This window comes from Polyodon spathula, chromosome 4 (assembly GCF_017654505.1).
Source record: "Polyodon spathula isolate WHYD16114869_AA chromosome 4, ASM1765450v1, whole genome shotgun sequence".
In the NCBI taxonomy this organism is placed as follows: domain Eukaryota; kingdom Metazoa; phylum Chordata; class Actinopteri; order Acipenseriformes; family Polyodontidae; genus Polyodon; species Polyodon spathula.
Window position 1 is genome coordinate 58230795 of NC_054537.1, and position 61590 is coordinate 58292384.

General features: G+C 40.8%; 2 protein-coding genes across 5 annotated transcripts; both read right to left on the minus strand.

Moving 5' to 3' along the window:
- Positions 1 to 6023: 6023 nt before the first annotated feature.
- On the minus strand, positions 6024 to 25707 carry nacad (NAC alpha domain containing). 3 transcript variants are annotated; one of them, XM_041248155.1, is made up of 9 exons: positions 25316 to 25707; positions 10699 to 16476; positions 9914 to 10189; positions 9431 to 9519; positions 8729 to 8812; positions 7489 to 7635; positions 7066 to 7200; positions 6702 to 6824; positions 6024 to 6171 (listed from the first exon to the last, which is right to left on the minus strand). In XM_041248155.1, the coding sequence occupies exons 1-9, from the start codon at positions 25404 to 25406 to the stop codon at positions 6157 to 6159; spliced, it is 6738 nt and encodes a 2245-aa protein (XP_041104089.1). In that variant the 5' UTR covers positions 25407 to 25707; the 3' UTR covers positions 6024 to 6156. The 3 variants fall into 3 exon arrangements, with proteins under 3 accessions (XP_041104089.1, XP_041104090.1, XP_041104088.1); XM_041248156.1 differs by having other exon boundaries at positions 7069 to 7200; positions 9431 to 9522; XM_041248154.1 differs by having other exon boundaries at positions 9431 to 9522.
- Positions 25708 to 31918: 6211 nt separating this feature from the next.
- tbrg4 (transforming growth factor beta regulator 4) lies at positions 31919 to 57318 on the minus strand. 2 transcript variants are annotated; one of them, XM_041248157.1, is made up of 11 exons: positions 57235 to 57318; positions 55746 to 56228; positions 54992 to 55315; positions 54237 to 54411; positions 53853 to 54010; positions 53657 to 53767; positions 51804 to 51948; positions 49003 to 49248; positions 48749 to 48860; positions 48343 to 48457; positions 31919 to 32860 (listed from the first exon to the last, which is right to left on the minus strand). In XM_041248157.1, exons 2-11 carry the CDS (start codon positions 56175 to 56177, stop codon positions 32759 to 32761), a joined length of 1920 nt encoding a protein of 639 aa, XP_041104091.1. In that variant the 5' UTR covers positions 56178 to 56228; positions 57235 to 57318; the 3' UTR covers positions 31919 to 32758. The 2 variants fall into 2 exon arrangements, with proteins under 2 accessions (XP_041104091.1, XP_041104092.1); XM_041248158.1 differs by lacking the exon at positions 54992 to 55315.
- Between the last annotated feature and the right edge of the window lie 4272 nt (positions 57319 to 61590).

Below are 61590 nucleotides of genomic sequence, written 5' to 3' on the forward strand. Positions count from 1 at the left end.
TCCTATGTGAGACAATTTATGCAAATGTCTATGCAGAATTGTGAATTCTGTAATCGCAGAATTGAGGAATCCTGGTAGGATTGGTGATTAAACCTGTTCGTTTATGATTAAAAAATAGTGTAGTGTTGGATGTAAAGATGTACGCAAAATAAAATAGGTGAGTGAAAAACATTCTTATTACGTATTGTTTCATACATGCTAACATTCTGACAATTAAATACAGTTCAATATTGAACACTTGATTTGGTGTGTTTGAGGTTTATAAACAAGGGTTAAATTGCAGGTCTCGAAACACGCAAAAAAAGTCTGTCACTGGTCAATGGCATGAAGGAAGTCTTAAGAAATACTTGAAAGCGTCTTTAAGTGATTGAAAACAATGGAATCACATCCTTTCTAGCACTTCCTCAGACAAGAACAAGGAAAACAATGAACAAACGGCAGGCTCCTCCAATTCGCTTGTTGCAGCTCAACGTGCTGTTCAGAATGACAAGCTGACAAAATGCTATACATCTTCAAAACTGCACTTTCAATGGCAATGTTCAATTCAATCATATCTATCGAGAAGCTTAGTTTTACAGAAATTCAAATCTTTTAATTATCTTTTTTCTTTTGTTTTGAATTTAAAATTTGGCTATAAAGGATATTTAATAAAAAAAATTACATTTTTGTAATCCAATATATAATATATATATATATATATATATATATATATATATATATATATATATATACAGTGCCTTGCAAAAGTATTCAGACCCCTGACCAATTCTCTCATATTACTGAATTACAAATGGTACATTGAAATTTCGTTCTGTTTGATATTTTATTTTAAAACACTTAAACTCAAAATCAATTATTGTCAGGTGACATTGGTTTTATGTTAGGAAATATTTTTAAGAAAAATAAAAAACTGAAATATCTTGCTTGCGTAAGTATTCAACCTCCACACATTAATATTTGGTAGAGCCACCTTTCGCTGCAATAACAGCTTTAAGTCTTTTGGGGTAAGTATGTACCAGCTTTGCACACAGTGTCGGAGTGATTTTGGCCCATTCTTCTTGGCAGATTTGCTCCAGGTTGTACAGGTTGGTTGGACAACACTTGTTGATAGCAATTTTCAAATAGTGCCACAGATTCACAATGGGATTGAGATCAGGACTTTGACTGGGCCACTGTAGGACATTCACCTTTTTGTTCTTGAGCCACTCCAATGTCGCTTTGGCCTTGTGCTTGGGATCATTGTCCTGCTGAAAGGTGAATTTCCTCCCAAGCTTCAGTTTTTTAGCGGACTGAAGCAGATTCTCTTGCAGTATTTTCCTGTATTTTGCTCCCTCCATTCTTCCTTCAATTGTAACAAGATGCCCAGTCCCTGCTGATGAGAAGCATCCCCACCGCGTGATGCTGCCACCACCATACTTCACTGTAGGGATGGTGTGTTTTGAGGCATGGGCAGTGTTAGGTTTGCACCACACATAGTGCTTTGAGTTTTGGCCAAATAGCTCTATCTTGGTCTCATCTGACCACAAAACCTTTTCCCACATAGCAACTGGGTCACTCTCATGCTTTCTGACAAACTCCAGATGTGCTTTCAGGTGGTACTTTTTGAGTAACGGCTTTTTTCTTGCCACCCTCCCATACAGGCCAGAGTTATGCAGAGCTCTTGATATGGTTGACTGGTGCACTCTACTCCCAGCCATTGAACTCTGTAGCTCCTTCAAAGTGATTGTTGGCCTCTCTGTGGCTTTTCTCACAAGTCTCCTTCTTGTTTAAGCACTGAGTTTTGAGGGACGGCCTTTTCTTGGCAGTGCCTGGGTGGTGTGATGCAGCTTCCACTTCCTGATTATTGATCAAACTGTGCTCACTGGGATATCCAAACACTTGGATATTATTTTGTACCCTTTCCCTAATCTATGCATTTGTATTACTTTATCTCTAACTTCTGTAGAATGCTCTTTGGTCTTCATTTTCCTTCAGATTCACAGCATTACCAATGATCCTTCAACAGTGGGGTTTTTATCCAGAAATGTGACAGCAACTTTAATGGTTCACCGGTGGAGGCCAATGGTAAGGTAATTGTGTCCTCATTAGGGCAATTTCTTTCATCGGTGCAAACTGGGAGCTTCCACAGCACAGGAGTTGAATACTTATGCAAGCAAGATATTTCAGTTTTTTATTTTTCTTAAAAATATTTCCCAATATAAAACCAATGTCACCTTACAATAACTGATTCTGAGTTTCAGTGTTTAAAAATAAAATATCAAACAGAACAAAATTTCAATGTACCATTTGTAATTCGGTAATATGAGAAAATTGATCAGGGGTCTGAATACTTTTGCAAGCCACTGTATATATATAATTTTTTCTATTTAGTTATCCCATTTTGTAAGCACAATAAGGCACTCTAGAGTCTGACTCCAGGCAGCTGAAGCCACGCTAATGCACACTAATGCACCTGGGTTATAGTGATATTAGATTACAACACGCACCCTGTTGTGCCTCTTTGCTTACTTAATCGGTTAATTATGGGTTGGTACTGTTTGAGGACATTCTGTACAATCTTCAGCTCTTGACCTTGCATCGGCTGTGCCAATAGCAAAAACAGTAAAACAGGCTCTTTGGATCTGCAGCAATGAAGTATCATGGAGCAAATTATGGTCAGAAACTTAAGAAATGACACAGAAAACGTAGACTATGCACCATGCTTTCAGAATGAAGAAGACTGTTGCTTTCATCTGTACTGTCCCATATTGGATAATATGGTTGGGGAACTTGATCACCGTTCTTCTGTCTCCAACCTTCAACTATTGAATGCAGTTTGTGCTTTAAATCTACCAAGCTTCAATTTCTTTTCTAGAGACAGGAAATGTATATAGAAGTTGAAATGGATGTGGAATTGAGGCAGACAAAATGCCTTGTAGAAAGAAAACACAGCCAAACCATTCAAATAAATTTATTTCAGCAATTTGCACATTTTGTGGAGCCCTTCAAAGGTGTTTGACCATATTGCACTTGCAATACCAGCAATATCAGCATCATTAAAAGCATCTGCAAAACTCTATAGGTGATGCAAGACTTGGAGACTTGGGAGTTCTTAGGAAACAAGCCATGCCATCAAAAGAGTTGCACATGGATAAAGTAGTGGACAGATTTGCTTCTCAACATACCAGTCGTCATATGACACTATTTTAAGACCCTTTGGAGCAGGAAGCAAGTAGCATAGAGCGATGTCCCAGTAGTCCTTTTGAGCTCTTTCAAGCACAGAAAATAGTTTTGTTTATAATACCCATCTTTTCCAGTCACAGCCAGTTTCTCCAGTCATAGCCAGCTCCTCCAGTCACAGCCAGCTTCTCCAGTCTCTGTAAGTTGCCTAATATAAAGGAATTTGGTAAATAAACTAATAATAATAATAATAATTTTGGAAGTAAGAGCAGTGGTAGGGGTTTGCCAAACTGTTACTTTGTGTGTAAAACAGGGTGAGCTGTGTGTGAAGTTTTTAAACTATAGTGTATACAGGCAGTGTGGTGTGTATGTGTTTATAGGAATTGCAGCTATAAATGGATGCCGCTACTGTTACATTCTTAGCCCAGCACCGGCTCTGCCTGTAGTGAGAGGGGTAGGGGGAGATCTAGAATGGCTCCTATGTGATTGTTTAGCCCGTAAATTGAAAATCCAGTTCCTTTCTTTGATAGCTGTGAGAATGGGATTATTTAGCCAATAGAATATGTGGCCGATGCTCAATATCTGAAGTCCAACGGAGATGAGATTGAGGACTCACTAGGTTTTGTTTCCAGTTTAGTTGGAGCTCTGATTTATTTTGATTTGAATACATTTTGTTGACCGAGTCCTCAGCCACATCCTCAGTTCACCAATGAAACTAAATATGGATGTTTTATTCTGCTTCGATGCCCTCTAGTGCTTTATAACCTGTGATGCTGATGGTGTCTGTAATTTGTGTAGCTGAGGTTAATTAATATACCTCTGTTTTTACGAAGCCCTGGAAAATTATCTCTGTTTCTAAATTCAAAAAAGCATATTTTATCTTATAAATAAAAATATTGAACTCCATTGTTGCTTGTCCTCTACTTTTTCTGTGGTTCATACATTGCTCCATCCCAATAGAAGAACCTTTGCTGTTAAACTAGGGCAAAATTGGGAAACAATATGTTTTAGTTGCTCTCTTATGGAAGTGACAGTGTCGGATTACTGCACAGCGTGGTGATGGTTTAGCCTGAGAGTAGTTATCCCTACTGTAGCTGTGCACACCCCTATACTTGTTTGACTCCACTCCCCCTGTTACACAGGATTAAGTTAGAATTTATCATTAAACTAATTGGTACTTGAAAATAATATATGACAAAATACTGTAAATGTATAACCTGTAGGAAGTAGATTTGTAAGATTTTAAAGCTTGTACAATTTTACAATTCTCTTTAGATGTCATAAAAGGCAGATTACTAAATAGCTCTCCATCTCTATGGTCTCACACCCCAGCAAAAGGCCTTGTCTGTCTTGAGAAACAGGATAAGATCTGGCACCTTTGTAGCTCACAAGGCCCTTCTGGGGTTGGTGCCTGCTTCTATCTCAAAGACAAGATAACAAACTGGTTTATTTTATGGTATAGAGAGCGGTTGTTACCTTGGGATGAGTGCCTTTGATTATGTATGTAGGTAATTAAAACATCAAGAGCACTGGAATTATTAATTTTGAGAAATAAAATGAACCTGTTAAATCTTACAGATTCAATCTCAGAGATAATATGTACACTGCAAAAATCCCAACACTAAACAAATAATATCCATAGCGTAATTCAGATTTTAACAAATCAAAATTGTATTTATTTATTTAATTTTTTGCTAATTATATTAATAAGTATTAAAATATAGTAAAACCTGTCTAATCCAACCCATCTACAAGCCAGCACTCAATATAATTCTGCATGAGTACCGGGTACTGACCAAATCCCTATTGAAATGAATGGTGTGATACCTTCCTCAATCCAGAACTATATATTCTGGAATCTGGCGTGAATTTTAAGTCTCTTTTGCCTAAAATCAAAATCAGTATAAATTTGGCACATGGTGATGTGATTTTTCTTTTCTGAGTTTAAAACATAAAGAAAAGCAAGGTGTTATGCATATTGTCACATGTCCCGCTGGGGCCATTCTGAGAGTTCTAAACATTCTAAACAACCACACAACATGTTATCTCTTGAAAAAAAAAAAGCTTGTTTACGGAAATCTACACAAAAAGAGCTCAATTAAGCAAAGCATATATATAAAAATAATATGCCTACTAAAGCAAAATGAGTAAACTCTGAATGCCAGCAAAAGTGCTTGAATCCCAAATGCAGGTACAGACATTCTATGGCAATGGTTTAAACACAATCATGCTAATAACAGGTCACATTTGTTGAAGCAATGTTGTTTTTAAAGGTTGCTGTGGCATTATTGTGTTAATTATATTGTGAATTTACAACGTTTTTTTTAAAAAGCGTTCAGATTTGTAATTTTACCTTTTAGGTACAGTATTAGATTTTTTTACAGTGTAATCCGAAGCATCAGAAGATTGGACAGGTTTTACTGTAGTAAAAAGAACATACAGTCCATTGCACAGAACAGCCAGTCTGTTTTCTGCTGCCACTGAATGAAAACATAGCCAGTTAGTGTAGTGTTGAAATGTTGATTTCATGCACATGAAATAAAAAAATAAAAAAACTCAGCAATACAATAGGACACTACTTGCCTGCTAGTAAAAGAAACAGCCACAAAGCAGCCAGTTCTTAGTCCTCTTTTTGCATTTCTCATGCATTTCACCAGACCTTAAATATAACTAAACTTCATACACACCAAAAGCATATTTAGCTTAGCCTAGAACAAAGAAGAATTAGGGAGACTTGACTAAAAAGAGTTGACAAAGTTAATCCTAACCAATGCTTTAAGCAGCACAGCAACCTATGACAGAGATGAGGAGACACTTTGACATGATGCAGTAGTGTATAATAAACTCTAAACTGCTGAGCCAGGTTGGTTATAACAGAACATTTTATTGAGCGGGATTGGGGGTGCAAGGTAGCAGCAATACAGTTGGCTCTATAGTGTATATGAGCTGAGGGTCACCGTGCAGGGACAAAAATAGCCTCCTCACCCTCCAGAAAGCCTACATGGTCAGCTCCTGAAAAGAAGGGAGGAGAGGGAGTGTTAGAGGGAACAAGGGATATAGAGAACCAAGACTGTTTTCATAACAAGACTTCCAATAGTTGTGTTGTGCAGTGGACCAGCTTTGTTTACAGGTATTTTTTTCACTTTGATTTAGGAAAATACCATTTCTGTTGCTACAGCACTATAAGGTCATTTCTTGTGTCACAGGGCATATATGAAGGTCCTATTATGTTAAATCTTTGGCAATTACAACAAATAACACATTTCTTAAAAAAATAAAAATAAAAAATGACAAGCTCATAGAACACTATGGGCCAGATTAGTCTTAAATTGTTAATCACCTTTGCAATTTGTGTTTGGAGTAAATAACTTTAAGAATCTAGCCCAATAGATTATTGTTCAGCTCCATTAGTCCATCATTTTGTAAATTGATTAATAATAGCTTGACCAGTGAAAATAAGATGTTTGAAACTCAGTTTAAATTTAACACCTTTGCAAAATAAAAAATCCACACAAAATAAATATTTGGTTATCAAGTCGTACCATAATGGCATTGACGATATCGTTTTTGTTGTGTCTCAACGCTCTGACTGCCTTTGCCCGGGAGACATTAGCCTGAGCCATCACCAACTCAATATCACGAACCTCCAAACCCGTCTCGTCAACCTGAGAGATAGAAACAGAGGGAGAGAAGGAGGGAGAGATAAGAGGAGTGGGACACCGAGAGAAAGGGGTGAGGGGAGAGGGAGGAGGGATGGAGGGAAGGGAGGGAGGAGAGAGAGCGAGAGAGAGGGTGAGGGAGAGAAAGGGGGAGAAGGAGAGAGAAGCAGAGAGATTCCAATTAGAACATTGTTCTCACACAGAGCTGAGAATCCCTACTTCAGTGGTTCAGGTGATCTTTGGTTACCTCCTCCTCCTCCTCCTCGCTCTCCTCCTTGATGGTCAGAGTGGGCGTGGTCTCAGTGATTAGGGGCGAGTGCTCCATTGGGACCTTAAACTTCTCAGCAGCTGCCTTGTGCACCTGTTGAGATAGGTCCTCGATCTGCAGAGACACAACACAACACACTAAGAGAGACAAAATACACACACATACAAATACCCAGTCACACTGAGACATTCAAACATAAAGTCACACCCAAACACACACATAGTCACACCCACACACACCATGTATGCAGTCACACAAAGACATGCATTTACATGTACATACACACAGCTACAACCAAGAACACATAGATAAACACACAGGCACATGTATACACATACACACACAGTAACACAGGCACAATCAGACACCCACAAGCAGCTGTGAGCAATCAGGGCCCCTCACCTTGGCCTCTCCGAAGACAATGTAGATGTCAGAGGCAGGGCTTTTGAAGACATCGGGCTTGCTGATGACGAACAGGATGTTTTTGGATTTGCGAATGGTGATGCGGGTCACACCATGAACCTGCCGCAGGCCCAGCTTGGACATGGCCTGAGGAATGAACAAGAGGAGATTTAAAACACCGCCTTGAAACCAGCAGTCTGCCACAGCTGTCCTGACATTGCTACCCACTCCTCTGTGCTCACTAGCACAACTGTCCTGACACTGCTACCCACTCCTCTGTGCTTACTTGCACAGCTGTCCTGACATTGCTACGCACTCCTCTGTGCTCACTAGCACAGCTGTCCTGACACTGCTACCCACTCCTCTGTGCTCACTAGCACAGCTGTCCTGACACTGCTACCCAGTCCTCTGTGCTCACTTGCACAGCTGTCCTGACACTGCTACCCACTCCTCTGTGCTCACTTGCACAGCTGTCCTGACATTGCTACCCACGCCTATGTGCTCACTGGCACAGCTGTCCTGACATTGCTGCCCACTCCTCTGTGCTCACTGGCACAGCTGTCCTGACACTGCTACTCACTCCTCTGTGCTCACTCCTAGGATCTTTGCTCAGATCACTGTTTTTGATAAAGGGCTGCTATACATAAATACATCGGTATTCATTCAGTCATTCAATTCATACAATCAATATTTTGACAAACACACAGTCAGCAGTTTGAATATATGCACAAACTTCCCCACTTCAGCATCAATTATAAGACTGTAATTTATTCACAGACTTTGCATTATGATACAACACTCTTTGTCTGTATATTTGTCTCTTTAAGCATTTACACCGGTATTCACATCTTCCACGTTCTGTATCTCTACTAATGCCTTGAATAACAATCCTATCTAGAGTATAGCAATCTATTGTGCCACACATGACTGTCACCAGTGTCATTGTCACTCATCATTATCAAGAACTGAATTCACCAAATTGAAATTAATAAAAGAAAACAATGTGCCATAAGCATTCCCTATAAAAACTGTATCATTGTAATTTTGCATTTGCTTTTCCTCTGGTTATACTAAGCATTTACCTTGTTTTGCCATACTTTTTTAATATGATATACCATACCTCTATGGCCTTTACAGTGCTTATCTATGCTTTACCATGCTTTATTGCACTTTGCTATGCTTTTATTAGGGTATAAGCATTGTGCCAGATAGCTGGGTCTGGTGGTAGTCCATGCCTCACCTTGCGTGCCTTCTTCTCACTGCGACTCTGCTTGGCTTTATTGAAGGACTCGTCTCCTGTCCCCACGGATTGTGAGAGCTGGGACTGGAAGGAGAGACATGGGGCACATCAGGGACAGTCAGGAAACATGCACGCAAAGTCTGGCAACATTCTATAAGGGCATACACATGTGAATGCTTTTTCAGGCACCTTTTAAAAAAAAAAAAATATTGCCCTTTCTTACTTTGTGTATATAAAAATTATATTTGACCAGGCAGGCTATACACAACCCAGCCAGTCAGTGACTGTGTGCTGTCCATGGTGCTGCTAATTCAGTACAGTGTAACTCAGTACCATTAGTATGCAATGTTTCTGTCATTGCACTCTTCATGGTGCTGAACTATCTGAAAGCCATTACCTGATGGAATCATCATGCTGCATCATGTTGTCTGGTCTAGGTGCTTCAATATTGGAATAGTATTTATTTTAATAAGATGTAATAACAGTGGATGTTTCTATAGCAAGACATTAACATTTGATGCATTTGTCCAGACACTGAATCTGGATTAATAAAATCTTTTTAATATGATTTGATTGCTGTGGTTGGACTACATTTGATACATTTTAGCCTTGTGGTTAAACGTGATGGACCATGCCGTAAAGGAAACTGTCTGTAAGTGTAAAGACTATAACACAATGAGCATTTAGTGCCCCAGCACTCACCTGGGACTGTGTGGGGTGAGGAGCTTGTACCTCAGGTTCTTCTAGATCAGCCACAGATCCATCACTATCTGAATCATTGCAGGACCCTGCTGCTGGGTGAAAGAATCAATCCACCACATTTATATGGCATGCAGTCACAGTTCTCTCCTTAGATAACTCTTTCATTGTAGCTATTCTGTGCAAAGCCCATTTGCCTTATTCTCACATTCATTGTTTCGAAACCCTAGCTGGCTGTGTGTGTGCTTTTCAAAAATGTATTAAAAAGCTAAAGTTTATCTGCCAAAAGATAAGCAAAGCATCTCAGCAGTACTAAAAAAAACTTTCAGATGTAAAATTAGATAAAGTTTTTTTTTTAAATGCTTTTTTTTTTATGTTCTGACATTGACCAAGACATTCTTGTCAAGCTATTTTTAGTATTATTCAATGTGATCAATGAAATCTCCCCATTGTTCTATCCTGTAGACACATTGAGAGATGAGTCACCTTTGTGATTGAAGGTGACTTCACACTGGGCCTGTCTGACAGAGCCTCTGTGACTCTTGTGCTGCTCCACACTGGCAGGCAGTTTCTGCGGCAGGACATGGGGGCTGTCCCTGCAAGGGAATTGGAGGTCTGGCTCACTGGACGAGCTCGACTCAGTCTGGGTGGATCCCAGGCACTTCTCCATGCGGCACTCCAGAGATATCTTTGATTGGGTGAGGCCACGTGGCTCCTCTGTGCAATATTCTGTTTGGTCCAAGCTTTCCACCTTTGCGCTGGCTGAGAAGAAACAGTTTTACAGGATAGTAACGAGACTCAGATATCAGGTTCTGACATTGATGTAGTCAATCACAAGCCACAAACATTTTACTTCAGAATAAAAATCTAGGTTTAAATTGACAGTGAATTACATTTTGAGTGTGCTGTCTTCAAAAATAATGAATGCATTCATTATGATATGAAATAACATGCTTATATATGCATTTTGTCTTACCTATTGAGATTTAAATATTAAAGAGGAAGATGTTCATTTACACTGCTAAAAAAAAATCTTAAACAGAAAACTGTTTATATGATGCTGTTAGTTATTATTTTTTATTACCAGTCTATCAAAAAATTCCAAGGCTTTGCAAAAGCTAGAGATGTTTTTCTATTTTCATTTAAAATGTGGTCCACTCTAGAATGTGAAAATATTGACTTTATCCATGACTTTTGGATATCTTACATTGCATTAATATAAAAAACAAATTCATGTAAAAGCACTGTGAGCCAGACAGACAGACAAATACCTTTTGACTTGTTTTGTGAATTCATTGATTCCTGCAGATGATGCACCAGATCTTCAGCCAGGTGTGTCTCTTGGATGGGATCTAAAGAGGACTCCTCTGGTTCTGACCCTGAGTCTACGGATGGATGTGATTGGCTAGGCGAAGCCGTGTGGGAGGGACCAGTGTGGGGGAGTGCAGCGGAAGAGCACTGAGGTTCTTGTACTTGGATGCAGAGAGCTGCTGGGAAATGAGGAGGTGATGCTTTAGGCAATTCTTCCGATCCTTCATCAGCACCTTGGCTCTCCTCTATGCGGCTAACATTGTCCCAGATGCTGTGGATCTGGTGTGCAGAGCTGACGGTAACCTGCTTCTCTACTGTTGCAGTGGCATTACCTGCATTGCATGAACTCTGGATATCTTCCTCTAGATGAGGGATTTCTTGAACATCTCCTTCATCCGGATTACACTTTACTTCTCTGTTGCCATGTGCCTGTTTTTTAGAAATGTCAGCTCTGAAAAAGTTGTCAGGTTTATCATGTTGACCAAGCTCTGAAGTTTCCTCGTCTGGAGATTCTTCATTGTAAGATGTCTCTTCTAAGGTCTTTGGAATCTTTTCTACACCACCCTGCTGCTCAATAACATGTCCCCCATGAACTGGTCCAGCCTTGCCATGTCTCTCACTAGAGAAGTGGTCATACTGGTCTTCACTGGTTGACAACTGGCTAACTACTGAATGGTTTCCTCCTGCAGATTCAGATGATTCCCTGTCTAGAGCAATTATTCTATCTGTTGCTATTTCCTCTGACTCTTGTAGAACCATAGAGTCCTCTCGATCTGGATCGTTTTTCTCCAAATGAGTTTCTGATTCCAAAATACTGCTTGAAGTGCTGGAAATGGTGTCCATGGAATCGCTTTGATGACCTGGTTCTTCCTCACTATGACATTTAATTGCTTCACTTGTGTTTCCATTATCCTCTTTCTTGAGGGAAGCATCACTCTTTCCTTGCTCTGTATTAGGATCCTCTTCAAAGCAAGTTTCACAGTCTGCTTTCTTGAACACAGTGTTATCCTTTGATTGTTCATAATCTTTGTAAGAAGCTTCACTCTTTCCTTGTTCAATATCTTCATTCTCAAGGGGAGAATCACTTTGAGTTTGTTCATAGTCTTGTTTCTCATTGGGAGTGTCACTCTTAGGTTTTTCATTATTGGCTTTCTCCAGTTGAGCAACTCTCTTTGCCTGGTCTTTTTCCTGCTCCTCATAACCAGAGTCACTCTTTGCTTGTTTATTGTCCTCCGTCTCAAGGTAAGTTTCACTTTTTCCATTTTCTGGATCTTGTTTCGCTAAGGGATTTTCATTCTTTGGTTTCTCTTTTTCCTCTATTTCAAAGGCAGAACCACTCTTTGTTTTTTTAGTATCTTCTCTCTCCTGATTAGAGTCTCCTTTTGCTGGTCCGCAATCTTGTTTGTCAAGAGGAGTTTCTCTCTTTGGTTTTTCTGTATCCTTTCTCACAAAATCAGAACTGCACTTTGTTTGTTTAATGTCTTGTTCCAGAAGGAGGGCAACACTGTTTACTTGTTTAGTATCCTTTTTCTCAAAGCCAGAGTCACTCTTTTGCTTTTCAGGTACTTTAGGTTGGGAATAATCAACCCTGCTGCTTTCCCCTGTGCCTCTGATTTCCAAAACTGGGGTTTTTACAGCAGATTCATCAGTTATATTATCACATGGGTTTTGCCTGGGTTTGAAGGAGCCAAAAGAACCCCCAACCAAAATGAAAGATGCTTCTGATTTATTGTATCTAATGGATTCTTCATTGTTTAGTTCAAGAACTGTTGGCTCATCTTTACTGCCATAAGCTTCTGTTGGTGCCTCAGTTAGGTCAGGTTGATCAACCACATCTTCCTTAAGGGAGCTTCTTCCAGCTGATTGCTTGGCAGCTGGTATTTGCTCTTGACATGCATCTGTTGTGATGTTATGTCCAGTTTCTTGTGCGTCGGAAAGGTCTAACTCAAAACAACTTTGCCTTGGAGGAGATTCAAAAGAATCAGTTTTGTTTTCTTCCAGTTCTTGGGCTGTTTCTAAAGTCTGTGATAGCTCTGTTTCAGGACTCATTTCACCATCCCTGTCTGCAACTTCAAGAGATTCTGGTACCACATCAAGAACCTTCAACACAGATTCCTCCTGGCTAACTGGTGGCTGGTTCTCCTGCCCTGAAGTGGGAGAGGCTTGGTCTTCAATTTCTTTGTTTTCATCCCTTGAAAGAATATTGAATCTTGTGCTTTCAGGACCAACTGAAGCTTTGCTCGGTGCACAGCTGTGTTCTGAAATGACATATTTGCATTTCTCCTCTTCAGCCGTGTTAACTTCTATCTCTTGGAGTGCCACTTGAGTGCCCTGAACATGGTCTTCTTCATCCTCTAGAAAATGGGAGCTTCCATCTTCCCCTCCCCCTGCTTCAGATATCTCCTCGATAGATTTCCAGTTAGACAGAACGGACTGCATGACACCTGTTTCAGAATCTGAGTTATCAGGTACCAACTCTTCTTCATGAATTTCATTATAATCAACACTATGGTCAATGTTTCCCTCCTGGGTGGCAGCATCAATGGAACCAAAGTTTTCAGACTCTATAGGCTCTGTATGTGTCTGGTGGGTCATCTCACATGTCAGAAAGCTTTCTGTCTCGAACTCACAACTCTGTTCAGGGGGGAGTGGGATAGCAGACTCCCATGATCCCAGAGAAGCACCCTTTCCTGAGAGATTGGTTTCAGAATTTTCTTTTTTTGGTGAAATTGCTAACATGCTATAGGCAGCATAGGAGACATAGTGGTGGTCCAAACTTGTTTCATCAGCACAAGGCTGATTTTCGGCCAGGTTGTCCTGGTTCAAAGAAGCTTCTGGGGTCAGGTTATCGGATGATATGACAGTCAGGTTATCAGTGATATTTGAAGGGATTTCTGACACTGCAGTGACAGGTATGTTGCTTGGTCTCTGATCATCTTTGTTGTGTGATAACAGAGGTACTCCTTTATTAAGGTCATTTGTAGCAGTTTCATCCAGGCTTATTTTTGGTTCAGTGACCTCTGTGTTGTTGGCATTTTGCTGATCAGGATTTTTGACTTCTACAGTGCTTACATTCTCAATGGCTATTTCTTCGCAGCAGGCTGCATTTTCATTTTCTAACACCTGGCATTGTGTTCCAGAAACAGAGGGCACCCTGCCTTCTTCTAGAGCTTGGGCCAACTCTTCTGCAGGCAACTTCATTTCACTGTGCTCTGCTAAAATGGATTGATGCATTTCAACCTGAAAAGAGTTTTTGGTCACTTGGATGCAAGCTGCATCTGTTAACCTCTCCGAAGCATCAGCGCTGGAGACTTCTGCACATTTTTCTCCAGTCTCCATCTCCAAAGATGATGCTTGTGCTTCTTCCTCCCTGTCGTCTGTGTCATCTTCTTGATCTTCATTGTTCTTGATAGGCTCCACTGTCGCAGAATCAGGCTCTATCTCCTGGCCTGTTTCTTCTATTTTCTTGAGAGATAAGGCATCATCAGAGACCAAACTAGGAGCTGTGCAGGTCTCTTTCTGTTCATCTCCAGTGTCCGATAAGCCAGTGGAGATCTCCATCTCACTCTCGCTCTCACTTCCACCCGTCGAGTTTAAGGACTCCGCTTTGGGTTCCTTTGAATCTGCAGGGTCGTTGGGGCCGGGGAAATTTTCTGCCATCACTGCATGCCTCTCAGTGCTGTACAGCCTCTCATCCTCTTCCTCATTGTAGGATGCAGAATCTGATGATTCCTCTGTGTCATCCTGGTACACAAAGGACTCATCCACACCCTCATTGATGGAGGTCTCAGACAGTGAGTTCATGAATGATGCTGATGTGTCCTCCTCATTGATGTCATCATTGCATTTCTTCTCATCTTCCCCTTCATCCTCCCCCTCATCTACATCACCCTCTTCTTCTCCTGCAGCATAAGCATCCATGTCATTCCCTGGCTCTCCTGACGTGGGGAACAGTGTGATTTCCATGGAATCTACCTGAAAGACCAAGTTGGCATTGAAGGGCAGCAATGAGGCAGGGATCATATAATCACTTCCAATGATCTCCTCTACACAGGAGCCAGGGAATTCTGAGGCAGAGGACAAAGTCTCTCCACAGGGGCTGTTGTTTTCTGTGTCAGAAATCTCAGAGGAGCAGGTGGCTGGGGTCAAGCTTCCGGCATCAATGGTGGATAATTGGTGGCTGAAGGGGCAAGGTGAGGACAACTCTGGAGAAATGTCTTCTTCTATACTAAGAGGTGCATTAAGGGCAGCGAAATGCTCAGCAACACAAGTCTCCAAGTCCAAGTCTTGATCTTCATCTGCAGTGAGTTCCTCTGGCTCCAGTTCCTCTGGAGGCTCTAGAGAACCTTCTGATTCATCTTCAGAGGAACTCTTGCTGCTACTGCTCCTCTGGGGAGAATCTCTGTCTCTTTCTGTCACCCAGCTAGGATGGCAGATTTCCCTTTTTATTTTGTCCACCTCTTGGCCACTTTTGTGGATGGCCACAACTTCCTTTGTGAAGTCAGTGTTCTCCACCAGCTGTGGCTCACCGGGTTTTAAGTTACCAGGGGAATCCTTGTCCATGTTGGGTCTCTCTTCATCACCAATCTCCGAGAGAGATTCAACGTAACAAGTGGGAGCTTCCTGCAGCTCTCCCTCAGCAATGAGGTTTGGAGAGCTGGAAGGGGAGGTGGAGTTGCAAGATGAAGTCCGGCTGCTGCCCTCGGCTGTGATGTAGGATCCGGAGGGGGAGGTGGGTGGAGAGCAGAGACCCTCACTTTCAGAGAGGTCTGGGATCTCTTCTGCAGGGGAGCTGGGGGTGGGGGAACAGTAGCTGTTGTTCTTAAGGTGCGAGGAGTAGACCACCTTGATGGGGGTGGACGGGGCGGTGAAGAAGAGGTCAGACTCTAGGCTTTGGGTTACACCCACCCGCTGTGGTTCAGCTTCCTGGGACCCGCTTGTGCAGCAAGGTTCTGAAAACAATAAGGAAGGCACTTCACCCTGAGTTTGTGGTGATTCTGATTGGACAGTCTCCCCTTCACCCTCTGGAAGGGAAGCAGTAATGCCCAAGCTATCTGTCTCTGCAGAGTCTGGGGCTTTAGATTCCTGAACCAGGCCAGGCAACACCTGCGGGATCTCCTTTACCAGTCCCCTCCCATGTTCTGGGAGACCTTTCTCTGAAACACAGTGGCCTGTGTCAAGCTGTGTGTCTTCTTCCTCTTCCTCTTTCTTTTGGCCCTCACCTGACTCATTGCTTATTGTTGTGGCCCCCAGAGAGTACTCATCAGCTGCAGACCCTTTGTCTTCAGTCGTTTTTGCTTTTTCTCCCAAGCCACCAGTCAGGCCATCCGCTTGTGCTTCTATGTTTCTCAGCAGGGCTTCCTGTCCCATCACCACCCTGGCATCTATAGTCTCTGGTTCCTTGTAGTCGCTTTCCACCTCTGTGCCAATGAGCACTATGATGCGCTCCATCTTGACCGGCTGGTACCCACGCTTGCAGGGTCCTCTTGTGTACTTGTTCACCGAGCATGCTGCTCCAGGGCTGGGCTTCACATCAGTGCCACAGTCGTTGCTTGCTCCTTCTGGCTGGGGTCGGTCCCCTGACCTACTTTTCTGTCTCTTGGGGAGCCTTGGACCAAAGGGGGAGGTACATTCAGGGCTGTCTGACGGGGAGAGCTGGGGAGGGGTGAGAGGTGAGGGGATTGAAGCACAATCGCTGGGGGTTGAAGCAGAGGAAACAGAGGTGTGGCAGGACTTGTCTACAAGGATAGAAACAGAAAAGTAACAGTGATTGACAAAAAGAAATACAAGAAAGAAATAGGCTATAAAATAAAACAGTAATTGTCCCACTGCCAACTACTGGATCATACTGCCTCCAGTCTCTAAGTTTTAACTACTAAATCACACTTTCCCTGTCCCAGTCCATCAGCTCTAATTACAAGGCATTACTCTGAATCTGAATCACAGATATTGTTTTGTTTCCATCATTGTTTTCACAATGAGGAGAATTACATAACAGAAAAAAAAACAGAAAGAAAAACAACCATCTGTGCTGGCATCCAGAACCCACTTCTCCCTCTCTCCCTTACTGCCTCACGTCTCTCCTTCCTGCTGCGTCATTATCCAATCTGTGCAATAATGTCAAATAAATGTCAGCCCATTACATATTCAAGGACTTGAGACTAGGACAGAACATCACAGGGAACAGGCAAAAAGAAACAAACTATTTTTTTTGTATTATTATTGTGATTATTATTATCTTGTTGGAGTTCGTTATAAAATGTTAGTAGATACTGAGAGGTTTTGGAAGACATCTTAAATCACAGCACAGGAAGGTCAAGAGATTTAGTGTCCTCTCTAACTCATGAGAGCACCAGAGCCAATGCAATGCTCCCTTTGGAATTTTAATAATAAATAATAATAATAATAATAATAATAATAATAATAATAATAATAATAATAATAATGTGTTAGAGTAAAATAACTACTTTAATAAACTATACCAGTTGGCTGGTCAAAGTACCATGCAATAATTCAATCTGGAGGTTAGTCTGCAGTCCTCAATCTGTTGTTTCACCTCCTCGCCTCTCGCTCTCAGTTTAGGAGTCCTTAAGGGGTTACTGCACCAAATTATTTTCAATGAACGATTTGATTCTGTCATTGGCAGCAAATAACATTGGCCTTCAGCAATCAGTCAGAAAAACTTCACAAAATCTAAAAAACAGAGTCTGTTATAACCTACATAAGACCTCATCAACAGACGGTGGAAGTAATATCTATATGCACCACAGTGAAAATAACTACTTCTCCCCCAGTGGAAAAATATAAAACCTAAAGAAAAGATCCAAAACTAAAAATACAACAGACATAAAATGCTTGTTCCATAACTTCATTGATGTGGGTCAGGTATTATTGCTTAATTATTGGTTGCTCCACAGTGGTTCATACAAACCACTGTGCAGAAGGTACCCAGGCCACAGGCATGACATTACGACATTGAGCAGTGCTGTGTTTCACCGCACAAACCCATACGTTATTCAGCCTGACAAAATCATGAAGCAAATCCTTAAAATTGTTTTGTTAAATGAATTTTACAGTACATCGTAGAACAAATAGTATCAGTGTTTCGTAACGTGTTGTGCTCAGCAGCTTTACAAACTAAAAATAGCAGCAAAATCTTAATGATATCTTTATTAAATGAACACTTAGAAAACAGAACTCAGCAATATATGTATCGCTGTTCTGCTTTCTACTGTCTAAATGATTGTATGGTAAACTTGTATTGGGTTTCCACAGTAGACTGTACAACCCAGAAAATCAATTTGAATTACATCTAAAAGTGGGAAGGGAGTGAAATGAAGATAATGATGCACCTTCACGACGGGTGATTAGAGATTAAATAGTCATTAAATATTTATAATATGGATTCATAAAGAATACATTGCAACTGATGAGTTTGACGAATGGTTGTTACTGCTTCTGTATAATTAACTAATGTAGACACAAAGGATTTTTCATATATTCCTTGCCGCATAAAGAGCTATTATTTGCATTTCATTTTTACAATTTATTCAGATTCATTAAATATGCTGCCGAGGGTTTACTCCAAGCAAAATAATAATCCTCAGGTTTTTTTTTTTTATAAATTAATACAAAAATTTAAAAAAGAAGAAAAACACAAAGTGGCTGATTTTCCGAGCTTTTTCAAAAGTAAAAAAAAAAAAAAAAAAATTTTTTTTTTTTTTTTTAAAAAAAGGTTAAAAAATAAGAAATAAACAAGCAAAGTAAAAGGCTGTGGAAATCACCCCCGGTGTCAAAAGGGAGACGCATAGAACAAGAAAGATGTGTAAGAAAAGAGGTATGTTTTTGATGATAAGCAAGATCAAATGTATACACATTTTGCAGATTCAGCAAGTAAGGAACTTATCTTTGTTGGTATTTTGCATACAATTAAAAAAAACAAATACTACTCAAAAATACTTCTGTATACTCTCAGCTTTGTAATATCGACAGACGATTCCTGTGTTATTGTTACACCACAGTGCATGGCAGGCACCAGGCCTGTAAAGCACAACCCTTTGTAATCCCTTGATTTGTTTACAATGTTTAGGCATCAGAAAACAGTTTATATTGAGATTTGTCACCATCTTTACACCAAAGTTCAATTTGCTCCAGTTTTACTTTACCACACAAGCCTTGAAAATGACAAGGAGATTCTCTTTAAAGTGGTCAATAACACGTCTCTAATGCTCAATAGCAGAATTTTGGCTCAGAACATCTAAGGCTCAAAGCAGGCCTTGCCAGATGGTAAAGTGCTCTTTCTTTGGGTCATATTCCTTAAGCAAATCGTAAGGCTAATTTAAGTATTAAAGAGTTTTGTAACATGGGGGGTATTTACATCTCTCTGGTAGAGTTAGACCAGTTAAATAGACAACACATTCTCTGTTCTTAACAAAATGAACTGTGGTATGGAGTACAGAAAGAGTATTCAAGCATAGGCAGGCTTGGTAAACTGACAGAGGCATGGTGAAGTGCAGAGAGGATCTCTTTAAATGCATATTTCAGTAATGCAAAAAGCATGGTAAACTGCACATGTCCCTTGCAAAATGCAATCAGACTAGCAAACACCCCCTGTGAAATGTTGAGGTTTTGTTTTCATGAATATTTATGGAAAATCCATCAGCATTTCTCAGGGGACAGAATCAGTGGTAACCGGCTGGAGATGGAAGCTGGCAGGCAGGCCTTAAACAAACAGGGATCCACCATAAGCAAGCAAGTCCCACTCCATCCTCCAGTGCAGCACAGTACACACAGCATCATATTTATAAACCCTTTACTATAATGATCAGTTTATACCCTTTTTTGTCAAACAAAAAACTGCTAATGCAACAGAGCAAGCAATAACCAAGTAAGGTGGCTAACTTAGTTCTTAAGTAATCCTCTTGAGTTATTTATTTAAAATCAATATTTTGTTTTCTTTATGGAAAAAACTGGTGTGAATAATAATTTGTCATGAAAGGGGTTAAGGAGAAACTGCAAAACTTATTTTGAGGAGAAGAAAAACAGTATATTGCAGCCTGCCACCCCATTGGAAGTACAGATTAGAGGCCTCAATACATCTGCTAGTACTACTATACTGTTATGTCTGTGCATTTGCTACATTAACTTTGACAATGCTTCAATGCTTCTGTGACTTGTCATGCCAAGAAAGACCATTTGAATTTGTATTTTAATTGACACATACAGTGGTACAGTGAACAAGCCCACAGAAACACCATGGGGGTGGGGGCGAGGCTAAACAGAGAGAGCTGCAGAATACATTGCCTCCTGCAGCCACTACAGAGAAAACACTGAGGAGATGCACTGGTTTGTGGAGTGTTCTTATTTCTACAGATCACTTTTCTGTATTTGAGATTTATCAGGGCGTGTCTACACAGGCACTGATATAGACCGTACACCCATTTTACCCATACACAGTGTCCATATTCTCGAAAATCACAGCATTTTCAAAATACATGTATTATAGATATGAGGTGGGAAGGGTGGGTTTGAGGAGAAAGCGGAGAGAAGAGTGAGGAGAGGGGTGAGAGAGCAGAGAGAGGAAAGATGAAAGAGGAGAGAGGAAAAAGAAGAACAATAGGATAGAGGCAAGACAAGGAGATGATAGAGGAAAGAAGAGATAGGAGAGTAGCTCAGGGCTCACAGCTTTTAAAGGGATCTGGGAACCTACCAGCTCACATGAGAAAGTAGAGAGGGGGGAGGGAGGGAGCAGTGTACCAAGAACAGTTAGTGGTGGGGGGGTAGGGGCTGGGGACACAGAATAGAGAGCAGAAAGTGAGAGAAGAAGGGAGGGGGAAGATTTAGAAGACAATTAAAACAGCAGAGGAGGGAGAGGGTTAGTGAGTGGGGGAGTATAGGGGAAGGGAAGAAGAGAGCAAGAATGGAGAGGCAGTGAGGGGGTGTCAAGGAGTATGGGGGAGCAGGGGAGAGAGCAGGTGAGAAAGACAGCAATAGGAGGTGATAGAGTCTAAGAGGAAATGGAAAAGAGGAAGAGAGAGAGTGACCAGGCGAGTGACCTAGAAAAAGAGGAGAGAAAGAGAGAGACAGAGAGAGAGGAGAAAATGAGGGATGCATGTCTAACTTTATTAACTTTCTGTTAATGTTGCAGTGTGGAAGGTGATGCAGAAGAATTCAACGCAGCTCAGGCCTTCTAGCTTGTTAAAGTATTTAGGGATGGAATACAAATTGTGCTTTACACATCACTAATGGAATTTTTTCATTTGAAATAATGTTGCATGTGTTAGGCAGAATTTCATTGTTCCCTTGGTTATTTCCTTGGAGTGGGGGATGGGTAGCTTTAACCGTAGTTGGGGTACGAGGGACCAGTGTTGGAGCTGCCCTCAGCATGACGACAGCAGCTGCCATTAAGCATGCCCCATCGCATCACAGAAGACATTGCTTAACAATTAGTAGTGGGTGCGTGCAATACAAAATGCAACTGCAGAACAAAAACAACACAGCAACAGGAACACAGTATATTGATGTGTCATCATTCCTGCTTCACAATTCTGCATACAGTAACTACCAGCCCCGTCAAGCATCGCTGTCACACACACAGCTGCCAACGAGCCTCAGCTTTGGGGTGGGAGGATAGCTAGGACTGAGAGCGAATGAGAGTGCAGGGTCAGCAATGTGCCCACCTGTCTACCAGGGAACATGCTGAGAAAATCTAACTGCGATTCATGTCCAGTTACTTCCATGCTAACGGAAACTTGTGTTCAAGTTCCAGTTTTAATTTAAAACAATCATCTGACACCTTTGGAAAGTTGTATTGAATGCTCTCTAGGTCTTATATGTTTGTTTTGGCGTTAACAAATATGGTAAAAAACTCAGTAATTGTTTGAATGTTGCCAAAAAACAGTGAAATAACACAGACGCTGTATTTGTTAATTGGATGCCTGAATGCTTCTTTCTTCTACTGTTTTCCTTTCTGAGTGCATGACGCTGTTGGCAGTCTTTGCTGCTGTTAAGACTGGCCTGTGAAAGGGTCCATTATGTTATTCACCCAAGCCGAGATGTACTCAGCGTGCACAGTGCTGCAGCCTGTCAGTGTTGCTGTATAAATGTGACTCTTGCCTGGACCAGCTGTTTCAAGTCAAGTCTATACAAGATGGATACTACCTCGACACCACAATATGGGTTCTTATGCAGTGTCTACAGCCACTTACATGGACAATCCATTTTCTATAGAAATAAGCAAACAAACATACTGTACCATAATACTCCAAATATAACATGCACCGTTTAAAAGGTGTGAGAAACATTTCTGCGTTCTATATAAAGCATGTGTGCTACATGCGTGCAGTATTCTTGGGTTTACTATTCCATTAGTAAAAAAAACGAAATCAGTGTATAGCCAATAAACACTGGAAAAACACTGGAAATGGTTACTCAATTCACATTGCCTTCGCCCCTTTCCCCATAAAAAAAAAAATTAATAAAATATCTTTAAAAAAAAAACTTTTCCCAGTGCAGTTGAGCAATGTCACTCCTTCCTGACTTGTAAAACACATTGATTATTTCTGAATACTTAAACCGACCCCAACTACTGAGTGGCAGCAAATTCCTACATTTCTATTGGAGGATTGCAACACGCTTGCGAGATTTAAAATGAGACACTCTTGCTCACAAGATTTAAAGATATATTACAGTACATAGTATTTACATGCTGGTGGAATTTAAAACAGAATTGCAAATTGTGGTGAAATGTAAAAAAATGGCAAACACAAAAACCCCAGAAGAATCTGCCCAACTATAAGGATTTTTTTGTGGAAGACAGCAACGGAAAAAAGGTACAACTTAAGCGTGCAAGTACTGTGGAGTTACTACTGTATATACTGTGATGGAAAGAAACAAAAGTAACCGAAAACAATAATTTCATTCAGCATATAAAAAGTGAAACAATTTACATAAAACTTGAAAATTGCTAAAAATAAGCACCGAAATTACATTAATCATGTTTTCATAACAATTATAATTCAAAGTGGAGTGTTTAACACAACACTGGTTTAAATGTCTAAACCTGCACATTTCAAATGTCTGTGACAGGAAAGTTTGTTTTTATTGCAGCAATTACATAATATGTGAAGCCATAGCAGAGAAAGCTGTTTTCTTGCTTCAGGCACCACACAGAAACTCTCACTCTCCTCCCTTGTTTGAGGAGTTAATTTTCAATTGCCATTCAAACAATCGACTGCTGAACTCTGCAGGCTTGGCTGGGAGGCTGGTAGTGCAGACCACCTCTCCCTATGTCTTACAAACACAGCTCTGCTTTGCTAATTATAACCATGTGCTGGAATGACTTCTGAAGGGTCTTCTTTATAACTAAGATCATTATGGATGGTTTCACATACCTGTACAACACAATCTTGCACTCTGTAGATTCACATACGCAATCAATCATTTAGCCGGCTGCATGCACTGAAAATGCAAATCTGTCAGTATCTGTAAAGTGTTTGGTTGCGTATGCACGCAGCATTTACATGTAACTATATAGGTCAGCGAATGACATAGATGAGCAAGCAAGCATGTAAATGGGTGACAGCTAAAATACAAAAAGACAGAAGAACAAATGCATCAGAGAACAGAAGTTTACTAAATTACAGAGGCTTTCTTTATAGCATGCTTTGTGTTTCAGAATCGTGGAAAACTCTAAAGCCTGGTTCATACTTCTATCGTAGATGAATGCAATATGTAAGGCACAGCTTCACTATTTGCTGTACAAAGGACACATCGTGTTACAGCCCTGTTGATTGCATTAAGTGTGTGACGTGTTACAACTGGAACTCCAGTGGTTCTGAATGTTCTAGGCTAGGGGACCCAACACATACAGTAATTTACATTGCAATGAGGAATGAACTCACAATATGATGGGATGTTTCAATAATACTCAATACTCAAAGCATCACAGATAGAAGAGAGATCTGAACCAGCAACAACAACAAAGATATGTGCCCTCTGCACCACTGCACTGGCTGACTCAGCTTTGTGCCCAGTAGGCAATAATATGCTCCTTGCATGTTTTTGTTTTCCAATGTCTCGTGAAGCAAGCTGATAACAGAAACATTACCACCCTTCCAATAGGGCTTTAACTTCCTGTTTCATGGGAAGGATGAGGCTGAAGTTCAGACAGGTTAATGAACGGTAGGGGTGAATAACTTTGCTATAGTTTTTTTTTTTTTTTTTTTTTTTTTTTAAATAACCAAGTTAATCTATCAGCAACATGAATGAATTGTGATGCCATTGGTGGGGGTGTAAGAGATTGCTGCTAATGATAAGATGAGATTGTCTGGTGGTTAATACAGCTAAGGGGCTGGGAGGCAGTGTGGTCTACTGCTTAGAGCTGAGAGAATGGGAGGCAGGGTGGCCTAGAGGTTCAAATTGAGGCTTTATAAATGTTTGACTTTTTAAAACTCTGCGTTCTGTCACTAGTGCAACATTTGGTCCCTAAGGGGCATGTCAGGCTATTACTGAATATATTTTTTTCTTTTGAAATAAATCACTGTAAGTAACTGGTTTTACTGGCTTGTGTCACTGAGGAGATTTAACTACAGCACATGAGCTGGTTGGTAATATCTGCACCATGGCAGCTTACTTCACACTAGAAATATCTTGAACCAGGAACTTCAGACTCCCAATGTGGATCATCATATAGGAGGTAGCATGACACTGTACATACATACCATACAATATATTAATATAGAAGGACCATTAAGATTCACGATGTACTACTGAGAAACGGGCTTGTAACCAGGAGATCCCTGGTTCAAATCCCAGCTCAGCCCTGACTCATTGTGTGACCCTGAGCAAGTCACTTAAACTCCTTGTGATTTGTCTTTTGGGTGAGGCATTGTTGAAAGTGACTCTGCAGCTGATGCATAGTTCACACACCCTTGTTTCGTATCTTGTAAAACGCTTTGTGATGGAACTATGAAAGGCGCCATATAAAAATAAAGATTATTATTGTTTTTTTCCATGATTTGAAGTGTGAGGGGATTAGACCTGGACCTCTCCCCATGTAGTCTTCACAATGTCATTTTTAAGAACAATCAAATATTTACATGTAACATACTATCCTGGCCTAGCCATGATAGATCAGAGGCATGACTTACAATGACCATTTGGACTTCAGCACCAGTAAACACGAACCCCTTCCCTAGCCACCACCACCACAACCAGATTGCATTAAGTACTGGTTCTCTTCCGGAGATCTCTTCGACACTTTACCCTTCTCAACCTCCCAAAAGATAAAAAAATAATAGCAGAACAATGATACTCAGTATGTCAGAAGGTGACGCACATTAGTACAGTTCTGCAGTAAATGCTGTGTCATGCCCCCTGGAATTGTATTCATGCTTTCCATGCCCTCTTCCATTCCCCATCCCTTCCAAACTCCCGGAATGCCAGCCCAGACTCTCCCTTCCCCTGCCTCCCTCGGACCCTCTCTCCCTCACCCTGGTTCAAGGCACCTCTATGGCCTCTCAGCTTGATAGCCAGGCAGGCAGCAGGCAAGTCTCCACCCCGCTCTCCCCCACTCACCTGGTCCAGGGATACATCCTGTCTCAGCTTCCTCCTCCTGCTCTGATAGCCCTGGTGTGGGTGCCGTGCTCCGGGCTGCCTCACCTGGCATGGTTCACACCCCCCAAAAAAACCTGAAGTCAATGGATGAACAAAAAATAAAAAGAGCTCTATAAGAAATAGAGCCAGAACAGCAGCAGCACTGGAAACCGGTCCTCCTTCACTGCCTGCTTCCACACATTTACAATGCCCTGGCCAGGTCTCTGTGTCTGCCTTGCTCTAGCTACCGCTCAGTTGTTGCTGCGTTGCTGTCTGTGTATGGAATCTGAGATGGAGCTGCAGTATTTTTTCTAATTTCAGCACAGCTTAGCTCTCTCTCGCTCTCTCTCTCTCTCTCTCTCTCTCTCAGAGCATCTCCCACGCTGTGCAGGAGAGGCTGGAGGCTGGATCGTGATCTATGATGTCAGCAGATTTTTATCTGCTGGATGAAGCAGGGTGTGTGCTAAGCACTGCAGAGAGAGAGAGAGAGAGAGAGAGAGAGAGAGAGAGAGAGAGAGAGATGGAGAGATGTGATCAAAATAGAAAGCAAAACAAAACCTAGCTCCAGTGTCTTACATTTCCTGTCTACATTATACTGCAGAGGTCCTGCTGTGTCTCCCCTGCCTCTGGTTATCCAGCTCCATGAACCCTTCTCTCTCCTAGCAACCAGGAACCGACTGCCCTCTTAGGAATCAGACCAGCTGCTTGTAGTACTCTGCCTCAGAAGCTGCCTTGCTTGTAATTAGAGATTAATTTGCACCCCCATTCCCCAAGTTCATCACTCCCTGCCTCCCTGTACTTGAGTAGTGTCCATTTTTTTTTTTTTTTTTTTTTTTTTTTAACAAATAGGGGCATATATATATATATATATAGATATATATATATATATATATATATATATATATATATAATAGATATAGATATAAACTGTGATTTGAATCCTTTTGTGTAAAAAAAGAAATAAAACAATACATTGTGTGCAACAGCAATAATTTTAGGAGAAAAATACATTTCTGAAAAAGCTAACTTAGCCAGTTTATTTGCCTTCTGTGGTGGTAGCTATTCTCACCAGCCTGGGGGTGTTTTGTTTGCCCATCTGTCAATCAGCCCCTGAAAATTGTTCCCAATTCATTCTCCTGACGCAGCCTCACTCGTAATCTGCAACCTCTATGACCCAGACCCAAAGTGCTGTCCTTGCATGCACCACAGCTCTTTTCTCTAAATAGATTGGATTGTATAGTGTATGTAACTCATCCCTCTCTATCTACAGGGCAGGACAAGAGCATCTGGTTCCCTGATGGTCAGTCGTATACACTTCATAAGTGGTCCTCCCCGAATGACAAGAGTACTGAGCCTATTCATGATGGAGGAACTTAGTTGAACCCCACTGGCTGAGACATGTGTTAATCAAAATCAAACCCCACCCCTTTCTTCTGCTGTGCAAGATGATGAGTGAGGATTTCTGAATGATGTCTTCATTGAATCTCATTGTGTGAATTCCGGCAGCACTGTCCGAAATTTTACGCATGGGATTAAACATAATATTACCATTTTAAATGAGTCTCTTGGATCCCACGTAATCCCACTCAAGGCTAGGAGATGCATCATTTTACCATTTTCCCAATGGCAGAAGGTTCATAAGCTGCTCAATTTTATGTCCGTTCCCCATGTATTGGCAAATTTGCAAATTTAAAGTCCTTATATTTAGCATTAATTGCAGAATCTGTTTTTTCTCTATGATTTCGTTGCACCTCAGTATGAGAGAGTGTCAGCTCAATGACAAATCCAATCAGGGCAGGTCCTAATAAAGCGGCCAGGCACTGTATATGCAGCAATGTCTCAATCGCAGGAACCAGATTTGCAGTAATGAAGGAGCTGAATATTGAAGAGCTAGCACTTATCCCTCAGTCAGCACCTCTCAGTAGTTTTCCTAAATGGCCTGGACAGCATGGCTGTGTTACAGGAAATGGAGCTAATTAAATAATTCCAGTGAATCATACCTAATGTGTATTGTCATCACTTCATAGCTAGTCTCTATCATTTTCCTATGTGAAAGACAAGTACATTTTGGTAATCATGTATAACTTTTTTTTAATTGCAAATGAGTGAAGAAAACAAATATTGAACACTCCTTGCATCCTCTACTTCTGTGTTCATTTCATATTCCTGTCTACTTGACTTCCACCTGAAAATTACCCATTTCAGACACATCGGGTTACTGATAAAGAGGAGACAGAGTTCAGAGAAGAAGCAATGGTGATTGGGAGAATGAAGATCAATAGGCAACAGGATTCAAAGCCTTGGGCCTTCGATCCCTTTACCAGGTTTTAACATTTGGAGCATCACAGAACAGCAGGGTTCTGAATCAGGCACAAGCACTCTGAATTACAGGTCTGTGTATTAAAGGATTAGGGACTTTCTCTTTTAAAGCACAGGTTACACATCTGATTGTGTATTGATGTACAACAAAAACAGAGGTGCTTCAACAGCTAGTGCATTTGTCTCATTCTTGGTACAATCTTACAAGGTTTATTTTATGTTAAAATAGTCCATCATTGTTTTATTTTATTAAAGCAAACAAAGTTAACCACATGATTCATTGTATCGAATGCTGCTAAAGCAAACAGTATTTTAGCTTTAATATGGTTAAAACAGAGATTCCTGCATGCATTAAAAAAAATAAATTATGCAGTTTTGTTTTTAAATGTTTATGGCAAATCAAACCAAATTTATTTAATTGACACAAACTAGTTTCATCAGTGCAGTGTTTTCCCCTCAACAAAAGAGAATAGGTTTTCTAAACTGTGAAAACCATTAGTTCACTGTGTAAATGTGTCATGTGTACATTGTACAAAACTTTACTGGAAACATTTTAGCTATGAATAATATGCTGCAAACTTAGAGGAACTGCCGGAATAACTTCTGAATAAAATCTATGAACTGTATCTATTTGTTAATAATTTAATTCCTAAAAGACTGACGAGACAAAGACTTTCTTTAAACAAGACTTTTTACTTATTACCTACTGGTTCCCCCCACTCCTTGGAGCAGTGCCCAATAATAACACAGATTAGAGCTCAAGCCACAATCTCCTTAGTAACCAGTATTTTTATGAAGATGTCAGCCCCCCATCACATCAACCTGGAATTCCTGCCTAGTCAATCTCTATTGTCTTCTGCAGACCACGCCCGTCGCTGTGGGGCCATCACTCTCCTGCCTAAAGCACACTGCCTCTGAAGTCACTGTACCGGCTCAGGAGCTGCTCATGCTACCAGTTAAGCAGCTTTGAAGCAGGAGGGAGGTATTTTAAGCCAATGTCTACATAAAACAACCACAACAGCAAGGTGTGGCTTAACTTCTTGATGGCTGGAGCAGCACACGGCCACCTAAATTGGGATACACAGAATGCCAATTCGAGCATGCAGTTAAAAAAAAAAACAAAGCTACAAAAATGTTAATGTTTCTGAAGGGCAGCTAGTCACTCTCACCTAAGCTCCATTACATCGCTGATTTAAACATTATATCTCTCTTTTTTTTTTTTTTTTTTTATATGAAACCAACGATCGCTCTTGACCAAGAGAATCATAGAAAATAGTTTTGTTTGATTTCCATTACATGAGAATAGGTGTTAAAACTTCATTCTGATATTGGACTCAGCTCCAACTTAGTCATAGCTTCTTTTACTGTAAACTAATGTGATCCATCTGCATTTTCTTCCAAATGACGATGTAGAGATCCTTCTGCCTGGTGTTGATGGCTGAAGTGTCATGCTGGCTCCAGGGATCAGCCGATTTTGCCTCCCTGGCGCATCAGCACACACAACGGCTGCAATGCTGGCTCAACTACAGTGCACCCCGTGTATATATATATATATATATATATATATATATATTAATAAAAGATATATATATATATATATATATTCTAATGATTGTTTTAATAATTCTAAATGATTTATGAGAAATTAGACTTTCAAAGTGCAGTGGTGGGTGGTTTACAAAACATGCAAGTTCGCCTCATTGGGATGCTTAAAAATGTGACAACATAGACTTGAAAGCAGGATGACAAATAAAAAAACCAAGAACATAAACATTTAACAGGATATTTAATTCAGCCACGATTTGAATGAAAAGCAGAATTGAGAACTACGTTAATATTCCAGCTTGCCTGTAATTCATATCCCAAACACAAACCAGCCCAGTGGTGTGCAGACACATGCCTGATAAATGGGCACTAGTGGCTCGATGGCAATGCAAACTTAATGCAATTATTCAAATGCCTGCTACAGGTCAGAACCATCACGCCATGAGAATTGCTGGCTGCAGGAGGGAGGAAATGGGGGGCCCCCCATCTCCTCTAAGAACTACAGAGCTATAGAGAAAAAGAGCAACTGCTGTAAGTACGTCTGCAGACCTCCCTCCCCCGCCATAGTCGGCAGCTCCCTCTTGTGGGGCTCCGGCCACAGCACTTCCTGCAGCAAAATTGTTGTGGGGGAAGGTGGTCTCCTGACCTCTCCCCCCTATACACTGACCCCTGCGGCCAAGCAGAGCTGACGGAGACCCCAGGCAAGGGCAGCAGCGGACCCTCAGGAGGCGAACTCAGGAGGGGAGCCCCTGGCCATAGAGGGGGCAGCGGGAGCTCCACTTCTCCCTCATACCCTGCAACCAGTGGCTGCACAGGCAATGCAGAGACAGAGAGAGCCCCAGGCGATGCGGAGCAGCAGGCAACCCCGGGCGATGCGGAGCAGCAGGCATCCTTGAGTGAGGATGGAGTCAGCACCAGTCGTGGTGCTGCGATTGGCCACTGTGGCAGTAGCAGTGCTAGCCCTCTTCGTGGCCACTGCGGCTGGGATGTTTTCCACCTTGTTCCCCTCAGCAGACTATGCAGTAGCTGCTGAGGAATGCCAACATCACATCTTGGTCCTCCTTCTGGTGAAGGAAGAGGCAGCTCCTGCTCCTCTCCCCCTGATGGTGATAGAGGCAGAGGCACCTCCTGCTGCTCTGTTCCTGCCAATGGAGGTGGCGGAGAGAGAGACAGCTCCTGCTGCTCTGCTCCTACCGGAGCAGGTAGTGGAGGCAGAGACAGCTCCTGCTGCTCTGCTCCTGGCGGTGGCGGAGGCAGAGGCAGCTCCTGGAGATGTGGAGATGGGGACAGCAGGCATTCTCCCTCTGCTGGTGGAGGTGGAACCAGGAGGCATTCTCCCTCTGCTGGTGGCTTGGGTCCTAGGGCAGTGGGATTCCCCTTCTCAGGCTGTGGACGCACTGGCTCCCCCCTCTTGGGCTTAGGACGCTTGGGCTCCTCCCACTCAGAATAAGGATGTTCAGGCTCCTCCCACTCAGGCGCAGGATGTTCAGGCTCCTCCCATTCAGGCGTAGGACGACTGGGATCCTCATCCTCATAACTGCGGAAGGGACAGGAGGCAAAGTAATGCTTACCCTCGCATTCCTGGTCCTGGTTTCTTAGTCTTCCGGCAGAACCACTCCTCTGTGTCTTCCCCCCCCATCCCATTTTTCTGGACAATGCCTGAAGATCCACATGGACGTAGCAGTGCATGGTGGTGTGACAGGTTTTGCCACAGGCAAAACACCACAGCCCTGCTTCCTCCTTTCCCCTTTGCTCTGCTGTTGCTGATGCTTTTTCCCTTTTTTTTTTTTTTTTTTTAAACAGTCCAGTGGTTTTATACTCACCCACAGTACTGTTTCTGGTCTGTGTCTTGAAGGCATTGTTATCCCGATCTGACACCACATGTCACCCACTACAGTCATCTTTGTGACGTCAGACCAGAAATTAATACACAGCACTGCAAGTACAATAATAAATGGATACGCTGCTGCGCGGTTTATTATTACCAGAAAATAAAACAGCTGTTGTGTAAAAACAGGACACTGCAAAACAGTAAACAAACAAACAAACAAACAAGTGGACGCACACTAAACAAGTACCGTGCTAGCACTTCCAGCACGCTGTAGCAATTGTTATTTTAAATTAACTCTCCTCTCTCTCACCTGTTCTCCACTTCCCAAACACACAACCCCAAGTGAGTGAAAACATGACGCTTTTATGCAGCTGTACCGAGACTCTACTGCTAATCAATCATTCAGTTGGAGTCTCGGTACAACTGCACGTGAATCAATCTAGAGAATTTCCCGTGCTCAAGTGTTATTACATTTTACCTGCACGGGAAGTGCTGTGGAATCCTCATGCCTAAATACAAATATATATTACACAGATCCATTTATATCCCGTGTACCAATGACTATACACCGACATTAACACATTACATACAACATAAAACAAATAAATAGCACAGGGACGGGGCACTTTGCCACAGTACTGTATAGCTACTCCAACATCTAGGCCCATGGAAAAGTAGTTCTAGATATGGGACTAATGGTGAGCTCAAAACATTTTTCATGATAAGGACAGAAAGATCATCACAAAACACTTGGGCTTACCATTAGCCTGATAATGATGACTTGCTATCCCACAGAAACATACATGTGCATGCAGTGGCCCTATGACCCTATAGCCCTGGGGGTGGGAGGGGGGGGGGATTGTAGCATTAAAAAATAAAATATCATTTAGAATGCATCGGTAACACACACATCCCTGTCCAAGGATATAAACAGTAATGTAGGTCAACATCACTTAGATCTTCATAGCACAAACAGTAGTATAACATTAAAATAAGATTTATTTAACACATGTTGAAGGATGTAGTTTTTTTTGTAGTCAATGCTACAGAGTAAATTAGTTTCCCTGATCTCCTTTTGGAATCTATTTGCATCCATCATGATGTGTTGCCAAGCAGATGCAGAGCTTGATCTAAGGAAAGAAATTTTCCAAATTCAGGTTTAAACTGTCTTCTCCTTACATTTAACTTGCTATATAAACAGAATATTGTATGGATGTCCATGGCGGGCTGTGGTTACTTCACTCATGAGGGGGACTGTAAAAAAAAACAACCAACCAACCCCTTTGGGGCTCATGTTTCATTCACTCATTCTCATTTGTGGTAAAACTATACAAGTGCATACATTTTTTATTGTGTATTCCCCATGTATACTTCAATAGTTCAGCCAATCAATCAAGCAGTACTGTGAAATTATTATCCATACAGCGTATATGAGATTATCACCTATATCTGTAGCTTCAGGACTTTCCCCTCAAAACAAACAGTCTTCACAATCCTTTATTCCAAGCCTTTCCAGTTGCTAAGGTAACAAAGAAAGCAGGTGGTTGTCTGGGTGACAGAAGAGGATTCTGGAACCTTAACAAGGGAATGCATGGTTACTTGGAAACCTTACAGGAGTGACGCAGTCTATAATTGTGAAACTGGAATATAAAAATACAATTCCTTTCAAGAATGATTGTTTTGTTTTTTTGTTTTTAAATAAGGTTTCACTACACAGGTATTTTTTTTATTTATTTTGCCATGTCCTCAGCTACTGCTTTCCCCATCTTGTCCTTTAGGTACGCCACCTTCTGCGAATCGGATTTCAGCTCCAGCCACTCGTAGTACGGTACCTGCATGCGGACAAGAAGAAAGACAAAACACAATTATTTAAAACATTGCAGCTCATAATTTCACGGAGGGTAAACAGGGAGCGAAGGGTGAGCATTATTCAAGGGATGTTATACTCATGTTATAGTCATGTGCACAATTCACAGGAAAATGTGGAACACTGTAGTGCTGCATTGCAAAAATTCAGACACTTTGTGAGGGTGCATAACTTACCCTTGGTAACTTACTGCATATTCAATAACTAGCTAAATAACCAGCTTTTGTTAAGTGTCAGGCATTGCGAGTTTCTCCAAAAAACAACGTTTGTATAGCACTGTATACAGTATTTATGGAGAGCAGTCTCTTGGAATATGCATTCTAGAGAGATCCTACCTGTATGCTGTGCATGCAATTCTACTGCAGTACCTTTTGAACAAGTGTGTAGGAAATTAAATACTCATACTGGCTAGCCATTGCAAGCAAGCTCGGTTTCAATTAGCATTTCAATTTATTTAGCCAGATTTGAGATGACAGTATTAAAACTACGAGACTAAAATCCATTCACTCTCACAGAAGCTAAAATTAAAAGAAAAATCGCATTATTCAGTTCTTTTCTCACACAGCCAAAAAGGGTTACCAGAAAGCAGTGGCGCAGCTGTGGTCAAATATTATGCGTGCCACATATTGTATGCTAATGGATTAATGTTTCTTTTTTTATTACAATTTTTTGGTCAGTTCAATTCAATTTCTAATCATGACATTACAGACAAGAGCTAACCCCCCCTCCTCCTCTGTTTTTTTTTTTTTTTTTTTTTAAACAGCACTGATGCAAACCATTCAATCAGTAATTCACAGTTCTGATAACCCTAGTGGACTGGGAATTAAAACTTGTTTTGTGTTGAGTATGGTTTACAGAGGCTAAAAGTATAATACAGTATTAAACCGCCTGCACTGCCTTGTGTTGTTTTATTTTTATTCATGCACTGGCCCCCATTAAAATGTAACAGATAGTGAAGTGAACCGGTGGGCATTTCAATCCACATCGTTTTTCCAGGAGAATAGGCTGCTCTCTGCTTCCCCTACTGCTGTTCAGTCCTACAGCACGACCTATTCTAGAAGCCTCTCTCCACGCACTGCGAGGTAAATGGATTGACCTAAATAACAGACCCCGGTTTAATGGAGCACGTCTTTCATTCACCTTCTTATTACAACATTAAGACGCTTTATGGTTTGCTGCAGAGCTTGAGAATTACTGCTGCTCCAGAAGGGAGTATGTCTATGTGAGTTTAAGCTCCTTTTCGGTGAAAAGATCTCTAAACTCAACAGCGTACTGGATTTTAACAGGCAGAGTAAGGCTCCAGCTTTTGTCACCAAAGTTTTGTGTTCTTTTCTGTGCTTAACTGTTTTGGCCATTTTGTTTTTTGCGCTACAGTATACATGCACAAGCAAGTAAGTATTTGTTTTATAAAGGTGGATTTTAACGACACAGCCACTATAATGTATGTTTATACGTTTTCAGTGGCTACAAGTTGAGAGTATCTTTCTAGCACTATTTTCTGTTTCAGGTCTGTAATACATAAAGTTAGGCAGCACCAGAGTCACTTGCGCCCCTCCAATCATACAAGTTCTTACAGTCCGTAAGAATACAAGCAGAACAAATACACAGATGGCAGCAGTGGCAAAATAAATTAGTTAGCAATCAATTGGAACTGTTTTTAAATTAAAAAAAAAATCTCAAGCTCTGTTAACAATGTGCAGGGAAGTTATCAGAGGAGAATTTACTATTTTTTTGTTCTTGTTGGTGAGACTTCCTGATAAAGGAGGTTGTGTTAGGACTGTCAACCAGCTAAAATTATACACAATGCTTGGGAGGTAAACGTGGGCTTGTGTAATGCTGCAAAAGAACATGCAAATCTCAACAGCTTCAATAAACAATAAGGAATTATTATTAACAGATAGAGGACAAGCAAGCAGATACTTCTTGCTCAGCTGTTGTTGCTGAGATAGTATTAGGAATGCTAGGCAGAATATACCAATGGTGCTGGAATGTTGTTACTCCAGCACACTGGGGTGTGGGACCCCCGAACACCCTTGAGATTTACAACAAGAGAGGGACTTTTTTTTTTTAAATTAGCGCCAGGTTAAATATTTTTAAAATGTCTAATGAAATACAAAATTCCTGAAGGGAAAATAAGTAGTAAATAAGTTTGAGAAAGGTTACTGCATAGAACTGAGAGGCAGCCCATTAGTAAAATGTTTACATGAAAAACTGGCTTTTGAAAAAAGATTTTAAAAAATTTAAAATAAACACAGAATACATCTCAGAATAAAAAGTGGCAATGACTGTGATTGGTTTGGATGCACTACTGCATGCCATTAAGAGCTCTGCACTAAAAGCACTCATTTCCTGGCAGCGCCCTAGAACCCTCCATGTGCCTCTGCCTTTGTAGAGATGATGTTGTGCTGCACCAATAAATCACACTGGCCAAAGGGTTTGTGTGCCAGGCAGCATGGTAGCAGAGGATAAACAAAGTATATTAGCAGCATACCAATCTCCCTGGCATGACTGTGAAAATTAAAACACAGTAGAAGTATCACGAAAAACTAGATCTCCAAGACCGACATCAGCTGTATGCACATGGGAAAAGGGGCATGTAATATACACAGGTACGTACAGACAGGCACCTCTGTACAGTACATCTGATATTCTCAATAACTTGTCCTGTGCAGACACTGCTTGGGAGGTAAATGGCTTTTCTAGTGCAGTAAACCTGACACCTTCCCCAAAACCAGAGCATATGAAGTACAACCGCACGCTCCCTCTCACTTCTACATCATCACCACCTAAAAAAAACTGTAGCACTGAAACTGTGCACACTAGCCTATGTGTTTTAAAATGCTGTGCACAGAAAAGGTGCTTTTAAATTTTAAAAGGAGACTGTGGTTTCTCTTTCAGACTCTCTCCCCTGAGTTTCAACACAAGAATATCTCAGATCAGGCTGCCAACAATCTTCTTTAAATTGTTTAATTAGCAAATTAGCTTGCAAGCAGAATCGCATCTCCATAGCTTAATGGACTTGGGACTAATAGCAACTTGCATCAGTCTATATCAGTGGTCCCCAACATGTGGTTGATGTTGCCCGTGGCATATATATTATATTTTTTAAAAGATCTGAATCACTAAAGCACAACCTTCCAGAGAATACAATTTTATTTTGCATGGATGTATAATCCTTGTACCCAAGTGTCCCTTGTAAAGAAACTTTAGAAGCTTGTCAAAAAGCACTAAATAATAGACTAGATACCAACAGCAAAAGTGCTGAACATGATCAACATGACAGTTTTAAAAAACAGCTATTTGACATGTGCTGATAAGAATTACAAACAAAATGAGGGTACAGCAATAGGATCTAAATTAGGAATGCATTTTGCCAGTACATACATGGGGGAAATGGGAAGAACAATCATTTAGCAAATCGGAAAGAGAACCTTTAGAATACATTTGGTTTGGTTTGTAGATGATATTTTCGGCGTTTGGTCACATAGAGAAGAATCTATTTTCCAGTTTCATAAAATGGCAAACGAAATACACAGTAATATTAAGGTGGACCTTCAATGGACAAAAGAAATAGAATCTTTAGATACCGTAGTAAAACTTGGAGAAGGTTCAATTGAGACTGACCTCTTCTGTAAACCTACTGATATGCACCAGTATTTACACATGTCCTCTGCACATCCAATACACACTACAAGGGCAATCCCAAAGGGGCTAGGAATAAGAATACAAAGAATATGCTCTAAAGAAAGTGACTACAAAAACAAAGAAATGTATTAAAAACTAATCTTAAAAAAGAGGATACAAAGAAAGAATGATAGAGGCGGAGTTAAGAAAAGTGGATAAACTTAAAAGAGATGATATTCTAGATTATAAAAAGAGAGAGAAAAGGTCAAATGAGGCCTAATATTTCTAAGAGAGTTTGGTAACACTTGCGGATTCTACATAAATCAAAAAAATTGAAAAAAGTATTTCCCCAGTTGTAGCATTCAAAAGAGAAGCTAATTTAGGTGATATTTTAGTTCACAGTAAACATAAAAAAATAATTGACAGAATAGGTTCTACAAATACTTGCACTAGTACATGTAAAGTGTGTAAATACATGAACAAAAGTAAAAATATTTAAACATAAGAACACATATCCAGGGTTTGACATTAACCATGGCCCGGTGGCCCAGGGCCGGTAGAGAGAGCAGTTTGACCGGTAGTTATGAAGCACCACAGGCCCAACTGGGACGGTTACATTTAACTAGTATAATATATATAGTGCATATGGCTTCCATTTTATGAATCCAGGAAAATGGCCCAGTGTGTCATAAAGCTGAAAATTAATTTACAAACCATTTTTAAAAAACATAACTACGAACTAATCCTAACTTTCCCGCCGCGCGTCATATTTGTTGTACAGTCAGAATCTGAGACTACATACCAAAGTGCTGTGTTGGTACTCGTTCCCACGGCAAATCTTTTACAAACTGGATTTGCTACAACTAAGCAACCAATAAGCCAAAGGAAAGAGCTGAAATCAATAAATCATAAAGAATGTAATTATGAAAAAAAAATGAAGACGAACATTTAGAGTGGAGGCTTCATTATGACAGAGAAAAAAAAGTAACGTTTTGCCTTGTTTGGCGTTTGACTTTTATTTGGGATCCGATGTGTTCTGGTCAAAAATGCCGTTCAGAATCTTTCCAGGACTGGCTGGTATCACTCAGCAAGATTGCCGCTGACTTGGGAGAGGCTACACAAGCGACAACGCTCTATATAGGATTGCTATTATTTTGTATTATGAATATTGTTTTAATAGTGTTTATTATTAAGATTACAGGTGGGAATTTTGAATAGTTTCCTATTTGAATACACAGGGTGCAACCTTTTTGTGTATTCGATTACCCGAACTCTGGTCCCTTACGCTACCAAGAGTAAAAGGCAAATGCGTGTGCACAAGCAGACAGCATAACAGTGTAAGCCAGTAAAGTTTAGCCGGGTTCACAAAGTGTTCAAACAATGTCCAAGACGAGATTTCTTCCCTCTGTACCTTATTTCCTTAGGCACAAGTTTTTTCTTTTGTTTACTGAATTAAAATGCATAACTCAATGAGTAGTAGCAATGTCACAGCGCGTATCTCTTCCAATTAAAGCAACAGTAGCACAATATTGTGCAAACCACCAAATAAGTTTTGCTGTAGTGTATTCAGAATAAAATAACACCTATCATATAGCAACCTAAAAATTCTACATCTGTTTAATTCTAATAAATAATATTTATAAAATAATCTTAGTGTAACTATTGTAACCTGGCCAAAATAGAAAATACATTCCAACATTACAATAGTTTAACATTACTAATTACAACTAGCCATCAAGTACTGACATCAGATGAATCCAAGTCAAGTTACTTTGTTTATTGAATACGTGTAAATAATTCAAAACAAGGCTACCTGGTTGTACTTTTAATGGTAGGTGCAAATGTTGTCGTTACTCCATCCATTCACAGAAAGTCAACAGATGTTTTACATTGAACAGCAGTCCAGAGTTTAAAAAAAAAATAAAAAAATAAAAACTCTTTTCCAACTCCAAGTATCTTGCCTTTTCTTATAGTTACTGTGTTGTTGTGCTTAGCATTTAGTACGTCTTTATATTCATCATAATGTTAAATTACCTTTCTAATTTCAATGTTACCCACGTTTGGATTACTTCTTATAGCACTTGCTATATACACGTTAAATGGCTGAAGTAACATCTATTGAAAGGCTTCGTTTAGCCACTTTCTTTTGAGATGTGGGCTCTCTTTGGTTACCATACACAGTTAGAAACATACTGAAAATAAAAAACATCATGAAAAAACATATAAATACATTGGGCCAGATCAAATTGCATCCGGGCCAGTAAAAACACTAGCTCAGTGGCCTGAGGGGCCAGTAGTTAAAAATCAAAACTTAGAGCCCTAAAAACTAATACCTACTGTAAAAATAGCAATGTTGTTTATGGAACAGCTTGTGAAAAATATTGTGAAATAAAATATGTTGTAGAGACTGGAACTATTAGTGCTGCGACGAACACAAGATTTTCATGTTTGGATATTCGTTTATAATTAAAATATTTGTTTGGATATTTGTGATATAATTATATTGCTCAGAATGCTGGCAGAGAGCACACAGCAGCAGGGCCAAGGGGGCGTGGCCACTGTGTGTGTGCCGTTTTTACAGCAAGATATTGCAACATGTAACACTTTAAAATAAAAAAAAAATTAAAAATCCCAGGAGTAAAGAATACGCTGTGCAGGCCTCACTTTACCCCAGTGAATTAACTACAAAACAAAGAATGCCAAATAACAGTTCAAGTTAAATATTGTTTTGTTTATTCCCAAAATAGTACATGTTCATTTATTTTTTACTTTTTTGCATTCCTTGCTATTGCCCTTTCTTCTCAGTAAACAGTGGCCATTCATAAAGTAATAACATGATGTTTACTGGTGCCTTTTTGTAGCTGAACAAGCAAACGAAAACTGAAATTTAACTTTGTACACTTCAAATAAAACAAAACGTGGAAATGACGTTGTAAATCGAAGGGGAAAAGAACTCACCATTTTGGTTCTCGCTTATTACATTCCACATAACAGAAAGTCACAACAAAAAAAATATATATATATATAAATATATATATATATATATATATATATATATATATATATATATATATATATTACACACATACATACAATATATATAAAAATCACTACACAATGATGTTTGCCTTTTTTCTGTCACCGTTCAAATTCGCTACGTAAAGTCTTACTACAACACGACGGAATGATGTGCAAACAGGGTACTCAAAGACTGAGCGTAGAGAAACTGAGAACCGGAAGTGACTCTCTAGTGATACACACGTCACTATGTGTATTAGACCAAATGAAAAAAAAATTTTTACTTCTAAATAGACACACAGAGCTGCTGTGTTAAATATAAGATATATATATATATATATATATATATAAAGATATATATATATATATATATAATATATATATATGAATATATATAATATATATATTTAATCTCACATAAATCTCACATGACACAGAGCTATTTTTCAATTGCCATTTTTTAAACTGTCCCGCAACTTCTGTTGAGGCAGTAAATACGTGCTATGGGTATTTTTGTCGTTTCTAGTGAATATGAACATCTGATTTTTGTATCCAAATGCATGCCAAAATATATTTGAATATTTGACCCAGCACTATATATATATTGACAGAGCAGGGGGAGTACGTGTGACAGGGCATAGGCCCTGCACACTGAAATGTGTGTTTGTGGCTGTCTATGCACAGCCCCAGGTGGAGGTAACAGTTTAATTGGTTTGTTAAATTGTTTTATTGAAAAGTGTGGAATGTGGCCAGGTGGTAATGGAATTACTGGTTGCCAATTACCCCTGGTCACAACCTATAAAATGAGTGAGAAAGGTACCGGGATAGCTATGCTTTTAGCATATCTTTTTTTTTTTGTCTAAGGGGGAGGGGCACTATATGTGGTAACGTGACTGCCGGTCAAGGCAGACAACGGCAGGAATAGCACTCACCCAGAGACAGTATTGTAAGTTTAGCACTTTCATGCATGTTTATTATTTACATGAAACAAAAAGGCTTAACCCTTTGCAGTCCATTTATTCAGTGTTTGTCAGGCTCATCAGGTCCAACCTATTTTTTCACACGCGCTGTTTATTTTATAAACGCTATTTAAAATATTTTTTTCAAGAGTAAAACAGGTTTAAAAGGCATTGAATCGCAAAGGGACACGCAGTACTATACCTGCAGCCAAGCCCCACCCCTTGTTCGCTGTATTTTTCACTTACCTCTTTACAGACGTGCATACTGATAAATCCTCTCCTGATCATTCATTTTATCACCAAACTCCTCAATAATGCGATCCAAGTCGCATTATTGAGGAGTTTAGTGATAAAACTCCAAAAAGCTCTGCAAATGTCTGTGATATTCTTTGAGCGCCGAATGCAGAAGCAACTACCTCCTTTGTTTATGTCCGTGTTATCTCTGTAATGCATGCTGCTATGATATAAGCCCTTTTTTTCAGTTTCATTCGGCTCCTATCTGTCTCACTCTGTCATTGAAAGGTTTTCTTGGCTTTTCCGGATAAAAAACGACTAGAGACCTGTGTTTTACTTCTTTTTGATGATGTTGGACAGGGTCCGACATTGGATTGGAAAGGGAAAATTGTAATGTCGGACTTGGTCCGACATAGGTCTGCAAAGGGTTAAAGAAAACACAGGAACAAAACAGGTAATGGCAAGTATGTGTGCTTAATTTGCCATAGAAGCGTCAATGTGGCCAAGTGTAAATGACATTTTGCCACACTTCACAACAAGAATGCGAGTGAGCACCCGCCAAATAGTAAGGCAAGCCAAAGTAGCGGAATTGAAGAGTGGCCTCACCTCTCAAAAAGTGCTTTTTAAGAGGCATGCTGGTAAGTCGACAGCAACCACAATTGTATCATTTAAAGTTGTGCATGTACTAGCCAAGAATAAGAAGCCATTTGTGGATGGTGAGGTCATGAAAGAGGCCATGCTTGCAGCTGCTGAAACATTGTTTGAAGATTTAAAAAACAAATCTAAAATAACATCTGCCTTTAAAGACATCCAACTGTCTGGAAACACAGTAACATGGAGATTCAAAGCAGTGGCAAAAGATGTCACCTGCATGTTAAAAATAAAAACATTTGGATTTGTTTATCCTACACATTGATGAATCAACACATGCATTCGACACGGCTCAGCTGAGTATTTTTGTCAGGATGGTTTTTGACGATTGCAGTTTGAAAGAAGACATGCTGGCAGTTGTACCACTGATGGAAAAGCATGCAGCGAAGATATTTTTCAAGCTTTTAAGAACTGCTCACAGGAGACAGATGCCTCTTCAAAAACTCATGTTAATAGCAACTGATGGTGCCCTGCAATGCTATGAAGGAAGAATTATTTTATTGCCGTTTTCAAAAACGACTGACTTCCCTGAATTTCTGAACTATCACTGCATCATCCATCTGCAGTGTTTGTGTGCAAAAGTGATCAATTTTCAGCACGTCACAAATGTGATTTTGAACTCAATCCGAGCCAGGTCACTGAAACACAAGAAGTGCAGTACGGTGACCTCATGCTGCATTCAGAAATACGGTGGCTCAGCAAGGGTACAGTGTTGAAGCGTTTCCAGGAGCCCCTCCCGCTAAATTAGGAACACCAGGAGCTCAAAGATCAACAATGGCTTAGCGATTTTTGCCGTTCCTCACTGATCAGACATCCAAACTGAATGACACGAACCTTGACCTTCAAGGTGGGGGCAAGACTGACACAGATAACTGGATCAATGAATGCATTCAGAGCCAAGTTGGGACTGTGGTAAGCTCAAATCAGGAAGGGAGTCTTTACTCACTTTCAAAGTCTTGACAAGAAACAGGAAGAAAATGTTTCCTTTGACAGGGAGTGTAACGGGGTGAAGGTCCAAGCTTACCCCCATCCACAATCACATTATTCTCTTAGGAACACGGAGGTCTTTAGAATGCTTGAACAGTCACTTGGCAGTGTACGCAGGCGTAAATATTTTTTGTGGCACTGTAACTTCACTCAAATTATGACAACTGATACTCACAAACTAACAAGTTGTAAATACTATGACCGACATTTTCACAGCCAAGATCATGACTGACCTAATAATCCTCTCTCCTAAGGGAAGACACGTCATTTTATAATTCTCAGCCCCACCTACTCCTAAGGAGATTAATTATTTTTAAACATGTACATTAAACATTTACACCTGGAATGATTTTATACAAAAATAAACTTTTATTTGACATTTATACTTTTACAATATGAGAAATATACTCTTTGTGACACAAGATCCCGACCCAATGGAAAACCATCGATGGTTGGGGGGGGGGGGGGGGTAAATAAATAAATAAATAAATAAATAAATAAATAAACGCATTAATGGACCATTTTTTATTAGGCCGGCAAAATGTAAATCTACACTCTTATTCCTTGCCTTTCCTTTGGTTCCTTTAAATAATAATAAAAGAAAAACCTCCCCGCCCATTACGCAGCACGTATGTTTCAGAGTAAGCATGACAAAAAAAAAAACCTAGAGATGAGACTAGAGGTAGGCTGCATTTCAGGATCAGATTTTGCCAGCTAAACTGTTGGTTTAATTTATTTTGAAATAATGCTGTCAGACGTTTGGAAGTTTTTTGTTTTTTTTTAAAAAAATGTAAAAGGTATAATACGCTGTTTGTGGAGTTCTAATGAGCTTCTGTGGCAATACCACCAACCTGCAGGATCATTTAGTAAGACAGCACCCAACAAAACATGACAGCAGCAAGACAAGTAAAAAAAAAAACTAAATGAAGCAACAGCTTTAGTGACAGCTTATTTTGGAAAGAAAGTTGATCCAAAAAGCGTCAGAGCAAAATAAAGAACAGGCCTGATAGTGGATGTTGTCACACAAGATATCAGACCTGTTAGTATAGTAGAGGGAGCTGCGTTTATAAATCTGATTGCAAATCTTGCTCCAGGCTATGATATGCCCTGTCAAAAGACAATCTCCAAATTCATTACTCTGGACCACGAACGAGCAAAAGGAAAAGCTTTTACAGGATTTAAGTCAGGAGTGCAAGCATGACACGAGATGTGTTTTAACAGTCACCTGCCATTACCTTAAGCAAAACTAGGAACTCCAGTCAAAAGTATTATGACATGAAAATTACAGGAGAGACACACAGCTGTGAATTTAGCAGAAGCAATCAATCAATCAGATAAAGTGGCTAAAAAAGTAATAGCTTGTGTTCACGACAATGCGGCCAACGTGTGCAGAGCAATGTCTTTGCTTTCTGCAAGCGAGAGTGCTGTGTTACTTTCTGGTGGCGTGACAAGTATGAGCTGTGCAGGGCACAATATTAATCTCTGCATTTAGAAAAGCTTGGACGACAAGTCCATACGTTGGTGGCAGCAGAAAGGAGACTGGTTGCGCGTTTTAAAAAGAGTGATATTGCAGCAAGTGCTTTAAACAGGAAACAAACAGAAATTCTGAACAGAGAAAAAGCACCACTCAAGTTAATACAGGACGTACAAACAAGGTGGAACAAAGTTTATTATATGTTTGAACGCCTCCTTGAATTAAAATGGCCAGTTATTGATTTGGTTGAAAATTAACCGGACACGCTCTCCCAACCTAGAACCGGAGAATGTGGATGCCATAATATTTTTGAATAAAATCAGAAAATAAGCTCTGGAGAGATCACAGACTTTGTTATATTGGACTTGTAAATAGTTATTCTTGTGTTCCCCATTGGAGTTTTTTTTTTCTTTTTCGAATCCAGTTGTTGTCAACACATCTTAAGGTAAGACAGTAATATATGTAATGTTTTATTAACCTCGCCGATAGTGTGACTAGACATAAATAATTAGAAATGTGTAGTTTTAAGTTCAACTGTAGAAACATTTACTTTTCATGTTTAGATTTGATAAAAATGCATATATCATAATGCATAAATATATCGAGGGCGGCGATATAGCAAGAGACCCATAAAAACAAACATGCTAGTATAGTATAAATCCTCCAAGCAACCTGCTTTTTCTCATTTTTCATATAAAAAACAGCAAACTGTTTTAACTCGTACAGCGGACAGTAATTGTTTCTCATCAACTTCAGTCTCCAATTAATTTCAAGAGTCTTCCTCTCCTTTCTCAAATGCACAAACCCGCTGCATTGAAATTATCCATTCCCAACATAGGGGCTTGTTGCTAGGGAGCTGATGTCACTGCCCTGTGACGTTTGCTAGTGCATTGCTGCCACATGTGAACACCTTGTTGGCTAAAATAAAAACCGTTTCAGCAAGTAGATATTTTATTTGCTTTGTGTTATTGTGCAATACGTGTGTATATGATAACAGTACGATAGTAATGCTTTGTTTTTAATTGTTTTGTATATTTTTGTTTGTGATCTGCTGTACGAAATAAAACTAACTGTAATTGTAAGTGCCTATGTACACTGAGCTAAAATATAAACGCAACATGTAAAGTGTTAGTCCCATGTTTCATGAGCTGAAATAAAAGATCCCAGAAATTTTCCATACACACAGAAAGCTTATTTCTCTCAAATTTTGTGCACAAATTTGTTTACATCCCTGTTAGTAAGCATTTCTCCTTTGCCAAGATAATCCATCCACCTGACAGGTGTGGGAAATCAAGAAGCTGATTAAACAGCATGATCATTACACAGGTGCACCTTGTGCTGGGGATAATAAAAGGCCACTCTAAAATATGCAGTTTTGTCACACAACACAATGTCACAGATGTCTCAAGTTTTGAGGGAGCGTGCAATTAGCATGCTGACTGCAGGAATGTCCACCAGAGCTGTTGCCAGAGAATTTAATGTTCATTTCTCTACCATAAGCCGCCTCCAACGTCATTTTAGAGAATTTGGTAGTATGTCCAACCGGCCTCACAACCGCAGACCACTTGTAACCACGCCAGCCCAGAACCTCCACATCCAGTTTCTTCACCTGCGGGATCGTCTGAGACCAGCCACTCGGACAGCTGATGAAACTGTGGGTTTGCACACGAAGAATTTCAACACAAACTGTCAGAAACCGTCTCAGGGAAGCTCATCTGCGTGCTCGTCATCCTCACGAGGGTCTTGACCTGACTGCAGTTCGGTGTTGTAACCGACTTCAGTGTGCAAATGCTCACCTATGATGGCCACTGACATGCTGGAAAAGTGTGCTCTTCGCAGATGAATCCCGGTTTCAACTGTACAGGACAGATGGCAGACAGCGTGTATGGCGTCGTGTGGGCAAGCAGTTTGCTGATGTTAACGTTGTGAACAAAGTGTTCCATGGTGGAGGTGGGGTTATGGTATGGGCAGGCATAAGCTACGGACAACGAACACAATTGCATTTTATCAGTGGCAATTTGGATGCACAGAGATACCGTGATGAGATCCAGAGGCCCATTGTTGTGCCATTCATCCACCGCCATCACCTCATGTTTCAGCATGACAATGCACGGCCCCATGTTACAAGGATGTGTAGACAATTCCTGGAAGCTGAAAATGTCCCAGTTCTTCCATGGCCTGCATACTCACCAGCCATGTCACCCATTGAGCATGTTTGGGATGCTCTGGATCGACCTGTACAACTGCGTGTTCCAGTTCCCACGAATATCCAGCAACTTCGTACAGCCATTGAAGAGGAGTGGGACAACATTCCACAGGCCACAATCAACAGCTTGATCAACTCTATGCGAAGGAGATGTGTCACGCTGCATGAGGCAAATGGTGGTCAAACAAGATACTGACTGCTTTTCTGATCCATGCCCCTACCTCTTTTTTTAAGATATCTGTGACCAACAAATGCATATCTGTATTCCCAGTCATATGAAATCCATAGATTAGGGCCTAACGAATTTATTTCAGTTGACTGATTTCCTTATATGAACTGTAACTCAGTAAAACCTTTGAAATTGTTGCATGTTGCGTTTATATTTTTGTTCAGTATATATTGCAGCTAAGGCAGTTAGACAGTAAAAATGGGGAACCAACACCAGGACTGATCCAAATCTGCATATAGCAAGGGGGGATATAACGAGGGGTGGGTGTATATGTGCTTATTGTTTACAAAAAACGATGCATCATGTCTTTATGAAAACGATGCATTGATACTAAAAAAAAAAATTTAAAAAAACCTATCGTCCCAACCCTACATGTTTCTTCTCATTTATACGTATTAATATTGTCCTTGTTTACTAAACACGATCCAACCACTATTATATTGTTTACTCGTTATTATTATCATTATGATCTAGTCGCCAACTATTAGCAGTAAATACTGAAAATTAGCATTACCCTTCTCTTGGAAGATTACCGAACCTATGGCTATAACAAAACCCTTGTTCCACATTCAGCTACACCAATTTCATTAAGGGAAGTGCCCTAATCTATATACCGCAATACAGTGTCACATATCAAACATACCTGATCAACACATAATAAACCACGGCTCTATCGCCAGTAGAATAACAATCACAAGAAATGGCAGTTCAATATTACAGTGAGGGTCTCACCCTCACAGGGAGGTGTATGCTGAACACATCAAGAAAAATGCAAACGACTTTGAAAAACGATCCAAGGCCTTTAGAGTCATCGAGCCAATGTCATTTTCCTACAAAATCCAATCCTGGACACTGATACAAGTGAAACTGCAGCCAAGAAGCACTGCAGTGACAAGGCTGCTCTAGAGATGGAAATAATCGCTCTTCAGTGTGGTGAAGCACTGCAGTGACAACGATGCCAAATAATTTGTTATTGAAAGCCTGGTCATCTGACAAGGTATTTTGGACGCTCGCTGAAAAATGGAAGTACCCGTTTCTGAAAGTTTTTCTTCGCATGAGTGTTTGTTTTGGATCGACTTACTTGTGCGAGACTTCGTTTTCTGCCATGAAAATCCTCAAGTCAAGGTATAAGTCACGCTTGACTGATTCTCATCTCAACAACTGCATAAAGCTGGCTGTAACACAGTACAACCCGGACATTGTGAAGCTTGCAGAAGCTATGAAGTGCCAGATATACATACTATTGAACATGTAAACAACAAGAGCTTTATATTTGGATTAAATCTATCTTTTTTTTGTAACAGTTTTTCCTGTTTCAAATATAAAAGTTGCACTTTGTGTTGGAGCAAAAGCTTTGTAAATCTGGCCTATAATCAAGATGTGTTTTCTACAAACACAATTCTAGCTACATTTAGTGTGAGTTATAGCAACTGTTTGATTGTTTTTTTGTTGTTTTTTTTTGTCATATATATTATAAATCCTGCATCTAACATTTTGCAAACTTTTGGAAAACAGGATATTGGTCAATGTAAGCCCTATATTTTGTTTTATACAAATAAATGTTTCTTTAGGCTGACGGAGAGCAATTTTGTTACCTATACTGTGTTTGCCATAAATACATATTTATTCAGGCTGAAGTATGAATAAATATAATTGTTTTACAGAAAAAAAAAGTACTATTGACACGTTTCTCAGTTGTGATTGAGACACATGAATGGCTAAACAGGTATCAATTGAATTCTTAAAGGAGAGTAGAAAAGTCAGGGTAAAACACTGAAAATCATAAGCCCTATCTATATGCAATAAAACACCTGTTTTTATTCATCAGCCAAACAGAGAGACAGACACACCCTGTCTGGACAGCAGTGCAGAACCACGGTTTGTGCTGTATCATCAGACACTCACACCACTAGCTGAGATGCTGCTAAATGGAGAAAGATATCCCTGCCACACCCTCGACAAACAGAAGCAGCAGCTAATTCGATATCTAGCTCCTGAGTGCTCAGTGCCACTGCCTTGACATAAGATTGAAGATACAAACTTGTGTCGTTAAAAATGCACTTACATCCACAGTGAGAAAGCCGGCCAGCCGTAGGTGACGTCTCTGCATCACAAACCTCCCCAGGAGATCCTTGCTTCTGGAGTTGTAATTTGGGAACTCACAGGCCAGGAAGGCTATCCTGCAAACAGGAAGGGGAGAGGGAGGGAGCCGCTTTAGCGGGGCAGGGTGAAGATATGTATTCAGACTAGGGTATCCCTTATAAAAGATTACTACAGCAATTGAAATTATACTGTCTCTCATAAGATACTAAAATCTGAACAGAACCAAAAACAAAACACAAAAACTAATAAATAATTGTTTTAAAATATATATTTTTAATCTTACAACGCTACTGTTCTTTTTGGAGTTCTGTTTTTGAACTGTCACAGTACAGTCAGATCCCACAAAGAGTCTTTCATTGAGTGCTCACCTCTTGGCCCCTGGGGGCAGTGGTGTGGCGCCCCCTGCCTGCGGGAGGTGTGGAGCAGCCAGATCTTTCAATGGGACGGGATTGCTCTCCGAGTTCAAAACCAACTCACCATCTTAAAAGGGAAAAACAGAGCAATTCATTAGGAAGCAGATACGGTTCTTGAAGAGAAAGCTACTTTAACTGATAAATGATTGCATTTCTAGCTATAACCCCTTCAATGTAATTTGCAGCGTTGAGAGATGCTCGGTGCTCACCAATGGTCCAGCCGTACACTGTGCTGAGAGCCGAGTGGTACAAGCCCTGCTGCTCCCCCACCAGCCCCCTCAGCGCCTCCCTCAGTCCGTTCTGCAGTGCCGAAGCCTTCTTCTCCCCGGGGTACATACAGGCCTCCAGAGGCAGGACTGGACCCCTGTACTCAGGGCATTCCAGCATCGCTGTGGTGTTTATGTGGAGCAGCTTCAGCATGTAGTTCTCATCCCGTGACGAGGAGCCACCTGAGCCTGCAACAAGCAAGTACAAACAAACATCAGTGATGCTAGGAACTTAGTCTTGAGCATTTATTGTACTGCAGGGATGGAAATAAGTTTTACTAAGCTTGATTAGCCATAGTGTAAAGGTAACAAGCTCAAGTGTGGCTTACTAAAACTAAAACCAAGAATGGATCAAACTTCTACACAATGGGAGTCTTATATCTTACTATCAGCGATAATCGTGTTTCAGCAGTCATCTAAAATTAAAAAAGGAGCAGCGCCACTTTTATCAAAATGTGTTGTTTCTTTCTTTTCCTGTTGACAACCATTAGTCCATAAACAGATTCTGGGAAGAGGGTGGCAAGTGTCACTTAACCAAACTGGATATAACCAAATCTGTTTGCCTGTAATTTACATTACCACAGAGTATGTACCCCAGTACCTGATATATATTACCCATATATATATTAAAATGTGTGTTGGCAGTGGTTTTATAGAATATGCAATCTTTCAGTCTGCAGTTGCTAAGTAATCAAGTGTGCCATCTTCATAACAAATTCTCAGGCTTTTTGGAAACTGATAATATGCTGCCCCCTACAGGCTAAATAGCACACTGCACTCAGTTGGGGTTTTAGATGATACAACAACGAGGGTGTTTTATTTAAAAGTTTTACCCAATAATAAACTAGAACAATGAAATTAGAAACTTGGACACTTAAACATAATTAAGAAATTAAGAAAAATACACCATGTAAATATGAAAACGCATCTACAGTAGGTGCTGAAAATGTTCACCAATGGCATTTATACAGCTGACATTGTTGAATCCAGTTTAAGTACACAGCTCACAGTTGCTGCTGAGGCTTTGCACAGAACCAGTCTCCCTCCATTTCTGCACTAACTTATGAATGGTCGGTTGTGATGGTGGCTCCCCATATTCCTCAACAGGACTGTGGCAGGGCAGAAGCCCTGCTGCTGTAAACAGTGTGTGCAGGAATGTATGGCAGGCAAGAATGGGGTTAAATCTGCCCAGCCTGAGATTAGGGTTTGTGATTAGTATTGTTTTGCTTTCCCTGACTCTAAATCTCAACGCTGGCGCTATCCTTTCACAAGGATATTTTTCTTTAAATAATTCTCTGCACATTTTGTATGATTTTCAACCAAAAAATCACTAATGTTTAATACCACACCTATTCACTTTAACAAAAAAAAAAACATTCCTTGAATAAAACCTGTATTACAGCTCCCATATGGCAGCCAAGGTCACAACTAACACATGACTACTGGTAGATTCCCCTCTGTTCAAACACATCTTGAAATGGAAAAGGCACTCGAATATTCTAATTTTATTATTCTAATTTGTTACTGGATAAACTTTTCAATAAAACACCCTTGGCCCGATCTTCGAAAGGTTTGCACACCGCGCAGAGGGATATGCACGTTGCAAATGGCCGTTGTGCCGAAATTGTGCCAAGTTGCCATATTCAAAACGTCCTTATATAAAAAAATCATTCAGAAAAAAAAGGCAGTATCCAAAGCTGGTCTTTAAAGAAACCTATATAGTATTTCCTTGTGATACAATACTGTCCGTATTCAATATAACGGTGGCGTTATCAGTTCATTAATTTGAAAACTCGGCGCCTAGCTATGGAGCCAGTTGTGTATTTGAATGGTTGTATGTATGTGTGCAGGATATATTGTGTGGTCTAGTCTGCTGTCATATCGGTACATACTGTGGCAACACCAATGATAGCAGCTTGTCGCATTACTAATGGTGACTGTCCATCATTCTGCATTCTCGCTTGGCTGTTGTGTGCAGTTGCTATATTGGTAGTGAATGCGCAGACAGTTTTGCGAGGCACAAACAGATTTGCGAATTGATCAGAAAACTGCTATATTCCAATGTCTCGCAACTGCTTTGTGCCGTTTTGAAATCTCTCATTTTGTGCCAAAGCACTATGTTTTTGCAAGGCACAAATTTAGCGTGTGGATTGCGCAAAGATCGATCTGTGTATAATAAATGACTACTGGCTTCACACCAGACTGAATTTACATTAGAGTAACATTGTTCTGTGACACCAGTCAACCATGTAACTGACTTTATAACAAGCACTAGGAATTGTATAATGGGAAAGTTTGAAGAGAATTGCGCAAGCTAAATTCCTCAACTTTAAACTCTACTGTAGAAATAATTACAATTTATACCACTTATCTTGTCTATAAAACTGACAAATAAACATGTGACCTGAAAAAAAAAAAACAGTTTCAAACTAGACAATTAAAAGACCTGAACGTTTCTCAAACTGTTTCTTTTTGCCTGTGGGAACAAAGCATAAGCATATCAGAATTCCATACCAGATCTTTAAAAATGACAGAACATGCTTTCAATTAGATAACACACATGCCCCAAATCACCCTATCGGGGCCCTTGAAAAAGTTTACCACTGTAAATGTGCACAGTAATTTTGCAGTTTTGCATTTTACAAAGTTTACCATGGTTTGCTTGGTATGTTTTTAATATGCATGCCTCTCTGTGCTTTACAAAGCTTTCACTGTGCTTTACTACACTAAGGGTTCTCACACACCTGTCAGCTTCTTGTAGAAGTCTGGCTCCAGCACGCTCTGCAAGTAGGAGGGCCTGGCCTGCTGCAGGACACACAGGGACCACACCACGTCTGTCTGCATGTAGGGGTCCAGCTGCCCCAGAGCACTGTCCAGCTTCTCATGGACCTGCAGGGCAACAGAGGAGCAGTGGTCACCCCATGTCAGTGCAGTGTTCCCCCAGCCTTTCAGCACTGAGCATCCCTTATGCCAGGGTACCGTAATGTTCAAAATCTTCAGGACACAGATTCCAATCCTTCCAGAAATATAAAGAGCCTCCTACCCCTCCCCTACCCCTCCCCTCCCCTCCCCCCCTCCCCTACCCCTCCCCTGGGGAGGGGGGGGGCGCAATGCGCAATGATTTAAAAAAAATCAATTTACTTGCTGTAACTTGAGATGACAAGAATGGAACTATCATGGCTATTTAACCCCAAAAAATTATTATACATTTATAATTAAAGTGTATAGGCTAGGTTTAGAATTTCCTTTTCAACTTGAATTTGATAAGAGTATCGATTAGGTGTGCAAAAAACAACTAACTGAAAAACTGTGCGGTTTATAGATTTGAAACTTGTTATGATTACACAAAAAACATAATTCTTTTAAATGTAAGTGACTCTGCCAGTAAGCACTTTTTCTATTGCCCCTTACTCTATTACTACGGCATGTTTTGTTTTGACGCATTACTCTGAATGCTAACAACCTCTATCTTTTGTCAGGGGAGGAATCTAATATGATCTCAAACAAAGTGCTAGTAACATTATTTATAAGTTTGAAATGGAGGGTACGAACAGGAGTCTAAGGCCCTGTCCCCACTACATAGCCGATCTCAAGAACCATACTCAAAAACATTTCAATTAATCCAGCTCAAAGTCCACACTAAAGTACCGTTTCATGTTTAGTCAGGCTTAATGCGTACAAACACTATTAATATAGTCCAGTTCCTAGCAGCTTAAAACATTGTATTTATCACCGAGCACCTAAATATTATTGCTGGAATGGCTGTATAGAATGCAGTATGTAACGTATTTAATTAAATATGTACATACACCCGCCATCTTAATAGGGTTATGAATCTGGGTCAACATCCCTTAATGTGCTGAAAAGAAATGTGTTTAATAGAAAAAGGTTAGTGTTTAACCACTGTATGATTAGCAAGCTCATCCCGTCTAATTTGGTTTTTTTTGCAGTAATCAGACTTCACCTTTTGGTACTCAGAGGTGGCATTTTAATTATAAAAATGAAATTTACCAAAATATAAAAACAGTTACGACAAATATATTCTCACAACTTCCAATACTGTATTCTAGAATTAAGTTCTCACAGTGTTTGCAAGTACACAGCAAGTGTTTAAAAAAAACAAACAAAAAAAAACCACACACACCATTAGATAATCTCAGCTCTGTTAACTATGGAGATAAGCAGCACTTGTATTAGGTCTCTGTGCTTTACGTTATCTTATTTATTTAAATACACCACCTACACCCAATTTCAAATTATTTACTGCGACCGTCTTACATCTCCATGGCAGAATGGAGCCAGGTAAAGCATTTTTTCTATAGATCAATGGTGTGTACAGTGATTTCATTTTACAACATACCAAGTATGAATTCAATCAAAAGGCAAGGTAAACAGTAAACTGTGGGCATGTGTCTTGTTGTATACTAAGCTTTAACCAAATTGTCAAGCAGTTTTACATGGAGAGCAGAGGTCTTGCAGTAGATGTACAAAATGTCACAGTCCTATTCTTAAGCAGTATTGTTACAGTACAGAAAGGCAGCCCTTAGCTTCCTGTGAAAAGAGTGGCGTTGCTGTAGCCCCATTCTCAAGCCCCTACCTTGCTGTAGAAGGCATCCCCCTTGATGGGCTGGTAGTTGAGGCGAGCGAAGGCAAGGATCAGGTTGCACAGCTGGGGGGTGCTGTATTTCTCACTGTGCACCAGGACATGCTGTCAGAGAGAGTGAGAGTGAGTGAGAGAGAGTGTAAGTCAGGAGAGGGGCAACAGAATGAACCAGCACACCCCAGATCCTCACCTGGGCGAAAGCTTCGAAAAGTGGCAGGTTAAGCCATTTGAGGTAGGCGAAGGACTTGGCGCAGCGTGTGATGTCGCTGGCACCCAGCTCGGGCACGCGGGGGAGCAGGTCAGTGGCAATGCGTTGGAACACCTGAGTCTGGTGGAAATTCAGCTTGCCTGGGGACATAGAAAGAGAGCGAATGAGAGAGAGAGAGAGGGAGAGAGAAAGCGACAGCAGCATTAAATAATAGTCTGACAACCAACTTAATTAAACTAAGGGTTTGCAATCCCAGGATTTAGGAATTTAAAATTTATTCATTATAATACATAAAACAGCAGCCATTTATTTCACATAAACTATAGAAAAGTCAAAGATTCCCTGTCCTCCCATGTGATGACTCACCGTATGCGAAGGCGAGGTCGACGAGCAGCCCGCTCCGCAGTTCTATCCCGTGCTTCTGCACCAGGTGGTAGGACAGCGCCCGCAGCAGGGGCACTGAGCGCCGGTTCTGAGCAGCCAGGGCCAGGGCCACCCGCCGTGTATCCTCCGGAGAGAACCGCTCCGCCAGCTCCAGAGCCTGGAGAGGGGGAGAGAGGAGAGAGAGAAAGAGAAGGGACAGTGAGAGCAAGAGAGGGCAGCAGTGTGTGAACAGAGAGAGGAGAAAGAAAGGGAGACAGGTTCAGTTTGTGAGCAGGGAGAAAGAGGGTTAGCAGAAAGAGGGAGGTAGAGAAGAGAAAGATGGAGATGGTCAATGGGCGAGCAGAAAGCGGGGATCTGACAGAGAAAAAAGTGTAGTCAACAACAGGAGAAGAGTTTGGATTTCTAAGAACTACAGTAATTTTTTCAGTGAATATCGCTATATTGCTCCTGTTTTCACTGTATGCTCAAGTGAAAGCAGAAAGGATAAGCAAGTTAACATGGAACAACAATAACTATCAGCTGTAGTTTTGTTTGACACATTAAGTGAATAAATTAAGAGAAGTGTTCCTGCTCCTCTCCTCTTCCCTCATCTATCCTCTACCTCTATTTGTTACATCCTCCTCTTTCCCCTCTCTACCTCATTCTACCTCCTTCCTCCCTAATATCACACTCCTTCCCCTCTCCCATTCCTTAACTTGTCCTACCCCTCCTACTTTCCCTTCCCTCTGTGTCATTACCTTGTCTTCCAGACGGTCCATGAGTGCCCCAGACAGGTGCCCCAACTTGCCCATGAGCAGAGCCACGTTGCGGGGCTCGCTGATCTCAGTCCAGCGCAGCTCCAGCTGCTTCACCACGTCGCTCAGCAGCACCCTCTGCTGCTCATCACAGGCCTGGCTGGTACAGGAGTCTGCCAGCGAGACCAGGTGCCTGTAGCTGAGCCGCCGCAGCCGCCAATGAGCCTCATTCTGGACAGAGCGCAGGGCTGGCTCCCCTGAGGACACCCCCAGTTGGGACAGGCTCCTCAGCAGAGTAACCAGAGTGCCGTTCCACACCAAGGAGATCTGACAGAGCGGCAGGCAGCAGAACAACAGAGTCAACTGCCCGCAGAGCTTACAATCTCATCAGCCAACAGTGTTTACTGGTAAATGTATTCACCACAAGGGGAACTAACAGAGCACCCAAGATGTGTGTCTTCAGCTTTGAAAGAGCCTCTAGTCTTCTGGCTATCCCACCACACCCCTTTTTAATAAATAGGTTACATAAAACAGCAGCAATTACATTCTAAATATGTACTGTGTTATTTTCTTTATAATTAAATAATTATTTATAAGAAGTTAATATGTAGTTGCCCGAGTCTTGTAGTAAAAGACTGACACTCTGAGTTTCACTTTACAGTCCTCTTGCCTATCCAAAATGAAGACATAAGTAAAACCATACTAGACAGGGTCAGCTGTACAACTATACAGGACAGTAGAAAAAAATCCCATGTACCTGTGTGTCGACAGTCCGCAGCAGCTGCTGGAACCTACAGTCCTGAAGTATCTCCGCAGTGTTGGTCTTGCTCTCAGGGGTGATGGAGAGACGGGCGAGCTGTATCAGGACTGTGGCGGCCTGGTTCCCGGTGCCCCCCCTCTCCGCCCACACCTGCAGCAGCTCCTCAACACTGCCAGCCCCATCAATCAGATCGTCTAGCTCTGTGCGCTCGGGCTGCCGCAGGAACACATCCTCCTGGGCTTTGGCCTGGGCCTGTCTCCGCCCCTCACTACGTGCCCCGCCGGTGGAAGTGTGCAGCCGCAGCGTCAAGGCAGCCAGAGGAGGGGCAGAAGTAGTAAGGGGGAGCTTGCAGGCGGCAGGGAGGGCAGACACCCCTGGGGAGTGGGACCCCAGGAGACGAATGCAGCGTATCAACAATCGAGTGGACATGAGTATTCAAACTACTGCTTTCTAAAACAATGCCTCCTCATCTCACTGTACCTAGCAGGGGAGAGAGGGAGAGTTACTAGGAAATAGGAAAATACCTCAAATAGCTGTGCAATTTTAGCAGTACAAAACCTAATGCTAGTAGACTTTTTTTATTACCAATACAACCTCTACCGCCATTTAGAAACATTCCAAAAGACTACTGCCAGTAGTATACCATATGGGCTGCAAGAAAATGTACATTTACATTTTATCAGTTTAAGAATTTGTTTTGTGCAGCAACTGGCAGCAGAGGAATTAGCCGCCTTAGTGGCAGTAACAATCTTACTGGGACAATAACATCTGTCTTTTTTAATGACAAGACACAAGACCTGTACCAGCACAATCATCAGACACATCTTTTACTAAAGTGTGAACTTTTCCAACTAGTTTGATCCTTGTGATATCACACCCAACCTCTGCCACTTTGAATGTAATGCCCCGAGTGTAAATTAACGGTTCTTTACACTGCAGCACGGTCCAGTTAAAGGTGTAATAACAGTGTTCTTACTCCTCAATTAATTGTACTAGTTTTTGTTTTCCACATTTCATTTGTACTTGACCCAGGCGAATAATTATCGTGCCACACTACAAATCAATTCCCTCTGTGTTACACTAGGGAAGGAGGTAAAAGCACACACACACACACACACACACTAGGCAGTCTATGTTGTCGTAAAAGTTGTGAAACAGTGCGAAGACACAACATTGGCACGTCACTATGTTCTAAACACAATCACAACTTTCATTTTTACAACTTACACATTCCATCTTTTTGGTGCTCTTGATAACCGTGCTTAAACATTAAACACCTAAGCATTAAATTTGACTTTGCTTCCTGACTAAAATGATCAGCACTGACCTTGCCAGCAATAAGCGGTGTACATATCACAACCAAGCTAATAGATAAAAGCGGCTGTACTACAACAGAACGGTCTCTTTAGTCACCAATGCTGTAGTGCTGTGTGTAGTATTCTGGAACGTGTTTTACGTTTTATTAATTAACAGAACCAGTACGTACCTTTTCACACTGTGAAAGATAGATAGACGACACCCATATTGGACCACAGTGTTAGTGTCGCGGATTGATGACATCTTGCGTGAAGACAACTCCATACAGGCCCAATCACGTGATAAGGGTGTCTATTACCACAGAAGTACCATCGAAACGAAAAAGAAGGCGAGGTGCAGATTAGCCCCATTTTAGAGAAAAAATAAATAAATCAATGTTAAAACACAAAACCTGAGAAGTCACAGTATTAGTTAAGGGTCATCAAAGTCCACGTACTATTATTTTGAAACTATAAATATATATATATATATATATATATATATATATATATATATATATATATATATATATATATATATATATATATATATTATATATATAATAATAATAATAATAGCAGAGCATGTTGCAACTAGCTGTACATTTTAAAAATACCTTATCAATACCGTGGGGTTGCTTGAATTAATGTGGATAAGGTGTTCTTTGAAGAGTTTTTTTTTTTTTTTTTTTTTTTTTATAACACAATATCTATAGCTGTACATAAAACGATCTGTATCGCTACATGTTCTAGTGATCAGTATACTGTTTAAATTGCAGTATTAATGAATTGCATATGCATGTAAAAACGGAACACGGAATTTTAAAAAACACTGGAACAGCTGTGTTGCGCCACACCCACTCTCAGACTCTTTGTTTAAAGCAGTTCCTTGACAACTGAACCCAAAAATCATTTTTACTTTCATTTATAGTACGAGATTAGCTATCAGTTTTAAGTCGAACGTCAGGAGATTTTCTACCTCTACAGCCAGCCAGACATTACCATGCTACAGCAGCTAGCGTTTTTGAAAAGGTAAATTCTCAAGTGTCTTTTGAAAGTGTGTGAGCTTTCTGTTTGGAAGTCAAGGACAAAACTATATTTACAATACTATGCACCGAGTTTAATCATATGTCTTTTAAAGGGTTTCAGGTTGTGTTTTCTTGGGGAATCAATATAGGGTCAGTTTGACCAGGGGATGCACAAACTGGAAGCATTTTTCTGTTTCTCCCTGTTCATCACATCTTTATTTTGCAGATTCTTGGCCCTCATTTCAGATAAATTAATGTAACGGGGGCTTAGGTCTGTTAATATATCATTATATGCAGCCGTCTACGCCTCTGAAGGCATCACCTTCAGATTAGGTTAAAAATGTTTGGGTTCTTTTGTTTGGCACTGAAATGAATTTAGGCAAGAGAAAAACACAATGCAAGTTTAACAATTTATTCAAGGGGAAAATATAAATAACACATAATATTATTTTCAAGGGGAGAATGCAAATAACATACAATCAAAGTTTAAAATACACAATAAAATGTTACAAATCCAATGGGGTCTTTTTCTTTGGTTTCTTTTGTAGGTAAAGAAAGATTATGAGTTCTGGTTGTAAATCTCCCTCCCAACCTGTGAGGGAGCTAAGTACCGAAAGGTGAATTCTTTGGACGGGGTGGCCTGACAGTTCATTTCCTGGATCGGGAAGTCGTCAGCCTGGAAGAAGGCGAGACTCCGTTGCAGGCACTTATTTACCTGGAAAGTAAAAGATGTAGCAGCAGCAGGCAATAGAGACAGCTGCAATCATTTACCAAGGGGTCATGCATGATAGCATAAAGGGGCCGGAGAATTGTAGATCTTTTCCATCTCTTGGGTTTTGACCTGGAAGGACTGCGAGAGCCGCTGTAAAGACTGCTTAAAATAAAGGAGACTAAATAAAAGAATATTCATGAATGTTTTATTTGTTTATTTTGTCTGTTAGTAACTGTCTGTGTTTGTAAACCACCAGACAGCTGACACGTATATGGAGCTGTCGCCTTGGGCCAGCACAAAGCCGGATCAACACTGCACTACAGTCACCAAATAACCTGTTTATCACCCACCACAAGCACGACTGCACACACCCAGGACTGGTGACTGTGTCCAGTATAAAACGTCACCTGGTAGTAGGGGTGGCGGAAAGGCTGCCACACCCAGTTATTCTGGGCCGAGACTGGCTAAAATTCAAAGAATCAATGCAAATAATGTCAGTCTCAGCCACACAGGTACTGTAAACATGGCAGGAAAAAAGGAACGAATTGGTGAAGTATTTCCTTTTCAAGCTGAAATATTTTCCCCCAGGCCGCGGGCACAAGACAGCCTGTAACACAGTTATTGGTTCCCCTGTCTTGTCGGACTGAGGTCATGAGGTTGGCGCATGATCTCCCTTTTGCGGGGCACCTCAGAGCTGACAAGACAAGGGAGCGGATATTGGCTCGATTCTATTGGGTAGGTCTTCATAATGATGTGTCAAAATATGTAGCCACATGCCCAGACTGCCAGCGAGTAGCGCCGGGTCGAGTGTGCCCCACCCTTTTGGTTCCACGGCCGATTATCTCCACTCCTTTTGAACGCATTGCAATGGACATAGTGGGCCCTTTGCTACCTTCTGACACTGGGTATATGCATATGTTAGTGGTGGTAGATTATGCAACGCGATACCTAGAGGCAGTTCCATTGAGATCCACTAGTGCCGCTGCAATAGCCATTGAGTTAGTACAGATTATGACTATAGGGATCCCCAAAGAGATCTTGACTGATCACGGAACCAATTTTCTGTCTAAAAAGTTACAGCCAGTATATAAAATATTTAAAATACGTCCCATCCGGACATTTGTTTATCATCCATAGACGGACGGTTTGGTGGAATGATTTAATCAGACCTTGAAGTCGATGCTGAGATGGTAACACAAGAGTAAAAATATTGGGCATCATTTCTTCCCTACCTCCTTTTTGCAGTTCTCCCCCTTCAAGCTCTTGTACGGCTGATAGCCTTGGGGTAGCCTCGAACTGTTGTGCTCCTACTAAGAGATCGCCTAGATTTGTTCGGTCATTTGGTCCAGGACAACCTCAGATCGGCTCAGCACTGACAGCAACAGCATTACAACAAAAATGCGATAATTCGAACATTTCGACCAGAAGACAAGGTAATGTTGCTACTGATGAGAATCGAAATTGTGTGCTAAATGGCAGGGGCCATATGAAGTGATTCAGGCTATAGGGAAGGTAAATTATGAAATTAGACAGCCTGATTGCTGAAATGAACATTAAATTTATCATGTAAATTTATTAAAGCCCTGGCAGGCAAGGGATGTCTTGTTTATAGCCCCATGCAATATAGAGGATGATTTAGGCCCCTGTCCAGAGACTACTAGCACAAAAATTTGGTTCCAGATCATCAACGGGAGCTGCATAAGCTTATTGAGGAATTTAGCAGTGTTTTTTCTGACTTGCCCGGCAGAACTAATTTGGTTGAATATGACATTATCTCTCCACCAGGTGACACAGTGCGAGAGAGACCTTACCAGATTCCAGAAAGACAACGAAGTGGCGTTCGTAAAGAGGTATGGGACATGCTCGAGCTTGGGGTGACTGAGCCTTCCAGGAGCGAGTGGTGCAGTCCAATTGTCATAGTGGCCAAGAAAGACGGCATCAACTGCTTCTGCGTAGATTTGAGGAAGGTAAACGCTATTGCCAAGTTCGTGAATATGCAGCAGCGTATATTGATGATATGGTTATTTACAGCTCCACCTGGTGAGAACATTTGGCTAGGATTGCAGCCGTCCTTCAGTCTCTAAGGGTAGCCCGGTTGACAACTAACTTGAGAAAATGTGCATTTGCCAAGACAGAGACTCAATATTTGGGATTTTTAATGGGGAATAGAAGGATGAGACCCATGGTCACTAAAATTCAGGCTTTGGTTGACATGGCGATCCCTAAAACCAAGACTCAGGTGAGATCACTACTGGGATTAGTCGGTTATTACCATCGCTTTATTCCCGAGTATGTCCCAGTTGTTAAGCTTTAAGTTGACCTCACCAAATTTAATTAAGTGGTCAGCTGAATGTCAGGGGGCGTTTCATACTATTAAGCGTAGACTTTGCCAGGCCCCTACTCTTATCACACCAGATTTCACCAAAAGATTCATTCTCCACATTGATACCTCAGACGTGGGTTTGGGTGCTGTCTTGTCTCAAAGGGTAGATGGAGTAGAACACCCGGTACAGTACACCAATAAAAAGATGATACTTTGGGAACGCAACTACTCCGTAGTCGAAATGCAGTGTTTGGCCATTACATGGGCTACTCACTCTTTACAATATTACCCATTGGTCCCCATCTCTGTCCCACAACATGTTGCTCGTCACCGGCAGGGCCTCCTTGATGCTCACCTCAGGGTCCCGCAGCTAGTCCCATATCTCCCTTGAGGGTGTTGGATGCTCGTGCTTCCACCTTGGGGGTGCTGGACGCTCGGCATCCCCCCTCGTGGGCAATGGATGTATGGGCTCCCCCCTCATGGG

Coding starts and splice junctions, on each gene's coding strand:
- nacad (XM_041248154.1), bottom strand. CDS start 25,406: ATGCCAGGTGAGGCAGCCCGGAGCACGGCACCCACACCAGGGCTATCA. Junction 10,190..10,698: donor TTCACAAAACAAGTCAAAAG/GTATTTGTCTGT, acceptor GTTTCTTCTCAG/CCAGCGCAAAGGTGGAAAGC. Junction 6,825..7,065: donor GCGAGGAGGAGGAGGAGGAG/GTAACCAAAGAT, acceptor TCTATCTCTCAG/GTTGACGAGACGGGTTTGGA.
- tbrg4 (XM_041248157.1), bottom strand. CDS start 56,177: ATGTCCACTCGATTGTTGATACGCTGCATTCGTCTCCTGGGGTCCCAC. Junction 51,949..53,656: donor GGGATGCCTTCTACAGCAAG/GTAGGGGCTTGA, acceptor GTTGCCCTGCAG/GTCCATGAGAAGCTGGACAG. Junction 48,861..49,002: donor AGTGTACGGCTGGACCATTG/GTGAGCACCGAG, acceptor TTCCCTTTTAAG/ATGGTGAGTTGGTTTTGAAC.